The sequence below is a fragment of the Bidens hawaiensis genome, unplaced genomic scaffold (assembly GCF_021521415.1).
Source record: "Bidens hawaiensis isolate Kalapana, Puna unplaced genomic scaffold, B.hawaiensis_p1.1 tig00026825_1, whole genome shotgun sequence".
In the NCBI taxonomy this organism is placed as follows: Eukaryota; Viridiplantae; Streptophyta; class Magnoliopsida; order Asterales; family Asteraceae; genus Bidens; species Bidens hawaiensis.
Genome location: NW_027494314.1, coordinates 18537 through 84299, shown reverse-complemented (window position 1 = coordinate 84299; position 65763 = coordinate 18537). Strand labels below are relative to the sequence as shown.

General features: G+C 37.7%; 2 protein-coding genes and 2 pseudogenes across 2 annotated transcripts; 1 reads left to right on the top strand and 3 right to left on the bottom strand.

Annotated features, from left to right (window-relative positions):
• Positions 1 to 11496: 11496 nt before the first annotated feature.
• Positions 11497 to 13191, top strand: LOC143574048 (photosystem II reaction center PSB28 protein, chloroplastic-like). The gene is made up of 2 exons (XM_077058773.1): positions 11497 to 11569; positions 12716 to 13191. Exons 1-2 carry the CDS (start codon positions 11497 to 11499, stop codon positions 13189 to 13191), a joined length of 549 nt encoding a protein of 182 aa, XP_076914888.1.
• A 278-nt stretch (positions 13192 to 13469) lies between these two features.
• On the bottom strand, positions 13470 to 17394 carry LOC143574044 (subtilisin-like protease SBT1.2 pseudogene; annotated as a pseudogene).
• Positions 17395 to 21896: 4502 nt separating this feature from the next.
• Positions 21897 to 24147, bottom strand: LOC143574038 (xyloglucan galactosyltransferase MUR3 pseudogene; annotated as a pseudogene).
• Positions 24148 to 40833: 16686 nt separating this feature from the next.
• LOC143574037 (ABC transporter C family member 5-like) lies at positions 40834 to 49497 on the bottom strand. The gene is made up of 11 exons (XM_077058765.1): positions 47479 to 49497; positions 47060 to 47380; positions 46887 to 46973; positions 45181 to 45861; positions 44911 to 45075; positions 44079 to 44373; positions 43771 to 43985; positions 43316 to 43621; positions 42881 to 42944; positions 42056 to 42295; positions 40834 to 41266 (listed from the first exon to the last, which is right to left on the bottom strand). The coding sequence occupies exons 1-11, from the start codon at positions 49483 to 49485 to the stop codon at positions 41154 to 41156; spliced, it is 4494 nt and encodes a 1497-aa protein (XP_076914880.1). The 5' UTR covers positions 49486 to 49497; the 3' UTR covers positions 40834 to 41153.
• Positions 49498 to 65763: the final 16266 nt, after the last annotated feature.

Genomic DNA, 65763 nt, shown 5'->3' with positions numbered 1-65763 from the left:
CTGCGGGTGCTAGGTATGTGAAGGGTTTTGCCTTTACACTGTACCCGCATCCGTCTTACGGTTATTTGTTTGCCAAGGGGTAAGGGGTATTTTCCCGCTTACTTTTTAATATTTTCAAATTTTTTGAATTTTGAAATTCGAAGAGTTGGTGAAAAGATAAGAACAGTCCAAACCTCTGAAACGTCGTGCGACGGTTTCTTCTGACTGTGTCAGGACGTGCAGGAAGTTATGGTGACGTGATAGAACATGGTCATTCCAGACGCTTTTCCTGGCGCGTGGGCACGATTTTTCGGGCGCGTGGCCGCGAAATTACTGGCACACGTCCTGTCAACAGCTGTTGCCAGCCTGCTTTTTGCCACGTGTCATAGTTTCATTGCACCTTCGATTTCTCTCTCCTCCGCATTAAATTCACCGCATTAATTGCGATTAGTATATAAAGGGGGAGAGGCCTCTTTGTAATCCACACTTTCACCTCTCTTCTTCTTCTTCTTAGTGATTTCCGGCAAATACTCCCCTTTTTCAGGCAAGCATTTTCCCGAAATCACTCTTCTTTCTGCAAAAATGTCTTCTCATGATGCTGAAGCTGTAGCCGACGATAGGAGTACTGCTGGCGAGTGCCAGTGTGCTCTACCTGTCGATCAGTACCAGTACATCGTCAGGAAGTTCATGCTCGAGTCTCTCGAGCCTGAGTTTCCTGAATCCCACCAGACTGTGTACGATGCCCCCAGTGGCAAGATCGGGGTATATGCTGCATTCTTTGTTTATGGGAACCTTAGGTTCCCATTGACAAAGTTTGTGTACCGTGTCCTGGAGAGGCACGGGGTGCACCTGACCGAGGTGCATCCGATGGCGATTGCCAAGGTCCGGCACTTCGAGTGGGTGTGTCGGATTCTGGGTATTGAGCCCTACGTGGACCGCCTGATGACCTTTTATACTTGGAGGTGCGTCCAGGGGTGGTACACCCTGACAACCCGTATTAAGGGTTTGAAGATCTGCGTGACCGAGCGCAGTCTCCGATCGTGGAAGCGGGAGTTCTTCTACATCTCTGCCCGCGCCATCCCCATTGCTATGAAGTTCAAGAAGGGTCAAGCGCTTCCGAGCCTTCACGCTTCCAGCTACCAGGAGGCGGAATGGTTCGCGAAGATATCCCGGGTCCAATCTCCGGTTTACCGGTTTGCGGAGTCCGGGATGGTGCTGCTGGGGATGAGCCGGGTATGGAAGGATGCGTCCCGGTTTCCCATCCTTCTTGAATACGGTTTGAACTCTATTCCTTATGGTATGTCTTGTCTTTCTTGCTGATATTAGTTAATTTTCTAACTGTTTCTTTTTCTTTCAGAGGGGAATAATTTGGAGTCGCTCCTGTTCCCGCGGGAAGCTGACAGTCCCGTGCGGGTGGGCACTCGTGCTCTGGACGACAATGAGTTGCCCATCCTGGAGCAAACGGCGGATAGGTTTGTGGAGGTCTATCCGCCGGGCCAAGAGATCCTGAGCCACCGGCGGCCAGGTAAGGAGATATTCTATCCTGAACCCCTCAATGCTGTACCCGTTGCTGGAAATCCTTACATCCTGTCTTCTGAGGAATCCGCAGATGGTCCTCCCCTTGTGCGGAAGAAGAAGGCTGCTGCCGGCGTGAAGGGGAAGGAGAAGGCCTCCACAGCTGATCCAGTGGTTCTATCTGACTCGGAGTCAGATAGTGAAGAGGTGGCGGGGAAGCCCGGTGGTGAGAAGACCACTGCTCCGGAGGCTATGACCGTTACCTCCGGAGAACCAACGAAGACGACGGTGACCGGTACCAAGAGGCCGGCTCCATCGGGTTCCTCCCCGCCCGTCCGTACGTTCAGGGTCAAGAAAACCCGTAAGTACAATCATAGTTTGTCTTTGCAGACTTATCACTATAAATTTATCTAACACTTTCTTCTTTGTGCAGGCGTGGGTGTTGACGCATTCCGGGGTGAAGCGCAGGGGAGTATCTCCCCGCCAATGACGGTAGGCTCGGTCAGCCTTCCTGAGGCGTCTGCATCCGCTGGTCCAGTTGCTCATTCCTTTGAGCCAACTGTTCCGGCAGAGGTGACGTCACCGCCGGCTGTGAGTGCGATTTTTACAGCATCCTTCACAGAGCCGGCGGTTACTGCTGCTGCTTACACGGCGGCGACCACAACGGCGACCACGGCGGCTGCCACCATGCCCGCGCCACCGGCACCGATGGCCGGACCATCAGGTACGCGCAGGGCTTCCCGCCGATCTTTGCCACCTTCCCGTCTGCCTGACCTGTTGGATGGATTTCCTTTAGGTTCAGGTGATGGGTTTGGCGGCTATCGGCCTGTCATTGACCCTACAGGTGCGTAGGGTTTCCTTCTTTTTCCCTTATGTTTTTTATCATCTTTTCCTTACTGCTTTTGTTTCTTTTGCAGTGTCGGATTCCAATGAAGTGTATGTTCCGCGATGGAACATACGCCGAGGAACAACCCTTCGCACACCTGTGGAGTGCGTGGACTGGGCTCGCCACGCTGCTCCTCCGGGTGCGTTGGGGGAAGCCATGGTTAGCTACCAGGAGGGTAGGCTAACTAATGAGCTTCGGGTTCTCCAGGCCCGGATGCAGCCGCGCGTCGAGCTGCTTTGTCGTGAAAACGACAAGTTGAAAGCAGCTCGCGCCAAGGACATATCTGAGGCGCGTGCTCTTCGGGAGGAGAACCAACAGCTGGCGGCAGCTGCCGCCGACAAGGAGAAGGCCTTCAAGGCCCTCGAGGTTGAAGTTCAGGCGCGTCTCGAGGCCCGCTCTAAGGCTGCCCAAGCTGTGAATGAACAGCTTCGGCTGGCCAGGGAGACTGCGCGAAACGCAACCGAGAGGGCTGCCAAGGCTGAAGCCGTTGCTGAGCCTTTGCGTGTGGAGAATGAGGAGCTCAAGGCCAAACTAGAGGCTCTCCAACGCGCTCATGATGCCTTGGCAATGGAAGATGCCAAGAAACTCCAGGAAATCCTGAACCAGAGGGGGGTGCTTGACCACACCGAGCGGAAACTTAAGGGCGTCGAAGAGGCTGCCGCAAAGGAAGTTTTACTTGCCAACCTTAACAAGAGCGAAGCCGAACGCGCCCATAACGAAGCTCAAGCTGCCCTCCAATGGCTTCTTCGAGAAGCGTTGCCTCAGGTATGTTTAGTTTTATCTTCACGCTTTTCTTTTGTAAGAAAAGGTTCTAATACTTGTGTTTTCTTTGTAGGTTGTGCGTCGGGTCTTTTCAGAGACCTCTTACGATGATGCTATGACCGCAGCCCTCAACGCTTCTCATGAGGATGGGGAAAAGGCCGGCTTCCTGCTTGGTCTAGGGTTTGTTGAGGAAGGCGTCCCGCCTTCCAACTTCCCTTTGTTCGATGCGGATACCGAAGCCATTTATGACCAAGCATTGAACCAATACGCCGCCTTCCCGCATCCGGTAGTGGAAAAGGTGGACGAAGTAGCTGCGGCTGATGATGGGTTAGCTGTCCTCAAAGCGTTCCTCGAACCACCCCGTTCTTCTGACGGAGCGGGTCCAAGTGGAAGCGGCCCTGAAGCTTGATCCTGAAGATCCCTTCCCATTGCTAAGATAGACTTGTATAGTTTTTTTTTTTTTTTTTTTTTTTTTTAGGCGGGTAGTTACCCGGCCATTCTTGTAATATATTCTTGAAATATTAATCTTTTTGCGTATAAGATTGTTATTTCCTTCTTTGGGTTCCTTGCTTTATAAACTTATGACTTGCATAGTTAGTTTAAATTAGCAATTTTCCAAGTGTTTAGAATAAGAACCTTTGAACGTGGTTGATAATGGGTTAAAGTTTCGCTTCCTCCTTCGTGATTGTGCGGGTAGAACCGTCACTTGCACTTGGTAGGATGGCTAAACTTTAACCTTCATCTGACCTGCGTGTAGGTTTTTCTCATCTTTTGAGGATAAGTGAACCTTTGAACGTGGTTGATAGTAGGTGTGAAGTTTTGCTTCCTCTTTCGTGATTGTGCGGGTAGAACCGTCACTTGCACTTAGTAGGATGGCAAAACTTTACCCATATCTGACCTGCGTGTAGGTTTTTCTCATCTTTTGAGGATAAGTGAACTTTTGAACGTGGTTGATAATAGGTGTGAAGTTTTTGCTTCCTCTTTCGTGATTGTGCGGGTAGAACCGTCACTTGCACTTAGTAGGATGGCAAAACTTTACCCTTATCTGACCTGCGTGTAGGTTTTCCTTATCCTTTTTAAGAATTTTGTTTTGAACCGTTCGACGCGCGGTTGTCGATAGGTTATTATTCAGTTTCCTTAATGATTCATGCGGATAGACCGGCACTTTCATTTTTGGGTGCTGAACTTTTTCCCCTTCAACTGACCTGCGTGAAGGTTTGTCACGTTGCTGGGTTCGTGCGGGTAGGACCGCCTTCCCATGCAATGACGACGTAATTATGCGGTGAAAACCGGCATATTAGTTCAGAAAAGTATAAATGTAAAATCATCAGCTTCGGTGTTCTTAAAGAGAATCATTTCCATTAGAAGTGGCTCTTGGCCTTTTCTTTACAAATTGGAATTGATTTACATGCAGACTGTGTAAATGAGCTCCCTTCCATGTTGGGATGGGAGTGCCATCGAGCCGATACGCACCTGGTTCGGGATCTCGTTCTTTACGCAGCATGTAGTCTCGATTTTGAAGCTGGAATTGATTCGTGTTCTCCCCAGCTGGGGTTCTATACGCACTCGCCTGCTCAGCCTTTATTACGCCACGAGGTGCGCGAGCGTCCCATCTCTGACAAATGCTTCGACCATATCTTTTACATCTATGCATTCTTCAGTGTTGTGGCCCTTTGTCTTGTGAAAGTCACAGTATTTGCTCCGATCAGCATCGTGACGATGTCGGATTATTGGAGGCTTTGGCCATGGGAGCTCTTCAGTGGCGAATATCTCAGTGACGCTTTTGGTGAGTGGCGTCCATCTGGAGTTCCGGTGCGACTGTACATTATCCCTTCCGCCCAACCGATGTTGCAAGCCGGATGAGGTGTCAAAGTTTACCCTTGACTGCCAAATGCCTAGCTTTCGTTTTTTATTTAGTCGGGCGGTGAGGACGTTGTCTTCTCTCGTCCTTTGGGTGTAGAGGTTTGTGCTCTGTGGGAGATCTCTACCCAGTTGCTTCTCTGTTTCCGCATAGCGTTTTGCTGCTGTCATGATGCCATCCCATGTGGATGGCATGCCATCTTTACCCGTTAGGGTGCGGATGAGCTCTGGGTCATGTGCGCCCTGGATGAAGGCAGCGCGAACAAGATCTTCGCTGATATTGCCCAAACTTAGCTTCTTTGAGTTGAAGCGAGTGATGAAGTTTGGCAGAGATTCGTCTTCCTCTCGTATGCATTTGAGGATTGTCCATTGCTCCTCGGTATACTTTCGTTGCTGGCTGAAGTGTTGGCTAAACTTCTGTTGGAAGTCTGCCCAGTCGTAGATGTGGTTGACCGGTAGACGATCGAACCATGCTCTAGCAGCCCCCACCAGCGTCATTTGGAACATGTAACACCACGTGGGTTCCGTCCAATTACTGACGGTTGCCCCCGCTATGAACCTGTTCAAATGATCGTCTGGATCAGATATACCGTCATATGTGCCTATGTTAGGCATTTGTTTGGCACTCTTTGGGGCGATTGCTTCCGCAATGTCCCTTGCAAACTTGGACGTTCCTGCATTTGCAACGTTTGGTCTAAACGTTTTGGAGAAGTCTCGTGGACTTCCACCTGTGCTTTTTGGTTTGAAGGCTTGTCCAAAATGCCTTTTCGGTTGGGATTCCGTTTCCTTACGCTTCCCTTTTGCCCTATGGCGAGGGTTCGCGTCGGAGTCGGATTCCTCCGAGTCATCCTCCCAGTACTCGAATTCGTCGGCCTGTTGCACGGAACGCAAGCGTTCGTCCAACTCAGCCTGGAATTCCTTTTGTCGTGCCTCCGCCCATGCCTTAACTTCATCGAGAGTCTGGCGGGGGAGTCTTCGTTTCTCAAACTGGATATCGGTGGATCCCAGTAGGTGATCATTTACTGCACTTGCCCCAGCTTTGGTAAGTGGGGTAGTGTTCGTAAAATTTACTTCACTTGCCCCGGCTCCGGTAGCCGGGGTAGTGTTCGTAAAAGCTGTGTTGCCGGTGTTCATCCCAGTAGCTGGGGTTGTGGTTACCGGAATTTCTCTAACCATCTTTGTAGAAGTTTGAAAAAACTGGAGAAAAATAAAGTTCTAGCTTTATGCACGGATGGCGCCAATGAAGAAACACTAACCGGACCCCGGGCAGATTACTGGTAACCTGGGGGTTGGATAGCTGTTTCCCACGAGGGGTTAGACCCTTAGAAGATGGTTCTTCTGATAACCTGCAAAACAGACACCGTGAGCTCGTCACTGAGAAGGGGGGGTTCCTCCTTGTGACCACCCTCCGGCGTGAGAATCAGACTAGATTGCTCTTTAAATATAAAAGTATATTAAGAGATTGCTAGAGCAGATATCAGGTATATTATGATGATAATATGTGTTTGAGATGATCATACCATTTGGGGTATTTATAGCCGAAGGTAGGTTTCCAAGGAGGTATGGCCGGCTGCAACAGTGTTCCTGTTCATCAACAGTAGCCTACGCACGTGCCCTGCTGGTAGTTGGTGGGTAGGCAGCGACTGATAGTGACCAGGCCTGCTGTATACTATTCCCTTTCCACCAACTGCCGGCTACGCACGTGGTATGACAGTAGTTGGTGAGTAGGCAGCGGCTAATAGTGATACAGTACAGGAGCATGCTGCTCGCCATACTGTATCAGTGAGCTGTCGTATCCCTGATCAGATCTTTCGCCCATACCTCGTCAGGTACAGTAAAAGGTCCTTCAGTATACAGACTGGCTTATTTGGGCGGGAGTATTCCCCCTCCCGCCTCTGTGCGGGATTGCTCCCGGCTTGGCTCATTCCTTCAGGTGACACTGAATGATCGAGAGCTAAGTGCCTTGTGCGTGTAGCCATGCTGCGCGGGTGGCCTTCCCTAATGGCTTGTATCCGAGGCTGCGGGGACAGGCGGAGTCCTTCACCATTGGGAGGCATTTCCTGCGGGACCAGCTTGCGTACTGCGCGTAAGGACGTCACGTCTCTGAGCATGGTTGGTCCTGCGGATCCAGTTGGTCTCTGCGCAGACGTCCCTGTTTAAGGTGAGTCTTGCGGGACCAAATGGGCTCTGCTGGGACCTACCTCTTCAGGTACGAATAATATAGATAATACAAGACACAGAGAGTCTTGCATCATATCCAAGCTCGGTGTGTTTATTAACGGTATTTGGGGATTGTTTAAGAGAAGAAGATGCGGTCACATGGGTATCACAAGACGAACAATTTATTTCATATCCATTGTCAAGATTTGTATAATTGTAGAGAGAGAGAGAGGGGGATCATATATATATATATGCATGTAATTGTGTATCTATATGGAGAGAGAGAGAGAGAGAGAGAGAGAGAGAGAGAGAGAGAGAGAGACTAGCACATGCTTGCATTTCGAGGGAGTACAAAATATTTTATTAACATTCTTGTTCTTTAATCTTAATATTGTTTGTAAGATATTTGTTTGTACTTGTTTGATCAAAATCTCGGCTTCGGTATTAGATCTTTTCTTCTCACGGCTTCAATCATGTCATTTTCAACTTTTTCGTCATTTCAGTGGATAATGGAAAATGTGTTTCCGGGCTCACATATCTAAATTTCAGCATGATAGGGTGCGGATAAGTGGAGTTTCCATTCCACTCCAATCCCTTTAATGGATCCTCGAAGGAGACGTGTGCAAATGGAATTTAAATCAAAGGTGCTATGCCCACTGAGCATGCCAACAAGGCAAACTTAGAAAATTGTCTCCTGTCCCAGTCACTGAAAGGAGATACTCGTAGCCGAGCTCTCGTCCCACTCCCGTTGCCTCGTGATAGAACGACCATGCGAAGGGATACGGTGCTATACGTTTTTCCTGTAAATTTTTGTTCAAATGATCAAAATGCACATGCTATAAAAATAAATAAATATAAATAAAAAAAGGTATAAGATAACAAAATAGGAAGAAAAACAATAAACTTCAAAAGATCTCTCGCACCCGTCGTTCATGAAGGTTTGAGTCTAAGAGGATGGCTTAGGATCAGCCGTCGTTCATGAAGGTTTGAGTCTAAGAGGATGGCTTAGGATGTGGAGTGTCACATCGCTTGTCCTAAAGATAGCGTCGTCCAACCCAGGGCCGACCCTTGGGGGTGGCAGGGTGGTCGACGGCCACACGCCCGACACCCTGCTAGGCCCGATTTTTTTTTAATTGTAAGTAGTTTTTTATTAAAAACAATATATATATTTAATGTTTAAAACACGATTTATTAACCACTAGCTTGGTCTAGTGGCAAATGGGTATTACTCACAACCAAAAGGTTGTGGGTTTTAGCTTCACTTGAGACATGTTTAGTTTTTTTTTTATATAAATTTTTTTTACACAACCCAAATTATAACCAAGTAAAGCCTATATAAAAATTAAACTGTTTAAACCCAACAAAATACTCCTTTTACTTAAGGCCCAAAAAGTTTTCGTCTTCGGCCCAAAAGTTTTTTTGCTTTCTTGGAGTCGACCTTGGTCCATCCCGCTGCAAGATTTTCTTCTTTGTTGCAGCCTCAAAACGGGATAGCTTGATCGGCGTACTCTTAGCTAGATTAATATAGTTTAAATATTGGGATTTTTACATATATCCCCTTCCTAACTTTCATTATTACATATATCCACAAAGCTAAACATTTATTTACATATTTCCCCTTTTTATATGCAATTACCCTTTTACCCTTTTCAATTCACAATACCCTAATGAAAAACCCAAACATCTGACAGAAACAACAGTATCAACTTTCATTCATCCGGCGTTCCATCGCTCAGTAACTTACAAACATCAACGGCTTCCATTCTTCTGGTGTTGGGTCGCAATAACGTCCAAACGTCGGATTTCTTTTTCTGTCAATTTTTTTGTCTAATATATCTACTTTTCCTGACGATTATTTATGGAAACTACAAGCCCTATTGATCTTGTTATGATCTGCATATGTTCGTCTTACAACCGACTCGGTTTGGGTTTAAATTTAGGATATATGTAATTGTTACTATTAAAAAGGGGATATATGTAATTAATTCATTAAAGGTAAAATGGTCATTTAGTAAGCTAATTTTAATGAAATGGGGTAGATATGTAATATATATGGTTTATGAAGGGGAAATATGTAATTAAAGATTTAGCATTAGGAAAATATGTAATAAGGAAAATAATGGATGAGATATATGTAAATGCCCCTTAAATATTTAATTATGCCTTCTTCTTCCATGTGTGTGTGTGTATTGAGGAGGGTTATAGTAAAAAGAAGTAATTTCCTAGGGAGACTAAGAATAAATCGTAGCCATTGGATCATGTTAATCAATGGTTAAGATTTAAAATTACCAAAAACCGACATAGTTTCCTAGAATTCTTCTTTTACCATAGGTTTAATGCCAAATGTCAAAAATCTATTGGTTCTTACCATTCCTATGAAACTCTTTATTCTTATTTGAACCCTTATATATATATATATATATATTAGTTAAATTGGATGCTTTTGATTATTTGAATAGACTTTGATCATCCTTATTCCCATTAGAATTTCCAACTCCATAAATAAAAAATTACTTTTTTTTAAATTTAGTTATTCTTTCACGTCTCATTTTTCATCTTCATCTTTATACACTTTTTTTATTATTATTATTTTATTTTTCTTCCCCTTTTTAAGTACAAATCAAAATCAAAATGTTTGACGTACAAACAAAAATGCTTGAGATAAGGTCTTTAAATTTTGAAGATTTGAATAGTGAACCTCCACTTTAGCGATTCACTAAGGAAAATCTTTATATTTTAGGAAAGGAAATTCAGAAGAAAGAGAAAAATATGAGAAAACTAGAGAATGATATGAAAACTTCAATGCGAGTCGACGAGTCGTATTACAGAATGGAGCTAACAATGATACAAAGGGGTCTTTATTTAAAGTGAATTGGGAATTTATATAATTATTATATTGAACTTAATATCAAACTTAGTAACTTAATGTGTCATTAATTTAATTATGACATCAATTACTTTTGCAATGAATCTAAGCCCACTAGGAAAAGAGTATAGGAGACCGCTAAGCCCATGAGCACAACATGTGTGGGCTATAGCACATTAGCACGTAAGGAAAACCCAAGAAAAAGCCCATGAATGGTGATCAGCTGGACCAAGTCTTCATATTTCATTCACATGTTTGGCATTGGCATCTCTACATCGGTAAATGTTGAGTACACCAATATGGTGGTGGGTGGATCGAGGAGGTGGTCTGTGGTGGTGGATCGAGGAGGTGGTCTGTGAGTGATTAAGACTAAGATTTATGAATACATGTAAGGGACAAAGGAGTAAATTTTCATTCAACATTATTTTGAAAGTTAATGACCAAGATCAAGGTTTGCTTTATGATATAGATGTGACATTTTGGTGAACCAAACACACTTAATGATGACTGCTATATGAAATTGTTTAGAGGCTATCAAACAACTTCAAATCTTAGTAGTTGGCTAGCTCACTTTTCCCACATTCACATCATCACATGATGATAAGATCATGCCTTGGTTTCTATTTTGTGTTGTTTCTTTAGGTGAATCAAAAAAATGGAATGTAGATTTCCCCATATTGATTCTATCTTCCTCATTGTTTTCTTGACTTGACCGTCTCGAATAGGTCGTTTCATAAAGCAAGTCGGTACCTTACCTGTTCTACACGTTGAACATAGATTAAAAGTAAATTGGCTTCTATGTGTTTTACATGGTGAAGAAATGTAACTGAAAATGAAATTTGCTTACTCAGTTGTAAGCTTGGGATTTTTATAACACGTATGGATCTTCTATGCTTATGATTCGTTCGTTAATTTTTATGATCTTAATCTGGTGTTCAGGTTTGAGTTTCCTTATTTATTCATTTTAATTTGAAACCTTTGCTAGACATGAACGTGTTATTGGTAATTTTACTGGTAAATGGCTTGGCCTGTAATATTTTGATTGGGTTAGTTAAGTATATTTATAATCATCTCAATAGTATTTACTAAATTTTTAGTATATTTATGACACAAACTTACATAACAATTTAAAAAATCTCGTATTAAAAAATCATCACGTCTAGACACTGATTACTCAACAGTTATCATTGACTACTCACCCCGAAGGTCAGGTATTCGGTGAGTCAGCCTCGAGTACACTTCAATTAAGGCCGAGTGGACAGTGTCAAGCAACTTAAAAAAAAAAACTATTTTTGAATGCATTATGTACACATGAGAAAGCACACTCATTCTGCACTCAATAATATCTGTCGTGGAAAGAGTAATTCCCTTATCTCCTCCTCCTCCAACTGAATATTTGCACACACACTCAATTGCAGTAGACACCATAAGTGACTTTCACCAGTATCTGTCTGTCTGTAACATAACAATGGCGACTCTGCAAACCATGGCCTTCTCTCCACCACTCTCTCATCATTCTTCTCAAATACCTCTCCTCCTCCTCGTCTTCTTCTTCTTCCAGGTATAATATCTTCAATCATAATGTTTCGATTTTCTACTCAATTAGGTTAACGTGAGTATGTGAATTTCAAATCGCCAGAGCTTGAAGGTGTTGTAGGTTTTGTTATGCTTAGTGTTATACTAGATTAAGTACAGAGTTCACGACGATGAGAATACGCCAATACGGGACTAATATGCTAGCTTCTGATAGTGTGTTTCTGCTTCGTTTTTACGACAACAGTTATTAGAAATTACTATCGATAATCGATTACTGGTGCACTGGTGTTCATCTAGATCTGAACTGTGTCACTTGCATTTTAGGGATTTCTAGATCTAAATGTGATACTGGACTGTAAATGAACTTAACTGTGGGCCAACTCTTTGTGAACGGACAAGGAAGTTCGTATAATAAATGAATGAGCATGAACACAAACAGAGGTTCAATTGTGTTCCTGAGCATTCGATAATGTGCCTGTTTACGTTCGTTTAATGTCTGTTTGCTTGTGTTTGTTCATTAAAGGTTTTTTATACTTTTTAATTATTAACTATGTATATGAGTATTATGCGATCAATTTATATGTAAAATTAACATATGATTATGAATGTTAAAAAAAAACAACACAAACTTGGTAGCTTGACCGAATTTTGTCACTGACCATTCTCGGTTAGCCAAATTCAATAAAACGTTGTGTTCATTTGTGTTCGTGAACCGTTCAGTTCATTTCCTTAATGAATGAACACGAACAAGAAGTTTAATTCAGTTAGCTGTTCGTGAACCATTCGCGTGTCCGATCAATGCTTAACAAACAAACTTGAACAAGGCCTTGTTCGGTTTGATTCAGCTCGTTTACAGCCCTACTGCACGGTGGTAGCTAATGAAAAGTATTGGTAGGATGCATTTTTTCTTTTAGTATGATAATGGCTTGAAGAATTTGTGTTTAATTGCATGTGTTGGCAAGTTCATTTTCTATAGTCATTTAAGTTTTTATGATTATCATTAGTTGTGATTAGCTTTGTCATTATTATTTTCATGTAATCTCTGTGTGTGAAGTGATTTGGTTTTCAGTTATTCAATAGACAGAAAATATTATTCAAACAATGCAGTTTTTCAGTTCTTTTGAATGCTTTCAACATCTTTGATTGTTTCTGAACAGGGATGACATCAGGAACCGTTTGGCACAGTTCACGTTCTTCATTCAGTGGACAGGCATTAACCACAACAATTTCTAGGCAGAATCTGAGAATTAAAACCTCTCGCACATTTACACTTACTATACAAATGGTCAAACCATCAATTCAGTTCATACCTGGCAAAGATGAACAGACAATACTAGATCTGAAGCTGACAAAATCAAGAGATGGGACTAATGGTATGGCCATTTTCAAGTTTGACCAACCGTCTGTGTTTGACTCATCTGGTGAAGTTGGAGACATTACTGGATTTTACATGATTGATGATGAAGGCACACTGCAATCAGTTGATGTTAGTGCCAAATTTGTGAACGGTAAACCTGCGGGGATTGAAGCAAAGTATGTGATGCGGACCCCACGTGACTGGGACCGGTTCATGCGGTTCATGGAGCGTTATGCTAATGTCAACGGCCTGCAATTTGTCAAAAGCTAAAAGGCAGTGTATATACTCTCTCCCTTTACACAATCTTTCTGCCATTTGTGTTTTTCTTTAATGTAATTAGGTCAATGAAATTTGACATATTTGAGAGATCATTTAGTGGCATAGATTTACCTAATGTGAGTACTATCTATTGACCATTCACTCTCCCATTCATAAAGTTTCAATTTTGTTATATAAATTTAAGGAACCACTTGATATGAAATAATACATTCTTTGTAAGTCTTTATCAAATGATAAAGAATCCAATACTTTAAAACTTAAAAAAAAATGCAAATAGACTTAACCTTAAACTCCTACTGATGAATCTTGCTAGTTGATTTTGTGACTAGAATAGGACTTTGAATCTTGATTTTGTTATCCTTTAAGTTAATCCATGTCAATTTCCCTTCACTAAACCTCCCTCTTTTAGACCATGTTGACCTTTTCAAGATAAACCAAACCCGGTAGGACAAACTCTGATTTGATCGTGAAAACGACAGCCTTCTTGGTTTGACCCGCACTTTGACTCCTTCAGGTGCAACCACTTTAACCGTGTAAGTAGACTTAGATTCTCCCACATTCGTCGCGCGCCTCTTGACCATCTTACTAGTCATCCCGGATTTGAAAATCACAGAAATTGAAGGGTAGTTTAGACTAAAACCTTTGTTCTTTTTCATAATATCTTGACAACTCACATTCCTGTGAGTGATAGTGAAAATCTCTGATTTTGTATATCGAATGCTGCATAAATGCATGATATATTCATTTGCAGTAATATCATATATCAATCCTGGTTCTATAGCTCTTTCTGGATTCACATGTCCCGCTCCCATAGCAAGAATCCCAGCCGGTTTATTCCCGTCCATGATAGGGTTCCCATAATGATCCGCCACATCAGCAGTGGTCATCAGGGCGGACTTGATGGCAGCAGGGCTCCATTTTGGATGTGCTGCCTGTATTAAAGCCGCAAGCCCGCCAGCATGAGGGCATGACATAGACGACCCCGACATAATCGTGAAGTTGGCTCTTCTAGAATCTTCTCGAAGGCCTGAGGGACCCAAGTTTTGTGGCCAAGCTGCTATGATATTAACACCTGGAGCAATGACATCCGGTTTAGGTATCACTGGGTCCATGAAACTCGGTCCCCGTGATGAAAACTGAGCCACTGATGGTGCTCTAGCTCTCCCGATCACGGTCCCACCGAATATGATTCGGCCCGTTGGTCGTCTCGTTGAGTTGAGATAGCTCTTTAACTGAACCGATTCTGAAAACCCGATCAATGTGGCTGGTAAAACATGTGCATCGATTGAGTCTTCTTCCAAGTTTATTTCTGTGTTTGCTAGAATCATTGCGGCACCGCCAGCTTCTTTGACTACTTGACCTTTCTCAGCCCTCCCGTTAACACCCCGATCACAAACCACCATTTTTCCTTCTACCTTCTTTCTCAGGAGAGAACCCTTAAAGCAGTAATTACTCCCTCGGTCTCCACTTGCTAAGTAAACAATTTCTAACTGTTTTTCATGTGAGGTCCCAGGGTACACGGATTCTCCGTATAGAATCTTTCCATTCCCGATACGAACCACAGCTGGGAACCGCCGGTCAAGTGTGCTAGCACCAATAGTTGCAACCCATGGAGCCACATTGGCAACCGAGTTAGCTATCGGCCCGTTATTACCCGCTGCACATATAACCGATATCTTATGCTCCGTGGCCCGAAAGCTACCAATCGCAATGCTATCATCATAAAGCGGGATCGGAAACCCGCCAAGCGATAACGAAAGAACATCAACCCCGTCTCTAATCGCCTCATCCATTCCCGCCAAAATATCCGAGCTATAACATCCACTAAACCAACAGACTTTATATATAGCAATATGTGCTCCTGGTGCCATACCTCTCGCGGTTCCGGCTCCATTCCCGAGCACACTCGCCATTGGGACTGCGGTCCCCGCTGCGGTTGATGCAGTATGGGTCCCGTGCCCGTGTGAATCCCGAGGCGACAAATACTCCGCCACGTCATCTTCAGATGGTGTCGATGAGGCGACACTATGTCCCTTACTAAAATATCGTGCACCGATGAGCTTTCGGTTACAGTTATTATCATTAAAGTTTTCCCCATGCTGGCAAACCCCTCTCCATTTTCTGGGAACTGGTGGCATACCACGGTCATCAAAGCTCGGGCTCTCGGGCCACACACCCGTGTCAAGCACTCCAATGATGGACCCTCGGCCGAACCCCGACTTGACCCACGCACCACTTTCATCAACCGGGCTTAACCCCAAGAACTTGTAAGAGTAAGTGGTGTGGAGTTTGTGGACACGGTCCGGTCTTATGGCTATAACATGTTGTAGCTTATGCATCGATTCAAGCTCGGACTCAGTGAGCCGAGCCGCAAAGCCTTCCATGGCCGAGTGGTAAGAATACAAAAGACGTGAAGACGGGTCCTCATCGGTTACGGTCTTTTCAAGAACCGAAAGATGCCAATGAAGTTTAGAGGCGAAAACCGAGGCATGCATTGCATCGGGGTGGAGTTGGACAATGTAGGTATTAAGCGGGTGCCGATTAGCATAGGCTAGTGTCGAAAACGAGTATAGTAAAATAGTGTAAAATATGAGTGTGGCTTTGAGTAGTGTACCACTAGTGTTGGTTTAGTGATGAAGAAAATGATGCATTTGGGGGGTATTTATGTGCATGGTTTTGAAAGCGAAAGAGAGTTGAAATGACTGAAATCCTCTGAGTGAAAGAATGATAAAACTCGTGAATAATAAGAGCTCTTCATCACGAGGATCTTTTGGTGAACACAGAGAGGAAGATATGATTTTGTGGGGGCTCTTGTCTTCAGGGAGCTTGGCTTTCACGGGATGTTTTTTGTGGGTGGGTGTTTATTATTTACTCCATGCCAAAATTCTGAGGTTATTTTGGTCATTTGGTGTTGTTTTTTACATTTATTGTACCATGTATCACACGACTACATTTAATTCTTAACAGGCTCCAAAAACGGAAACCTTTTTTTTGTCCACAATAAATGAATGATTCATTTGAAAACTTGAAATCAGTCAATGGCTTTCGGTTTATAGTTTGATGAACTTGAATACGACTCATATATTATTCGTGTTAAAGACGTGTTATCCTTAACCTAAAAACACTTAAAATCATGTAACTCTAACATGACCGGTATCCTAGTTATCCGTTTATCTAAATGGGATGACAAGTCAAAACTAGTTGGCAGGTTAAAAGATATTTGTTTTATATGTTTACAATTATTTTCTTTTAATTTTAAATAGGTTGATGAGTTGACATGTTTAGTTTTAACTCCATGCGTGTAAAGGCATCTCAACGGCTATAATGCCATTTTTAAACAACTAATTTAATAAATAACAATATTTTTTATACATATAATTCTTTTTTGCCAATTCTTTCGCACACTTTCAAGATCTCATATCATTTCAATCATTTTTACCCTTAAATATCTTATTGTTATATTTTCCTCTTGATAATCGGATATTGAAACAGCGGTTACTTTCGAAATATTTGGTATCGTTTTTGTGGACATTTCAAAATATGACTTGACAATTTCCACTCATGTGGAAAGTGTAACCCCCCCCCTCTTCCTCCTTTATATGTAGTTATGCCGGGGAAACTTATGTGACGTTTATACGACACTTTTCATGTGTGTAAGGAGTGAAACCACACCCATGATCCTATAGTTTAGGCTAACAACCCATAAGTTTAAGTTTTTTTTTTCTTTTGTCAATTTTGTATTATGTTAAGAGTCGCCACTTAATTAGGTGAATTTATGCAATAAAGTTTAAAACAAGTTATAAATGGGTTTCCGGATTGAACTAAGAACTTACATATAGTTTTATTCTATTTTTAAACGTGGTTAGTTTAGGTACAATCCTAATTCCTAACATGACTCTTTAGTTAAATTAGTTTGACATTTAAACGGTCAACCAAACACAAGATGTTTATTAAACAAGTTAGACTAAACAACCCAAATTAAGCTTGTTCATTGGATACTTGGATCCTTTAGGCATGCCCTACAATATTTGGACACTCCCGCCGACAAACAAAAATATTATATCATGATAACATGCATTCTATACATCGTTTGGACACACTACTAAATACATTGAGGTCATGTGTCACGGTATCTCCCACATACATTCGGCTACGTATGTGTTACAAATACCATGCAGCTACAAGCAATGACATTAGGGTACCCTACAATAATCTAGATAAGCTTAGAGGTGTACAAAAAAACCGATTTGTGACCGGTTTTAGGTAAACCGAACCGAACCGGTTTGGGTTTAAAACAGGTTTCACCCAAACCGGTTCCCAAACCGACCCAAACTTGCCAGTTTCAGGACTGGTTCCCCTTAAGATCTACCAAACCGGTTTTAAAACCGAACTGGTTTGAGAAAACCCGGTTTATAACCGAACCAACGTGACCAGGCCGGCCTATCTTGTGTCTAAACCGGTTTATAAACCGAACCGGTTTGAGTCAAACCGATTTTGACCAACCGTTGACCAAACCGGTTCGGTTTGGGTTTAAAACCGGTTTTGTACACCTCTAGATAAGCCGTTATGTTTTATCCAAATTTAAAGAGAGGACATCATATTCTATTTCTAAAGAGAGATCGCTTTAGAGAAGTACACCCAAATCGTTATTACAGATATAACTTTTATATGAAAAGAATACTGTACGTTGCTTACTTCACCTATGACATATATATATATTGTACTAGAGCAAGAAAATTTTAACTACGCCACCAACTCAACAAGTGACAAACTAACTAAATGGAAAAACCTTGATTTCAAAAATGCATATGACGGACGAAGCCTGAAGGTCATTCAGATCAAGTATTTTCCAAACCAACCAAGGAACTTTCATTAGGTAGCGTTTGGTATGCAGGAATAACAGTAGGAATGGAATGATTCATTATGTGGGAATGAAAAATGTGGTGTTTGGTTGCTCAATGGAATGGAATCATTCATTACACATGGAATCTCATTCCATTAAAACCATTTCTTCCAACCCTCTTCTTTTTTTTTCATTCAATTTCTCCTTCACTCTACTTTCTCAACACCACCACCACCTAACAACCACCACCACCACTACCATCGACACCACCACCAACTCCGTCGACACCACCACCACCGCCGCCACCATTTTCGTCACCGGAGTTACCACCGTCGCCATTGTAAGTTTTTTTTTGGGGGGGGGGGGGGAGGGGTTAAAAAGTATTTTGAGATATAAGTGCTTTTATTGTTTCTATTTCATTTCTACAAATTTTTTTGGATACCAAACAATAAAAATGAATAATTGATTTCATTCCCATAGGTTAACCAAACAAAGAAATGAAATGGTAATGATCCATTTCATTCCCTTGTCCATTCCATTCCTTCTCCCATTTCATTCCTCCCTCATTCCATTACCTCCAACCAAACATACCCTTAGTGTTGCTCACACACCATTGAAACTGATCAAACCGAAGCAAGCCGACCAGGTTAAGACCTATACCGTTTGGTTTACGGTTGGATATTTAACGATTCGGTGGATTTAAGTGTTTGGTTAAGCTTGGAACATCAAAATTGGAATTAATTACATATTTTTCCATTTTCAAAACACATAGGTACGTAATTATGTATATGTGTTATAATCATTTATCATTTTAAATACAAACTAATGATTAAAAGAACAAATATAAAAAGCTTGTTCAACACATGAAACCTATAAAACCAGCCGGTCCGGCCTACCCATTAGAGATGAGCGAAAATTGGGTCAATCCGAAAAAAACCGACACCCGAACTTAATATTTATTGAAACACTGAACCGATGCCATGTAAATAGGTTCGTCTTTGGTCCTATATTCTCCTAAGTTCGGGTTTAGGTCGGTCACCGGTCTGGACTGAGAGTAACCAAATTCTCCAAGATTGGACCGAATGTGATTGATCCACCAGGCCCAATCAATGACCATATAAATTAAACAAAGGCCCACTAATTTTCACCTTCATAACAACTTCAATAATAACCGTTTATAAATATAGATGAATTCAACTTCATATTAAATTGTGTTTTTTTTTTTCTTTTATTAATTAAATATAGATGTATTCGTTAAGAAGCATGATGATGTTGGGTGTGAGATTTACGAAATTAAAACCCGGAAATTATGTACGCAAAAAAGGTAGAAAGGTAGTAAGTGGGATGAAAAATACTATGAGAATCGTTTGCATCTGTAGAGCAAGAGGGTTTTAGAAGGTTTATAACCGTTTGTCCGAATTCTAAGATACGAGATAGGTTTTTGGTTTCGAGGGACTATAAACGAGGTGAGATTTTGTCTTAACACCGACACATGGACATCAATTATCAATTCATTTTATCGATGAAAACTAGATCTTACACATTGATTTTAAGTCCATCTATGGCCATAAAAGAGGTGAGATTGGCAGGGCCCTGCTTCTATGTTTAAATGGCAACATGCTATAACTATTATTGCACATTTGTAATACATGCAGTTGAGCTAAGCCATATTACTTAATTTTGTATTTCATAACTAGGTTTGTAATGCGGACCACATAACGGATATTTAAATATCTCCGGTCATACATGAGGTTGTCTAACCTAACTTTTAGAAAGGATATAACAGCATCATTACACGAAGCGTATTCAGTTAGCACATGCTCAATATCTCATTCTCTTAAACAATGAGTAGGGTCCTACCGATCTAATCACCCTTATGGGTATAGATTGAGTTATTACACACATGTAGTTTATCAGTTGAATTGATGTCCCCGTGTCAGTGGTTAGACACACTCTAAAAAAAGAAAGGGGAAAAGAAACTATAGCATCTGCTTTTCCTTTAAAAAATTTCCTACAATCCCTTGAAACCATAAACCTACATGATATCTTAAAATTCAGACAAGCAGTTTCTATAAGCCTTCTAAAACCCTCGTGCTCAACTAAAGCAAACGGGAGGTCATATAGTATTGTCATGCAGTTTATCTATTTTTTTTGCGCACAACTTTTCCGAGTTTTATTTTCACCACTCGCACCCCTAACATTATCACACTTCTTAACAAATAGGTTGCTTTGATCTTATAACTGATTAGGGTGTTTTCCACATTTATTGTATGTCAACCAAACAATGATGTGCGTTTTATAATCGGGTCTGCAACCAACTTTTCGAGCAGCATTTGCATCTTGTCCTTTTCTTCCCGTCTGCGCCTTTAAGCTTATCAAAATCATTCCAAACATCGCATCCTCTTTAGCCATTTCAGATCATTCCAAACATCTGGATATCTTGTAATAACCTTAGGATGGCACATTGGTAAGCGCAATCTTGACATAGTTTTGTTATATGTTTTCGTCCCCCATCCAACTTATCAAAATCATTTCAAACATTAGAACATCTTGTTTTGGTCATGTTAGAACTTGTCATTTATTTATTTCCCCACGTCATTCAAAGTCATTCCAAACATCATACATCATGTTCTTAGGGGTGACGCATTGATGAGCGAGCGAGCGCTAACAAGGTTTTGAAATATAACTTGTGAATTGGTTTGAAATAAAGTAGCCTGTTCGACGTAAACTTTTTGAAAGAATTCAAATATGTGAAAAGAACTTGAATTCTAATTAATAAAATTTGGGACTAGCATAGTAGCATGTATATAGATTTAAAAAAATAGCTTTTGCATCCATCTTAAACAAGTGCTAGACACGTTTACAGCCTGGAAATGATTAAAAAAAAACCCTCAGATCTCCAAAAACCAGCAAATTTAACTTCTGTGGACTTACGAACTTAGAAAAAAAAACACATAACTAAAAGCTACCGGGGGATCAAACTCATGGGCGCTTGGGATTGCTTATTAAAGCTGTTTATATGCGTACTGCTTTTCAGCATACGCAATTCCAAGTAAACAACTTCAAATTGTGTATTCGAAACAACTTATTTCATTCACAAATAATCAGATAGGCTTTGGATAACTGATTCCAAACACACTCAAAACAATTTATTGATGTATCGATACAACGCACAAATAGGCATAACCATGGGCATTCTTGCTTAAGTTATTTGAATTCGTGTTTGCAACTCTGGTTGTTAGATATGTATATATATTTAAATTAGGTTTTTTATTATATAAACTTTACTCGTTAACAAGTAAAGTTTATATAATAAAATCTCCAATAGCCAAGTGTCATAAGTCATTGTTTTCTATTCAAATTAGGTTTTTTAATCTAACAAAAAGTAGTGCTGAACACGTTTACAGCCTGGAAATGATTAAAAAAACAACCTCAAAATTCCCTACTGGCAACACAACATAGTCAAAAACCTCAATCTCCACAAACTGGCAAATCTAAACTGTGTACATTTGCAATCTTTGAAAATCAAAAAGGTTACCACAAATATTTTCTTATTTTATTTAAAAGAAAAAAAAATTATGCGCATGGAAGCATAATTTGACGGGCCAAATGTTTGAATACAACTACTCAGAAGCGTGCTTAACTTGGATTTTTGGTCTTTTTGTATATGTTTCATGTGTCCACTTCCTACGATTAAAGGTTGGTAACAAACGTGTCAGGAATCAGAGCAGTACAAAGCAGGCTGAAACCAGTAACTCATGATCATAAGCAGGACGGAATGGATATATAAATATCACCACAACAATTAAGTTAAGCTGATAGAACTCAAAAGAGAAGTAAAAATGTAAAACTTTTTCATTTGGGCATATTTGTTTTATGTGCTATAAAAAGATAAACAGAAAGTTCATGTAAAAGCATGTAACTGTATAAATATCATTACAAAGAATCAACAATCTGACAAAGCAAAGAAAAACTATATATTAGTGGAAAATTTATGATTTCTCTGTTTCCTGCTTGATAACAGAATACGCAGGCCACAAGTAAACCTCTAATATGAAGTATCAACTGACATTTAATTTAAGCAAACATAACTAACCTTCATTACATCTTCAACCTGCTGAATGAATCAATTCATGACTCATGAATGATCCCTTTGCTCGTTTTTCCAAGAATTCTTTGCTGCTTCTGCAGAAGACCCGTCTGACTCGCTGTTTCCATCATTCGGTTTTGGTTTTGAGAAAAACGGGTCCCACTCATGTACACCAACATATTCACCTTCATCCAATAAAGCATACTTCCAACTTAATTCCTCAATAAAATCATCATTAGTACGGCCTTCAATCATATCTTTTCTCAATCTTGTCACTTTGTCGATAATCGCTTGAACAGATACATCAAAAGCATCTTTATGAGAATCTAACTTTGACCGCGGATCTGCATATATTAACCTCGGAATCAGATTTATGACTTCTTCCCTCATTTGTTTGACCTGATCTGGTGGGATTTGGCTTAACCTTTCTTCTATACTAATATTTCTCTTGCGAAGATCATCTTCAGGGATGAAAACCGAATACTTGGTGTAGTTTTTAGGAAGATGCCAGGTGTACTGTGTGTATGCAGAACCGGGATGAAAGAAAACCGGGATACAACCGGCTAGCATCGAGTCAAAAGCCGATCTTCTTGTGTAAGAATCACCTTGTGGTTGTAAACAAAAAACCGAGCTTTGAAACATTTGCATAATACTACTAGGAGAATGACACTTGCTTTCACCAAGATCACATTCTAGAAGCTTTCCCACATTTGAATTCTTGCATTGATCAATAATCTGACCCCTAATCGATTTGGGATTATCGGGACGAGGGGCACCAGCAAAACAAAACAGCCACTTTCTTTCTAAGCCCATCATCCGATCTTGCCAAGCAAACACTTCAGAATCTTTTGCCGGATGAAAATAAGTTGGATACGGAATTGCAAAATCATTTGCATTCCACGGACTCGATTCCACAACAAGCATCGACATGTTTTTAGCAGCTGGTAAAAACAAAAGCTTGTTTCCCCAATCCGTCTCTTCTTCACTTAACCTCCGGAAATCCCACGTGATCCGACCCGCAACAAGAAAATAATCTTTACCCCCCATTATCCCCCACTCGGGCCTCTTTTGCAACCAATCAACAAGATCAAGCGACGCAGCATCTCTCATCGAAATATTATACCCCCAAAGATACCTCGAAATATCAAAACCAGCATAAAAAGGCACAAATATAGCCGCCGCAAGCGACGAATCCTTAGTCAAACACTCATACTGCTTCATCCGATTACTAAATATAACATCCACCGCAAACTGATTCGTCGCGTACCACCCATTATCTGAAAACACACCTTCGGTATTCTCCAACGGAGGCCCAAGCCCAGCATTCGTAGTGAACTTACACATGTTCGTCCACTTGCTTAAACTCCTACACTGCTTAAGCATATCCTCATTAAACCTCGAAGGAAGATCATGCACATACACATATCTCCCACCACACGGATCACTCTTATTCTCCACCGTCCTCAACGCCTTCATAAATCCAAACTCTTTCTGTTCTTTTCGATCATCATCAGATTTCTGTTCACTTACAGATTCCGGTTGCGGATCCGTAACCAAACTATCAGACGTCTGTTCCGTTACAGATTCCGATTTTGGATCCGTAACAGGCTCAGGTTGGGGATTTCTAGGTTGAGTTACATCCAAATCCCTAACTTCAGGTTTAATATCATTCGGTATTCGATCGATTTCAAGTACGGGATCCGGAACATGAATTCTAGGATCAGATGAGATTGAAGTGGCTTGAAGGGTTCTACCACCGATAATAACAAAGTGAAAGTACAATAATACCCCCCAAAAGAATGCACAGAGTAACCCTAGCACACAGATTCTAGAATGCTGTGACTTGTTAACCATTTTTTCCATGTGATCGGATGATGGAGTCACCGGTGAACGGCGTCTCATCAGATCAACAGATCACAAGCATGACGTGATGATAACAGTTAACGAATTAACGGAATTGAATCTGTGTGAAGCTAATTAAGCTTGGATTGAGTGAATTGGTGAAACTAGGGCACGGAATGCAGGTGGATCTAACAAGTCAAAGATCGAGTCAACGAGAGATTATGAGATGATGATGATGATACTTACAGGAGGATTTGGATTGGATTGATTGATGAGGTGGAGGCGATGAAAGTGATGATTGATTGATGAAGAAGAAGAAGAAGAAGAAGAATTGGGGTTTTAATATATATATATATATATATGAGTTAATAGCCATTTTCGTCCATGTGGTTTGCTACTTTCGCCACTCCAGTCCAAAATTTGTATTTTTGTCAATTTAGTCCTCATAGTTTTAAATATTAGCCAATTACGTCCTATCCGTCTAACGGCATCCAGCTATGCCGTTAGTTCAAGGGTATTTTTGTCTTTCTCCTTTTTATTTTGAGTTATTGGTCATTTTCGTCCATGTGGTTTGATACTTTTGCCAATTCAGTCCAAAGTTTGAAATTTTGTCAATTTAAGTCAGTTTTTTTTCTATAACCCTAGAGAGCATTATCCAAGCCCAAAACAAGTCTGCATTTACTCTGTCGACAACAGTAATCATACCCCCTCCTCTCGTATTTAGTTTCTAGACGGTTCCTAAACTCTCCCCCATGGTGGAATTCAATGGTAAAGTGGTCAAAACAATTCTGTGAAACCGAATTGTACGGAAAAAACTAAAAATCGTTTCTTTGATGAATGCATAATATTTAGGGTTTAGAGATTAACTATCATAACGAAAATCTGGGTCGTAATCAACTATTATACATTAATCAACAAAACAATTTTTAGTTTTTTCTGTATAATTCGGTTTCAGAGAATTACCTTGACCACTTTACCATTGAATTCCACCATGGAGAAGATTTTAGGAAATGTCTAGAAACTAAATATAAGGGGGGGTATGATTACTGTTGTCATTAGAGTAAATGCATACCATTATTTGAGGGTTGCTCGATGGTTTTGGGCTTGAATTATGCTCTTCAGGGTTATAAACAAAAAACATAAAAAATAAAAAAAACTGAATTAAACTGAACATTAAATTGACAAATTTTTAAACTTTGAACTGAATTGGCAAAGATATCAAACCACAGGGACTAAAATGACCATTAACTCAAAATTAAAAGGAGAAAGACAAAAATACCCTTAAACTAACGGCATAGCTGGATGCCGTTAGACGGATGGGACTTAATTGGCTAATATTTAAAACTATGAGGACTAAATTGACAAAATTAAAAATTTTGGACTGAAGTGGCGAAAGTAGTAAACCACAGGGACGAAAATGGCCATTAACTCTATATATATATATACATATGTAATTTGTTGGTGTCCGTAACAGTGTAGGTTAGCGTGAGGAAACTGGGGCGTAGGTTAGTGTGTATAAGATAGCGAGATGCATCGTGTAGGGGTGTTAGATTCGATGTCGGTTTACCGAGGAGAGTGTCGGTGACCATTTACATGTGGAGGTATGATGACATCACAACAAACAAATATAAATTATCAAATCAAAAACATCACTAAATTAACATGTTGTTACGAGCCGTGACCGCTCGTCTAATGACTTCATATACGAGATGGCTTGGTTGACTCTTTGACGCTACATCAAACATCGAGAATTCGAGAGGATAATACTTCATAACAGTAATCTTACTAATGAAAGATAGCGTTTCTAACACGTATTTTAAATAAGTTATAGCATAAAGTGGTAAAAGTATTCCAACATATTTAGACGAAAGGTAAAAATATAAGGCATCCCTATTTATGATAATGTAGGGTTGTATGTATGACTGGTTTGAAAAATGAGCTAGAGCATTCTTATCCGATTCTCTGTCTCAATCTTTATACTCAACTTAAAAGATATGCATTTTTCTTTAAATTGTGTTTAGTTTTTAAAAACTATCACATCTGATTATGTATCTCTATCTCTATCTTACTCGCATGCAATTATCTTATTGTTTTGTCTCGTTTTTATACACTCGTAATATTGTATAGACTGATGAATAATAACCACACACACACACACACATATATAGGCAAAGTATAGAATGAAAACCCACTTGAGTTGTAAAAACCCGTGAAAAGCCTATGTAACATCATTTTTTTTTGTTACATGTAATATATGTTGTTACATTTAATACAAAACATCGAAACATAAAAAAAATGTTTTGCTATTTTTTTGTATATTTTTTTACTAATTTTTAAATATGTTTTCAGGAGAGAGAAAATGTAAATTAACTTTTACATTTTTTTATTAACTTTAATTGTGGACCACAAGATTTAATCTTTAATTAAAAACATGTGGTTGAGAATGGGTTTCTATAGTTTTCACAACTCAAGTGGGTTTTTATTCTAACCTAACCTATATATATATATAGGGTGGAGTTATAATAAGAAGTGGAGTGTGTCTAAAAAGTGTAAGAAGTAATCTGGTGCGTTAGATTTGATGATCTAGAAGAAAAGTGTGTTTTTTAGGCGGTGTGTTTTTTTTTAATTCTTGTTTTATAACACTCTGAGGGCATATTCGTCCAGTGTGTTATATTATATATGGAAACAAAATTAAATTACAACACCAAAAACACATAATAATCTAAATTACAGTGTGTTTTAAAACACAACACCAAATATCAATCCATATTTAGAATACAACATTAAGAACACGAAGAACACTAAGAACACCAAGAACAAAAACACACCAATAATTAAAAAATAATTAATATTAACTCTAACTACAAAAAATATATACTAAAGCATATTAAGCCGGCGGCGTTTCATTCACCTCCGCCGTCACCACCACCCCCACCGCTGCCGTACACACCCCACTCCACCGTCTTTTAAGAGGTAGTCGGCACTTTACACTGTCGAGTTGGACAGTGTCAAGACGGTATCTCGATTGACGCCATACGGATGTGCTGATTACAGTCTGTCGACTTCTCATTCCGGTGAGCTAATCGTCATCGCATCGTATAGCGATCGATCTTGGATCAGTGTGTTTCACGATCTAGAAACGGATATTGTTGTTATACTACGATCTGATATTGGGCTGTGTATTTATATTGTTTTGAAGAACATAAAATCAATGGAAATTTGAAGAATGCTTATAAGAATCTCAAGAAAATTCTATCCCGTGAGGTATATTGTTTTAATGGAAATTTCAAAAAAATCAATGGAAATAATTGCCTAAATATAAGAATCTCCATTAATAAAGATCTTATTCCCAAATTAAAAAAATTTCAAGTATAACCATCTTACCCCTTTGTGTTTTATTTGATCCAATGTTCTTAATCACTTCCTACACTTCTTAGGAAATGTTAACTTCTTATTATAACCTTGCTCTCTCTCTCTCTCTCTCTCTTTATATATATATATATATATATATATATATATGGGAGGGATTTTTTGAGAACTATGGTGACTTTTAAGAACTTAAGAACTCCATTCTAGGCCACACATTTAATTAAATGGATTGGAATATATGGTTGAGATTAAATTTGGCAAAAAAGTCAAAGTAAGAGAGAGAATAAAGATGTAACTGATTACACAAACTTTTACGTCCGTTACACATGTGTAAAAAGTCGACTTGGTGCGTAAAAAATTCTGTAATTTTTTTACGTCTATGTAACCTACATATATTACGCATGTGTAAAAAAATTCGGAAAAAAAAATAGTTACACTGAGTTCTTTCGAGTTCTTAAAACTCAAAGGGGTTCTCATTTGAAATCTCCCCTATATATATATATATATAATACTCATCTTTAAAGAGAAACCTAAAAACTTCTAAAGAATTATTTTTAATTAAAAATAAAAAAATATTTTCAAAATTCTGTTTTTGCCATTATTCTTATAATTTCTTACCATTCACTTGAAAAAAATAAAAAAAAAATTAAAAAAAAAACCTGTTGTAATGCACATACGTATTACAATGCGATACCGTTGTATTACATACGTGTATTACTATGTATTTTTAAGTTCATAGTGTTTAATTGCATATATTCAATATTTGTGTATCGTATATATGTAGTAGTGTTGTATTATATGTAAAATAATAATAATAAAATAAAATTCGATGTAGTGCGCATGTGCGTTAATGTTGTATTACACATACGTACTAATGCGTATTCGATGTGCGTATTAGTCTTATATTGCATATATACAAAAATGTGTATCAAATATGTGCAATAGTGTTGTATTTGATATAATGCTAAATATATATAAATCCCTTGTATATTTAATATAATATTTTATTAGTTTCCGTTTGGTTTTTATTAGAATTTGTATATTAGTAGTATATTTGAATAATGTAAGTTTCAAGACTTGTTCATGGTTAAAAAGGGTGAAAAAAGAGCTAAAACAAGCCAAACCGGTGAACCGGAGCATCAGAATTGAACCGGACCGGATCAGAAAACAAACCGGACCTGTCAGCCCCCCCCCATCCGGAGCGCCGCGCGACCGGGAGACCAAATCCCGCCACGCGGCGCGCCGGGCATCCCGTTTCACGTATTTTCTTCGGTTTTTATCAGTTTTGGGCCCAAGAAACCTATTTAAACACCCCTAAACTTAATCCTGAGCATACCCTGCGAACCAGAGCCGAATTTGGAGTTTCCTGGAGCTTAGGATTGCAATATTTGGTGGGTTTAAAGGCTAGGAATCAGCCGGCGAAGTGCTTATCATCCAAGAACGAAGACTCCGGGTTTTATCGCCTTTAATCTTCCGTTCTTATTTATTTTCGCTATGATTTCCTTTATTATCGTTTTGTTTGCTTTTATGATGTTAGGCTAAACTTTATAGACTGCCTAGGCTTATGATGAACCTTTGTTGATGTTTGATTTTGACTTGGGATTTATTTATCGTTATGGTTTTTATGAACTAGTTAAAAGGTTTAATTATATTAAATTGATGCATATGTGTGCTTAGGGTTGTTTAATTAAGTTTTATCATTCCATAGTTGCCTTGATTATTGTTTGTCATTATGATAGGTTTCTATTAGGCCATCTACTTTGTGTTTTTGACTATTTTATGATTGATTTCGCGATAAGATCATAGGAATAATATTAGTTAATCAAATAAATCTAAGTGTGTTGCTAACCTAAATAGTTGTAAGGTGCTAGGTTATTGATAGGTTTATATAGGTCTAAATATATATAAATCCCTTGTATATTTAATATAATATTTTATTAGTTTTCGTTCGGTTTTTATTAGAATTTGTATATTACTAATTTATTTGAATATTTTAGGTTATGGGTTTCAATAATGTCAAAAAGAGGGCGAAAACAAGCAAAATGGAAGAAGGCCCGTCGCGCGGCACTTTGGGCTCAATTTTCTAGAATCTTCTACAAATATTAAGACTTTGGGCTCAGTTTTCTAAAATATTCTACAAATATTAAGTTTATGGGCTTAGATTTACAGAATCTTCTACTAATTTTAAGTTTATGGGCCTTAAAAGTCTATATAAACACCCATAAACTTAACCCTAAGAATAACCTGAAAGCCATAAACAAAATTTGGAGCTCAAGAGGTGATCTTTTGGAGGTTTTGAAGGCTTGGAATCATACGGTGGCGTGCTTATCATCCAAGAACGAAGACCACGGGTTTTATCGCCTTTAATCTTTCGTTTCTTTTGTTTTCCACCATGAATTCCTTTATTATTGTTTTGTTTTATTTTATGATGTTAGGCTAAAAATTATAGACTGCTTAGGCTTATGATGAACCTATTTTGACGTTGTGTTTTGATTTGGGATTTATTTATCGTTATGATTTTTATGATTTAGTAAAAGGTTTAATCATATTAAATTGATGCATATGGATATTTAGGATTGTTTGATTAATTGTTATTATTCCATAGTTGCCTAGATTATTGTTTGTCATTATGATAGGTTGCTATTAGGTCATCTACTTTGTGTTTTTGACTATTTTATGATTGATATGCATTAAGATCATAGGAATAATAATTATTAATTAATTAAACCTAAGTGTGCTGCTAACCTAAATCTGTAAGGTGCTAGGTTATTGATAGATCTTTATTATTTGATCTTGCTAGATTTAGTTCTTCGTAAGGAGTCCGTCTAGGTTTGATTATTTAATTATTGTCTATTGAATCAATTCGATATATTAAACTGTTTTTGTTTTCCGCGCTGTAAGGTAGGATTTCGTATAAAGGAACTAAATTGTAAACAATTGGGTGACCGTAAGCGAACTTGATTTTTAATACTGGTGTGCGTTAAAACTTGTTAGAAATCCATAGGCTTTCTCATGAGAAGGGTCAGGGGTCCTATTTGGTTTTTCTTTTAAGTGTCTATTTTACGATCCCAGTCCATAACTAAATATTTTCCCGAGTCAATTCATTACCAAAATTTAGGGGAGTCTAGCCTAGGTAGTTTTCTCATCATCAACTTATTTTCATAACAAACTTTGTTTTCGTTTAATTTATTTGTTTTCTTAATTAGTTTTAATTATAGTATTAATTTAGTATTTTAAATAAAAACCCCCTTAAACAAATATAAATAATAAGTCGTGTTTTGTAGTCGAGTCTAATTAGCTAGTAAACGTAATTTAAAGAGTCTCGTGGGTTCGATATCCGGACTTACTTAGTTGTACTAGAGTCGACCGGTTCACTTGCCGGTTAGTAGTTTAGTTAAGTTTAAGAGTCTAGAATTTATTACTTAGTGTCTAGATTAGCGTGTTTTTATATAACTACTTTTAGCACATCATAGGTCTTTGTTGATCAGGATTGCTAGATTTAGTTCTTCGTAAGAAGTCCGTCTAGGTTTGATCGGTTAACTTTGTCTATCGAGTCAATTGAATATATTAGACTGCCTTTGATTTCCGCGCTGTAAGGTAGGATTTCGTATAAAGGAACTAGTTTGTAATCAATTAGGTGACCGTAAGGAAACTTGATTTTTAATACTGGTGTGCGTTAAAACTTATTAGAAATCCATATGTGTCTCTTGAGAAGAGTCAAGGGTCTTGTTCAGGTTTTCTCTTAAGCGTCTATTTTACGATCCCAGTTTCATTACTAAGTATGATCCCGGGTTAATTCATAACTGAAATTTAGGGGATTCTAGCCTAGGAAACTATCTTGTCATCATTTGAATTAAGTACAGGGTTAAGTCGTTTTTTAAGTCTTTAGTTTTATTAATTAGTTTAATTTTAGTTTTTAAGTAAAACCCTCTAATAATAATAGATAAATAGTCGTGTCTGTAGTTAAGTCTAAATTTAGCTAGTTAACGTAATTTAAAGAGTCTTGTGGGTTCGATATCCAGACTTACTTAGTTGTACTAGAGTCGACCGGTTCACTTGTCGGTTAGTAGTTTTAGTTAAGTTAAGAGTCTAGAATTATTACTTAGTGTCTAGATTAGCGTTTATTTAGTTAGTAAATTAATAACTACTTTTAGCACATCAGTATTCTATGCAATACAACACTTTTGTATATATGCAATGCACTCTATTACACATGTGCACTTCATCAACGAGGTTTCAGACAAGGTTTTTTTTTTAAACCAATAACAACATATAAGAATAATGGGAAAAAAAAAAGAAACTTCAAAAAAAAATATTAAAAATAGTTTTTTAGGAGTTTTTAAGTTTTCTCTTTAAGATGAGTTTTCACTTGATCTCACCCCTATATATATATACTAGATTTTATCCTCCGTATTACGGGGGTTGTTTTACATTTTCGTTTTCAATATTTATATATGTCTATTTGGATTTTAATTTTATTTATTTTAAGAAAGTTAATAATTAATATACTTGAGGTTTGATAATAAAATGGGTTCACAAATAGATGATAAGTTATAATCCGGTTTAAAAGCTATCTGGGTTTGGTGATACTCATTACCCGTTTATTTTCTTTATTATAAAATTATTTCTTAATTATAAATAATATCTTTTTTTAAATAAAATAGGATATTAATTTTTAGTATATCTCTATTTATAGGATTTTCATATCAAATATTTTATGAGATTAATTTTTAATATAATGAGATGTTATAACCCGTTTAAGAGCTATCTGGGTTTGGTGAGACCTTTACCCGTGAATTCGGGTCAAATGCGTGAGAAGCCTTCATTTACAAATAAAGCAATCTGATGTCTTGAGAGAATGGTTGTTTTACATTTTTTATTTTTTAATATTTATTTTTGGGATTTTAATTTTTTTTATTGTAAGAAAGTTAATAATATACTTAGGGTTTGATGATGAAAGAGTTTCATAAATAAATGATATGTTATAATCCGTTTAAAAGCTATCTGGATTTGGTGACCCATGACCCACTTATGTTTTTTACTATAAAATCGTTTATTAATTATAAATAATATCTTTTTCTTTTTAAATTGGATATTAAATTTTAGTATATCCCTATTTTATAGGATTTTCACATCAAATAATTGGTAAGATTAATTTTTAATTTAATGAGATGTTATAACTCGTTTAAGGCTATCTGGTTTTGGTAAGACTCATACCCATGAATTTGGGTTAAATCAATGAGAGGCCTCCATTTAAAAATTAAGCAATCTGGTGGCTTCCATAAAAGGAGGGAGCAACCACATCGTAACACATAGGATTTTGGTTTTTATATATATATATATACTAGTAGGTGTGCCCGCGCGTTGCAGCGTTGACGGGGATGCAATCGGTATGAGTTAACTTTGTGCAATGGTTAATGATATTGTTTGTCATTTGTTTATCAAAAGCTAATACCTTTTCTTCACCCAAGTTTCTCTCGCCAAGGTCCACAAATACTGTCTTAAATTTATAAAATCTAAGAGTAAATAAGTAGGATAAAAAACATCCTTACTCAGGTATACTATTCTTGCAGTCAGCTGTCAGGAGAAGAACTTTCTGGTATATCTTTGTTTTGTGAAGATACCTGCAAGACATCTACGGTATAGGAAGGCTGATCAAATTCTTCTGCTAAGTTAATTACTTAGCTAAAATTACAAATTTACAAACACTACAACCCTAAGATTAAAAAAACTTTATGTAGCCATACAACATACAATGCCTACCAATTAAGATAAAAATAATAATAATTAAGTCCAAATAAACCGTAGGTTGTCCTTATAACTAAATAACACACCCACACACACTGCCTACCACTCACATGATCCGCAGGCCCAATTACCTCATTGCTTGGTTGCTTCCTGCACCTGTTCATTGGGTTAGAAAAAGGTGTGGGTCCCATCATGGGCCTCGAAAGTGGTGGTCTTTGAGGGGTCATGGTCATTGGATTCGGATTCAGATTCGGATTTGGAGTTGCATTTGGATTTGGAAGTCTTTGGAATGGATGTCCCGCCATGGGCCTAGAACCAGCAGCACCCGACATCCGAAACGGGTTGAGATTATCTGGGCCCATTCATGGTAAAGTCTCTGTTTTGACCTTTCTAATTGTTCTCGGGCCCGTGATACTACACCATCCATCTCGGTAAAAAAAGCCAGCTTTGTCTCCAACTTGTGCAACTGTAGTATAAATTTATTATTACATAATCTATATGATGTGGCAAATTTAGCCAATAGTTTATTGACACCTCCTCTGTTTTTTCTACCAATGATGTTGCCAGCTGGCGAATATGGTCTTCTTCCTGATCCGCTAAAAACTTGGCGTTAACTGCAGCAGCTGAGATGGCGGTAGCAGCTGCACGTGTCAGTTTAACCATAACCGGATCATCTTCATTGTCCGAAGTTTTTTTGTCCTTGATTTAGAGTTTTTCGGTTCTGTGAACACTATATCAATAAACATAAACCAACAAATTAAATTAAATTAAATACAATAAGATTTTATTTGTAAGTTGTAAACTTAACAACTAACCTGAATTGGTGTGTTTTCAGCCAGTGTAGATGAGGGCAATTCCGTCTTTTCTGCCATCTCCTCGTATTTTGGAGCTTCGGTTGACTCAGAGACGTTGCGTCCCTGCCGCAACGCGCGGGCTTCAAATGACGGTATTGACCTAAACTATAGGCATCCATTTAGTCATATTTAAACACCTTAAAGTGGATGAAAGTGTTGTTGACTTAATTTTCGACCTGACCGGGTCAATTTGGTTTAAGATTAAAAACATATATATGGGGCATATATTTAACTTAACTAAACATAGTAATCAAAGGGCTTTTGGCCTAACGATATCCACGTGCGCAAAATGGTGCCCCTGCCCAAGATCGAGATTCGAGTCCGTAACAGGCAATGGTGTAACATTAGAAGTAGATTAGACAGTGGTTAAAAAATACTAAAAATAGTAGACATGGTTTAGTTAACACCATCTCAAAATTCGAAGAAGAGGAAGAGGAAGAGGAAGAGGAAGAAGAAGTTGGTCGCCATTATGGTGTTTCTTTACTTTTTGGAGTCATTTTGTTGGAGTTTCACCCTCTGATAGACATTTGACATGGGGTTTCAGTAATTGATTTTGCTGAGAATAGAGATGCGTATGAGTTAAACATACAGGTATGTTTATACAAATAGCATGACAGGTATGACTGTGCGGGGAATGCAACTGGAATGACAATCAAAACTTTACAGAAATTTATTATATTACAACATTGCCTTAAGCATTGGGATACCAACAGCATAGCCTCTTGATGCAGATCCTGTTAATGCAGGTTATGCCTTTTCTATCATCAATATTTTCAGCAAATAAAGTGTAACTTAAAGCATATTTGCAACTGCGTATATGTAAGTATCTACATAATAATGAATTCCTTGAAGAACCCGAGACAAACAAAAGAACTTTTATAAGTATGCAAATATTCAACTGTAAAAGATAAAAGGTGAAACGCTTTCTAATGTTTGTATGCTATTCATGTGATTATACCAAATGGACTCTTGAAACTGAATACTCTGCTGATGGTGGGCCAGACTATTGTGATAAACTTACAACTACTTTGAAGCCCGCGTGTTGCAGCGGGGAAGGACAGGATTTCGGTGGTAGAGTTTCGGTTCGGTACCATTAACGTAACTAATTAGTTGTTTTAGTAACATGACCTAAGTGTATCTTCACTTACATAATTGAAACTAATATGAACTCATGTTGTATTATAAGAATGGCGTTTTAGGTGTCCCATATTCAACATCATACAATGTTCAGTAAAGAGAAACTAACCATTTACAAGAAAAGAAACTAAAATTTTACATTAAACCCGACTTTAAATATGCATAAAAGTGAATACATACATAATACATTCATCAAAATGAACTTAAACATAATGTACAACTATTTTTGCATGAAATGTCTTTCAAATCTTATCATAAACCGGGCAACCCAAGTCGTAATTCGGTGGGTTTGGGGTTAAGAGCATTCTTGTTAACGGGACCAAATACCAAAACCTTACCAAACCAAAACAAATCTAAACAACCGAATAAACCAGAATGAACTGATATTAGTCTTAAAAAATGAAAATTGAACCGAAACCAATGCAAAGCTAGCCCATATAACTGAAAATAAACAACTTATGTTAAAATTATGAAAATGGTATTTTCTATCTATTAGATATACAAGTATGTAAAAGTTTGTAACAATAAATAAACTGTTATACAATACATTGTATATAATAGTAGATTTATTAATTTATAAATAAAGATAAAGAAAATGAATGTGTTGAAGGAGCAAACAGGTGTGCAGTTTCAGTGACCGAAATGAACCCAAAAACAAAAAGAAAAAGGAAAAAAAAAACTAAAACCAAACCGAAACTAGAAACTGATAAAACTAAACCAAACTAATGCAAAACCAAGCCGAAATTAAAATGGAAAAATTATGAACAAATAACCCAAAAAAAGCTCCAAAACAAATCTAAACAACCGAATAAACCGGAACGAACTGAAATGAGACTTTAAAAATGAAAAATGAACCGAAACCAAAAGCTAATAAATTAAAACCAAACTAAAATGAAACTAAAAAAACACAAACCAAAAAAACTGATGCAAAAACCAACAACTAAAAAAATGTTACGGAAACGAACCAATAACAAAAATAAAAAGAAATGTTAAATCGAAACAAAACAAAAACCGGGAAAAATCAAAACCAAAATGATGCTAAACACCAAAATAAAGAAAATAAAAAAAAATCTAAAACCCAACCGAACCGAAAACTGATAAAAGTATACCAAACCGATACAAAACCGAGCCGAAATTAAAATGGAAAAATTATGAACAAATAACCCAAAAAAAGCTCATAATTCTTTATATGAACAAATAAACAAGCATATTATAATGCAATTCAAAAAACTCAAATTAGTTGTAAATTCTAGGACTTTGATGAAAACTTACTTGGTATTCGAAAACACTCTTTTAGCTCCTACAACGTTGTTCTTTGTAGGACTGTTTTGCATGAAATGTCTTTCAAATCTTGACATAAACCAGACAACCCAAGTCGTAAGTCAGTGGGTTTGAGGTTAAGAACATTCTTGTTAACAGAACCAAATACCAAACCCTTACCAAACCAAAACAAATCTAAACAACCGAATAAAACGGAACGAACTGAAATGAGAATTAAAAAATTAAAACTGAACCGAAACCAATGCATAGCATAGCCCATATAACTGAAAATAAACAACTTATGTTAAAATTATGAAAATGGTATTTTCTATCTATTTAATATACAAGTATGTAAAAGTTTATGACAATAAATAAACTGTTATACAATACATTGCATATAAATAGTAGATTTATTCATTTATAAATAAAAATAAAGAATTGCATATAAATAGTAGATTTATTCATTTATAAATAAAAATAAAGAAAATGTATGTGTTGCAGGAACAAACAGGTGTGCAGCTCAGTGATCGAAGCGAACCCAAAAACAAAAAGAAAAGGAAATGTTAAATCGAAACAAAAAAAAAAGCAGGAAAAATCAAAACCAAAATAATGCTAAACACCAAAATTATTAAAAAAAAAAAAGCTAAAACCAAACCGAAACCAAAAACTGATAAAACTAAACCAAACTTACATGATCAAATAATTCAATTTGTTGCACAACTTCATTCGTAACATGTTAAGTACCTCCACTTGTCTTGATTGGTCTTCATTGTAACAAAAACGAACTTTTATTAGAATTCCAAAATAATCATAGAATGTTATATATTTATATTCAATATTCAAATGAATAAACAAACACCTTGTTAAGTTCATCTTGTTGGATAAGGGGCAACCAAGTTAGTTTGAATTACTCAACAAAGTCCTGGATAGTAACAAAGATCACATCAAGAAAATGTTGTTTATATTGTTTATAACTATATCTATATTTTTAAATTAATTGAAATCAGTGTCTACAAAAAGATAATAAAGGAAACCAAAGTGTATACCTTTGCATCGGACAATTAAGTTTAGTCAGAAGAGCAAGGGAAGGAATTGATCTGCCGCTAGAGCCACTTCTAGATTAATCCGATTCGTTGCGGAGACAATTATTGAACCTATTTCTTCTGATTCCTGTACTAAAAATGCGTAATTTTTAATCAAACAAAACAAACTTGAAAACACAAAAGAACTGGAAATTGTTTAACAGCGGAGATGAAGGCAACCATATTTAAACAACAACTCGAACACAAACAACAAACAGATTCATAATTATTTTGGTTAATCTAATCCATTAAAAACATAAATTTTAGTTGATTCCGGTCCAAATAACATAGTTAAGACTCAAATTGCCTTGATTCAATTTATAAAAGTAGGTTGTACAAGTTGCATGTGAAAATTCGATTCAAAACCTAAATGAAAACTTATCATGATATTCAGGTAACTTCTTTTCCAGTTTAGGAGACTGAAACTTGAATATTAATATTAGTCTTAAGTGTCTAATTTGCTTCATTCTTAATCATGGTTAAATTAACTGATGCTCTTTACTGACATTTTATTAGCTTTCTCAAATTTTCAGGATTATTTATGGACTACGATGAGAACACTATCTTTTTTGATATACAAGGTGGAGAAAGTGATGGCCAGTTCGTTCACGACATAGAATGGGGTTCACAAGGCATTGAGTATATGACTTCTTTGCGTGACGAGATAGCTACTCAACTAGTTTCAAATTAATAAAATTAATTTTGTATGTGAAGTATTAACTTCTATTTAGATTTTCTTGGATTTTGAAGTAATAATGTGTAATTTGGATTTTCTATTATGTTTTGTATTTTCTTTTTATACTCTATTTATCGTTCAGGGTTCTAAACAAATAGATACATTTCATTCAGCATAAATTAGTTCAGATGGTAAGATAGTCATTTTGTACAGCTATATATTTCGTTACTCGTTAAGACTATGGGTCTTTTTATTTCAGCTCGGCCGAGATATTTAAATCCTCGGAGACAGCCCTGGTGTAGTAACTTTTCTTCCTACGATTAAATTTATCCTCGTGTACCTCTTTGTCATATTCAACGTTGTATCAACTTATCGAGGTTGATACGCATGTGGACTCCATTCGTGTTACTTATTAATGCTCGTGAAACATGTTATTCTTTCATTTTATAAGTATTCATATTCAATAACTTGGTGAATGATACAAAATAGAGTCTTGCTTGGAGGGCTGTGGTAACAAAACAGTCTGAACAAGTCTATAAAACATTAAACACTCTAATAAAGTTTGGGCATATTATCGTCGATCTTTTGAGATTTTTTTTTAATACAAGGGCCATTTTTTAGTACTTGTATCTAGCACTGGAAATCTCAAAGACGGCGACGTGTAATAGATTTTGGCTTAGGTCTAATCCAATATCAATATCATATCCAGATACCTCAATCTCAAAACCTAAACATTAGCATATTATATACATGTGAGCATTCTAAGGACAAGGTTGAGTTACATGTGGAGTTATGGATGAAATGTTTGAGGAGTGTTTTGAATCAAAAGTACATAGATAATCAAAGACCTGCTACTAAGCCTTCGAGGTGAGATGCGTATGTAAAGATCGTGAATGACATATGAAAAACACTAGGATGGATGTGCCAAGTTGGAACTTTCAAAGATAACCACAAATGCTCAACATTACAAAAATATCCAAATTTCTTCAACGCAACAAACAAGTTTACTTACAAATCAGCAGAAAGACAGTTGTCGAATATATCATAATAAAGAAATAAACAATGATCTTGATGCAAGTTTTAAAGTTCTTGTGTCCTACTAAGCATGTTATAGTGTAAAAATGTTGAGGTTTGTAATTGTAAGGCGTGATTGCGTGACCAATCAAATTTTACCTATTGCGTATTATTACTATATAACGAATTAAAAGTCTGGTGCCGCTTGACTTTCTATTGGACCAAATGGCAGAACATCATTGGACAAAACCAACTTTTATGTTTTTTATTTTAGTTTTAATTTGGGTTTTGTAACGAACATAACCAAATTGATTGAATTCGTGTCGACTCACCGTCGAAATGCTCGGGACCGCTAACGCTTGGGTTTTACCACCGCTAATGCAGGGACCGATAACGCTCTTGTTTTTGCCAATGCCCGAGTTTTACCGACCATTTTATTTTAGTTTCGGTACCGTAACAAATTCTACTGACTCACCGAGGACCGTAAAACTCGGGTTTTACCAGCGTTTGAATTTTACCGACTGAACAAACATCGTTTAAATTTTTTTTAATCATTTATACATTAATTTGATGAATTTGATTTTTTGGGTTTTAACGACTGGGTTTTACCAACATTGTTTATATCGTAACGAACAAGGCTATCCAAATTCGCCTCTACTCGCTATTCTAACGCTCGGGTTTTCCGACGCCCAGTTTCAATGTTCGGGTTTTACTTGCCAAATAAACTTCATTTTAACTATTTTAAGTTTTTTATATGTTAATTTGACGAATTTATTTTTTGGGTTTAATTCTGCTACCGTTACGAACTTTAAGTATTTTAATTTTAGCTATACAAGCATTGTTACTGTTTCATGTGTTAATGTAGAAATTAGTTTTCTTTAAATTTAGTGTTGGGTGTCTTAACAAACTTAACCCATAACAAGCGAATCCACATCAGTGCACCACCGCAACAAGACAGGTACAAAAATAGATCCCAATCGCCTGGCGCAATGTGCCGCGTAAAACACTAGTTGAGAGAACAAATAGACAGTGATGCGTCTTTGATTTGGGTTTTAAGCAAATGGATCAGTGTAATTTCAATTTAGCATGTACATCACATATTTGTCAATGACTCTATAAAGTGGATAATTTAATATTTTATTTATATAAGAATCAAATATGTTCTTGATAACTTTAGAGACTTGATTACAGTTTAAATTTACTAAATCTCACATATTTAAGACATTGTGCATCCCACATAAAACAAATTAAGTACTATCATAATTTACCTCTAGAACCAAACTACAAAATTATTAATATATGAAGTGGATATAGCCCAGAACAAATCATGCATGCCATCAATCCTACCCTTTGACTATTTTAAGTCAACTAAAGCCAGCATAACATAAAAGTATAAAACCTAAAACCATATAAAACTGCATCTCCCTCTAATATAGCATTAAAAAAATCAAATGTTAGTAACAAAACCTGCTCATTGTATTTACATACAAACAACACGAAACAACCCAAAAATTGAGTACCGTTATCGCTTCAATCAAATTCCGGGCTGAAGAAAACCTCTTAAAAGTCAAGTCAACAAAACCATTAGAAAATTGTTAGATAATCACTGCAAAAGCTATTCAAACTAAGTCTAATATCTCCTCATGAAGGACCATTTTGAAGAATTATGACTAAAATCATCTTTAAAAACATAACTTAATGCACTTGATAGAAAAAAGATTGTTTCCCATTGCTCCTTTTCACTAATAATTACCAAAAAATAACACTATCTTTCTGGTTTCATAACCAGATTATTTATGTTACAAAGTATGTCAACATTTAACAACATGTGAATCTCACAATTCATAACGGTTTTTGTTCGCTAGCATGTACCTTTTTGGCACGTTACGTGTTACAAACCTCTCTGGCACCGGTTTTGACTTTGGTCAACATGAAGCTCGGGAAACAGAAGCAGGGTTGAGTTTGATTTGATTCATGCAGTAGGGTCCCACTTCCTTGGTTCTTGGTTAAAAGGTAGTATCCGGGCCCATCATTTGTATCAAAAATCCGGGATGCCACTTGATCTAGACGAGTATTCCATTACTAATTTATAAAACATTGATGTCCTGTCTTCTAACAGTCGAGTTGGAGAATCAAATTCTGCAACTTGCCCTGTAAAACACGCGTAAAGCATTGTTCTTATAAATACGATAAAAGTTTTCTTAATCAACAAGCAACCTAATGCAGAATCTTCTAGATAGGAAGAGTTAAATTTATGAAACAGTTAATTGGTAAAACGGTTAACAGTCAATAAAGTCAAAAGTGTTTACATATCCTAAATTGTTCCTTAAAAAAGTTAAATTAATTTTTAAAAATAGTTTCATTATTATAGTCAATGTATTGATTAGTTTTAAAAATAGAAAATAGGAAAAGAGAACTTTGGTTGGTTGAACTTGGTTAAACTAGTTACTATAGGTGGTTATTCGACCCATTTACCTGTGAATTGGCCCGCTTCGGTCTTTTAACCTATCTTAATTCTCAAAACAGTAAATATAAAAATTGGTTTAAAAATAAAACCTGAGTCATTTTATTCAAATATTAGGCTGCTTTCAGTAATTTGTGTAATAAAATTTCACAGGGTAGTTTACTTATAAAACAAATTGAATATATTGGACAAAAAAATGCCAAGCCAACCCAGTATGACCCAGCCTGTTTGCGTCTTTTTTTCTCAATTGTCAAAATGGTAAATTTTTAAATAATATTTGACAGCCTAGTTTCTTAATTCTTATAGGACTGAAAGTGCTAAGTCAAGCCAGCCCGACCTGTTTCAACCTAAGGAAAACTTGTTTTGGCTCAAACCATCTCTAGTTCAACCTGACCGTTTCAAAAGCTTTGAAAATTATGTGTCCTTTTTATGGGGGGGCGTATAATTTTGGTTGACCAAAAGAAGTCAATGCGTACCATCACTAAGAACAAGAACAAGATCACTATCAATGACAGTAGGGATACGGTGAGCAATGGTACAAACAGTACAATCCTTAAATTCTTGACGAATAATCTTTTGGATTAAATTATCAGTGGCTGAGTCAACTGAAGCGGTAGCTTCATCAAGCACCAAGATTCGGGCCTGTTTCAGTAAAGCCCTGCCAAGTGAAACAAGCTGCCGTTGGCCCACACTCCAATTGTCGCCGTTTTCTAAAACTGCAAGAATCGCATAACAAAAATAAATTCAAAAAGATTATCTTTTTATTTTGTTTTGCTAAAAATGATATTAACAAAGTGGCAATTTTGACCCATTTATAAACAGGTCGATTCAGCTTACGTTTTATTTCTAACCGGTCAACTAGGGTATGATAGAGAATTAGCTTAAAAGAAAACGTGTCAAATGGGTCCAGACAAATAAGTCAAACCAAGAAAAAGTCAAAAGTGCTTTTAATGCATAAAACTTCTTAAATTACTTTACTAGAATAAACTTGACCACTATTGAAATAATATATTTTTGTAATCATATTTTATACACCAACCCTGCCCGAACCATAAATTGTCACCTAAAAGACATCAGCTTAAATGTACTTTTAGTGTATTAATATATAAAACCTCCTAAATTATTTTTACAAAAACTGAAACTTATTAAAAAAAAATGTTTCGGGTCAACACAATTTGACCCATTCAGCAAAAAAGGTGCATTGTGACCCGTTACCCAACCCACCAGGCCTGTAAACTTTGCTACCCTACATTAATTATTTACAGCTTTCAGATTATAATTCAATTACATGTAAAAAATACCTGGTGCATCAAGCCTTTGCTCCTTCTCACGAACCGTATCTCCAAGTTGAGATTTATCAAGTGCCTATTCATAAAAAAAATGTGTTTATTTTCATCGATTTGAATTTAGATACTTCAACACTTTCACAGTTTGTATTTGTTATTGTGTTCAAAATATGTGGCTAGAAGTACTAAGTTTCTATTTCATAAGCTCGTTTATAAAACACATTAAATTTCAAACTTTATTTTCAAGTTTGCAACTTAAATTACTTATTTGTCCATTATAGTCATCATTACATACAGATTGATGGCGTTGATCTAATTTAATAAAACTCTTTATTTTTTATGAAACTATTGCATTTTTATTTTGCAAATAATCAATCTTGTATAACAGATTTTAAGAATGTTTAACATTGATATTTTAAGAATCCAAGAATTTGAAATTAAATATCTAACCTCCCAAATTTCTTGATCTGTATGCTCTTCAAGGGGATCAAGGTTGCCCCGAATGGTCCCTTCAAATAAAGTAGGATCTTGTGGTATAATGCTGAGTCGAGAACGTAAATCATGTAGCCCAATTGTTGAAATATCAATATTATCTATAACAATTCTACCACTTTCAGGTTCGATGAGTCGAAACAATGCTTGAATTAACGTTGATTTACCACTTCCCGTACGTCCAACAATCCCTATTTTCTTCCCTCCTGGGAATTCACATGTCACACCACGAAGCACCACAGGCAAATTTTCCTTATAACGAACCTATTAAATATATAAAAAAATCAATCTTATAAGCATATAAATCTCAATAAATATTATCTAAGGACTAATTATAAAAGTTGGCGTGCAATAACAAGATGTTATGCATGTCAACAAATTCATGACTTATCCAGAGATTATATTAAAAATACCTTCAAATCTATAATTTCAATTTTCCCTTCCTCGGGCCACGAGGGTGGGGGGCGGTTATCTTCAATGATGGGTGGAGCTTCACTCGGGATATGGCAATATTGATGAATCCTCTCTATAGAAATAATCTTGTTTTCAAGCTTGCAAAAGCTAAGTATCCACCGTGATAAACGAGCATTTAACTGCAAGCCATACGTTACCGCTAGTCCCGCCATACCTATAATAAATAAGTCAAATTGGTTAATCTTTATGTTCATATCAATTAACAAGGACCCATAATAACATAAATGAAAATAGAGAAAATACTTACTAGGATCTATAGCTTTACGCGGGAAACTCACTAATAAAACGAGACAAAAAGCAAATACAAAAGTTGATAATAACTCCATGCGTAAACAGAGCCATTCGATAGCTGCGATGCTGCAGAAAAACGGGCGGGCAAAACAATCAAGAAGATAAAGATTCCGCTTCATAAACCTTTTTTCCTGCCCGAAGCCTCGGATGGTGGCTGCCCCGGCAATCGATTCCCCAAAAAGATTAATAATTGGAGATTTTTGGATGCTAACAATACGCACTAATTCCCTTGATGAAGCCATGTAGTATTTCTGATAAAGAAAGCGTAATTTAAATGTTATTAGTTCATTACTTTACGCAAATGTAAGCTGACCCGATAACCTCCTAATCAACTTTAAACAAGATCAGAAGTTATTAAATACCCATAACCAAGAGCATACGGGTCAAACGGGCCTGATCTGGTTTACTCAATTTCTATTGTAGTATAGGTGGAAATCATGACCCATTCTTGAAAGAATGGGTTGATTTGGGTAAAAACAAATTGTATATGGGTTCATTTGGGTCATCAAAATAACCCAAACAAATTGTATATGGGTTCATTTGGGTCATCACAAATTGTACAAGCTTCTTTATAACGGCCCATTTTGACCCGAACTTGTTTTGCTAAGAACCCATATTGACCGACCATGTTTTGACTCAAACCCACCGACCCGCCCATTTTGACCATGTTCTCTATGCTCAGTTTAAAATGTTAAAAGATAAAAATATAGCCTAAATCAACCTATTGACGAACAAACGGGTCGAAATTACACTTCTACACAAAATTATTTAAAGATGAAAATATTCACCTGCATCCACAAGCACGTGATCGCCATCGGGACAATAAGAAGCAAGATTTCCCACGTCACCTGAGTCATCACCCCAACTATACCAAGAAGTTGGATTGTTGTTGCAGCAAATCCACCAAGTCTAAAAGGAATATCAAGATCAACAACACTTTGATCAACCGACACCTGCAAACCCATAAAATCCCATAAAGATCAACAAAATGAAAAAGAAAATAACCCTTTTAAAAATAAGAACCTAAACTATAAAAAAGTTTCAAACTTTAAACACACCCGATTCAGTATTCGTCCTGCTGGAGTAGAATCAAAGAACGACATTGGTGCCCTAAAAACATTATGAAGCATTTTGACAAACAGTTTCTGTGCAGCTGCTAAACCAAATGTAGCCACTAAAACCGCCCTAACGAATATAAACCACGAGCTCCCAAACGCAAGTGCCATATAAACCGCAATCAGCACCAAATTACTAACCCGAGCCGTATCCCCTTCGGTTTGCGGGTTGGCCCACGCCATCCACCAATTACTAGCAATTTGAAGAACTTGAAATAATGTTTGTGCAACAATAATAAGAGGTACTAATAACCCCTTATATGCTGCACCCATATAAGATAAGTAAATCTTCATGCTAATTTTACCGCGCTCTCGTTCTTCTTCTTGAACAAGTTGTTTTTTTCGTGAGCGTTTTGATTTCTTTTTTTCTTTTATTAGGGCTTTTTGGCCTGAGATCGATTCTTTTTCATTTGGAGATTGTGTGGTTGTGTTCATACTGGTTCCGGTTGTCTCACAGTTTTTTATCAAGTCTTGGTCATTATCAGTCTCATCATCTGAGTGGTTATATATATCCATTGCTTCGATTGCTTCGTGGTGAGCTGAAACTAATGTGTTGAAATCGGTTCCTGCTTGCATAAGTTCGTCATATTTACCAGCTTGAATGACTTGACCTTCTTTAAGAACCTAATATAAAAAAATGACAATGATAAAAACAGAGAATGTAAAAGATATACTAATAAAATTTAAAAAAAAATGGTCTAATTTAATGATGCCTAACTTAGCCCTAGATTAATAATAAATCAAGATTGCCAAACCATATCTCATTATCCCCTATTTACTGAGGTACCTAACTCAGGATATGATATAGTATTATAGTTATTGTATTATCATAATAGTATTGCTCCAATGTCTTGTTAGTTGTCTTTACATGATTTTGTTACCATGTATTCAGGCCTATTTCATTAGGTTTTCTAACATATGTTAAGTAGCATTTAATGCATATTATAAATCTCCTAATTTGTTATTATACCAAATTTGTCATTGTTAGGATAAGACAAGAAAATGCCCCTTAATAACAAGAAAATGATAATAGAAATTTAGCCTCATTAAATGCCCCTTAATATAGGGCACAAGCTAGAATACCTAACTTAATCATGTTATTGTTGTTAACATAATTGTTCCTAACCATATGTAAGGAATTATGCTAATATTTTGCAACAACTAAATAGACTAATCATTTTCACATTTTATGTTAAAAAGACTGTGAAACATGCCACATTGGGTTGACCCGAAACACCTTTTCTCCAAAGAAATTATTTTTTCATAAATAATCAGCATGTCAAATATGATTACAGATTTACAGATACTATATTATCTCAATAGTTTTAAACCTTAGTTTTAATAAATCGATTTAAGAGGCTTTATATTGTAAAAAGAACACTTTGGGCGACTTTAACTCATCCCCTGTTTTTTTATTGTACTAATTTGACCCATTAGAGGTTAAATATAATCCAAATTGGCCTGGTCATAAGCAAAAACTTTCTGTATATTAGCCTTTGTGTTTAAATACTATTATTATTATTATTCCTTAATTATGCATCAAATAATTACTTTCCTTATTTTCCACACTTCTTAACTTGCAAGATCCACATTCATCTTTACCAAATGTATTTAAAAAACAAACGAATAAGGAACTGTTTTTTTTTTACCAGAATCAAGTCAGCAGCTGGCAGAAATTCGATCTGGTGAGTTACAAAAACCACTGTTTTAGTCGCTAATGCTGTCAATATGTACTCCTGAAAGAAAAAACAACCATATTTCATCTTAAACAAATCTTTAAAAAACAAAACTTTCAATAAACCACAAACACTTAAACCCGAACCTTAAAGAGTTCTGATCCGGTGTGCGCATCGACAGCACTAAATGGATCATCAAGCAGATAAATATCAGCATCTTGATAAAGAGCCCGTGCTAACTGCACCCTTTGTTTTTGGCCACCGCTCAAGTTTATACCTCGATCACCGATAATCGTTTGATCTCCATGTGAAAAAAGCTCTAAATCTTTTTTTAACGAACACGCGTGAAGTGTTCTTTTGTATTTAGCCTTATCCATTGGATTACCAAATAATATATTTTCTTCAATATTTCCTGATTGTATCCATGCTGACTGAGATACATAAGCTGCAGAACCACAAATCCGAACCTGAACCGCAATTACAACATAAACAAAAAATTAACTTTTTAAGAAATTAATAAATTAAATGACCAAAAGGGCATTACAAATATTAAGTTAGAGCTTACTTCACCGGATATTTTGGGGATTTCACCCAGAATACACGAAAGAAAGCTTGATTTCCCAGACCCCACGCTACCACAAACCGCCACACGCATCCCTCTCTCAACTTTCAACTGAATATTAGACAATGTCGACCTCGGAGCACACGGGTCCCACTGAAATTCACCATCTTTAAGCTCAATCGCCACGTCAGACATCCCACGTGGCAACAAAATCGTGGCATCTTCTTGCAACTCTTCCTCTTGTAAAAAACTCGTGATTCTATCAAGAGAAACTTTTGTTTGAGCCATCATCGAGACCAAATCAGGAAAGTTCCTTAAGGGCTCTTGAAGAATCCTGAAAGTGGCTAACGCCGAAAGTACCCCTCCCGCTGTCAGCTGACCGCCAATCAAGATTGAGGTCCCAAAAGTAACCGCTGCCACGAAGATAGGTGAGCTCCAAAAAAAGAAAGTAATAAATGCTTGTGAATATAACGCTTTTTTGAGCCATTTAAACTCAACACCTCTCATTTCTTCCAACCTTACTTTATACCTATCTTCCCATGCTTGTGATTTCAAGATCCTCATATTTCTTAAACACTCAGAAGTCTTTCTCATTCTATCATCTTTAGCAGCCATTAACCTATCTTGATATTCTTCTTGAACTCTTGCTAACGGGATCGTTATCACTATCGATAAAATAGTGGCGAATAACGTTGCAATACACGCAAGGCCGACACTTTTGTAAAGAATGGCTAAAGCAAGAATGATTTGCATTGGTAGCATCCATATGTCATGGAGATACCACGCGTAATCACCTACCCTTTGCACATCAACCGCCATGTAATTTACAATTTCGCCACTCGTGTGGCTTTGCCTCGCGGAGCTCGAGAGTCTTAAACCTTTTCGGTACACCATAGCGGTAAGAGCCGATCTCACGTGCATTCCCAATATGTCAACCCCTAAATACCATTGTCGGGTCGTTAAAGTTTCTATCAATTTTGCTACAAAAAACACGCCTGCAAGAATGTAGCCTTCGTGAGGGTAATGCTCAATACCGCCCAAATAATCAACAAAGTCGGTGATCATATACGGGCCGACATACGACACGAGCGTGTATGATCCTGCAAAAATCGCGTTTTTTGCAGCTTCTTTCCAAAACGATCTAGCAAGAGCCCAACCTAACGAGGGTTGATTTTCAGCTTTCAACCGTTCCCAATTTGAATTCAAGATTTTGTAATTAAACTTGGAACGGTCTTCGGGTGCAAGAAGCGGGATATCTCGAAGCTCAAGCGGTCTTTTCGCGCCGGTTGAAAGAATCGAGTTTAGCCACGATAATGTTGCTAAACTAAACAAACCCGCATCACTATACGGTGTTACTTTCAAACACCCTGCATCATCTTCTTCAACCAACAACGGTTCTTGAAGATCCGACCCCCTAATCACATAAATCCCAGTCACACCCTTCAACCCAAGAAAACCAAGAAAAGCTAAAGCAGGTGTTGCTGCAAGATCAACTAGAAAGCTTGAAACTTTCAACAATCTAAACCCTTCAACCGCAAATTCCTTCCCATTAACATAAAGAGTACACAAATTGATCAAAAAAGATGCAACCCACCATACCCTTATCAACAATGGAAACCTTTCAAGGGTTTTAGCCTTACAATCAAGAACCGAAAAACTCAACACAAACCATGCAATAAACTGTGACACAGGCAACAACAAAGGCTCTAAACTTACCCCTTGTTGAGACTTTCTAATCAAAGACACACCATTGTAGCATAAAACCACAGTTTGTAACAAAAGAACATAAAAACAACAAAAGACTGCTGCGTTATACACTTTACCAATCTCAATATTCAAAAACTCATATCCTACAGAAACCCTAGTCCCAGTTTCCTCAGCATCCTCTTTTCGAACCCGGGTTCGGTTCACATACAGAACAATCTTGTTCCATAACACAATCAAGATCAGTAAAACCACACAAAAGAAATTAAACCCAGTTGCAGTAAGCTCCAAAACCCGAGTTTCCATCGAAATATGCAACAGTAGAACTGAAGAAATAGAAGACGAAAGTGGGATTGGAATCAAGAAGATGAAAGTTGTTTAATAGTAGGATGAATCTGTCTAGTGGCAAGAGCATTTCACCATGTGTCAATGGGTATTACAGATGTGGGAAATTTGAAAGAAAAAGATGAAATTGAACAGAGCAGAGCAAATGAAGACAAACAACACCTTCAATCTTCAAATACAACACGGATGAGTACAGGATGTAAAAAAAGATTAAAAAAATGGAATCTTGATCAAGACCCACTTCACAAGAAGCCAAAATACCGACTTTAGTTACGTTTTCGCTAGTGGGAAGCACCTCACCCTTTACTCTCCGTTCGCCGGCGCTGGAATAATAATAATAATAATAATAATAATAATAATAATAATAATAAGCTCACCGGAATTCAATCACGACGGCGGCGGTGTCAGGAATTAATTTAATTAAATTAAATTTGAGGATATTATTTGCAGGGTGGGTATTAAATGGAATTGAATTAAATTTACTGCTAGTGCGTGCTGCTACAAGTAGTCAGTCCAATGGGAGCGGGTGGGTTGGTTATATATATAATGATAATGATAATGAGAATCGAAGCGAATCATGATCGGCCAAAAATCAGGGTGAGAGTATGAGAGTGTCGTTATCAATTGGACGGTGTTAATGATGGGTGGGTAGTCTAGCTGTATCTCCACTAACCTGGGCCTCACTCACTACGTTAGTCAGTTAGTACTACCATCTTTGCTTGCATCACATGTCAAATATCAAAAAGAAACAAGTTTTACGAACCAAAGAAAAAATGGGCGTCATGGCATTTTCGTAATTACTCTAAATAAGGTAACCATGCTGTAACAAAAATACAAGTAGAGAAAACTAATTATTACTCTACTTGTATTTTGCACAAGCGTGGTTACCCTATTCAGAGTAATTATGAAAATGCCATCGCGTCTGTTTTTTCTTCGGTTTGTATTGTTTGTGCGATAAAACTCGTTTGAATTTGATTCAGCCGGTTATATCCTGGCTTAACATGAAAAATGATACATTTAGTAAAAATAATATGTAAGAAATGTGTAGAATTGGATTGGTAAATCTATGGTTTAGGTTGTCGTGCGTCTCTTTGCTGGTTTGGTCTTTTTAAAAATGGATTAACAATATATGAGTATGGGGTTGTAAATAGATAGATTAATGGGATTACGGAAGGAAAAAAGTGTAGAAAATATTATTATGTATTTATTTAGATGGCTAAAGTAAACATAATATGATTTTTATCACTACATTATAGAATTTCTTTTATTATTTGTGTAAATTTAGATATCTTGAGTTTTATTATTATATTATATTATATTATACTATAGTATAGTTAAAAATCAAAAGGTCGGTGCCACAATAGTTTTCATAATATTTTATTTGAATTATTCTTGTTTAAAATGTGCTTTTTTAGATATGTTTATTTCACGGATTTATTATTTTGGTTTGGTTCTGGTATCACGAATCTAACTAATACCAACCGAATTCGTTTCGACTAGCCGTAACAAAGCCTTGGTCTTATCGGCTTTTATGGTTTTTTTTTTTTGACATATGTTCATTTTTCGAATTTTTGGGTTTAGTTTGGTATCATAACGAATCTAACCGATGCCGACCAAACTTACGCCGACTAACCGCCATAACGCCCGAGTTTTATGAATTTTGTTTTAAATACATGCATTTTTAATTTATTTTTTGGATTTCGCTCTGGTACCGAAATAAATGTAATCGGTCCCGGCCAAATTCGTGTCATCGTAACGCAGTGGGTTTTACCTAGATAATAATTAATAATGGGTTAAATTTATAAGATCCCAATATGTTGGATGTAAAACATAAACATGCTAACTGGGTGGAGCTCTATGAACGAGGAGAAAATAAGTTGAAGGGAATCCGGAAAAACGAGCACACAAACTTTTTAGTTGTTTTTATCAACCTTTTTAAAGTATGTGATTGAGGTGGAGGGTAAAATGGTCAAAATCTAAAGCAAAAAAGCACACATCTAAAACTCACATGGCAATGGTTAAACAAGTTTACGGAAATGTTAAAAAGTCTTCACTTTTTTTAAGTCCAACAAAATATATGATTGTCACCTAAAATAACGTTAAATTAAAACCGGCGGGTTGCAGCGTCTTAAGAACTGAAAAAAGTTAAGGACATTCATGTCGAAACGTTGATAAATACAAGGATGCCGTAACATCAAATCCGGATTTTATAGAAGCATTATTTTTAAAAGATGTAAGAGAAAATAAAAAGAAACTATAAAAAATATGAAACCTTAAAGCAACTTTGACATATCGTATGTTTGTGTTTCGATGGCTTAAAGATTATGACGCATAACTCCATTTTAAATGAATTTTACACCTAAACGTGGATGTAAATAAGTTCGTCGCAAATGTATAATTGAAATCTTATAAAACATCCGATTTATAATGTTATAAGAAAGAGAAACAAAGTAAAGAATTGCGAGTGTGCTAGGCGTAACTGGCAACACCTTCAACAACTAATTAATTTAATCACTTTTAAACCATTCGTAGTGGATGGAACCCCTATGACCATAGAGGCTTTATGGTTAAAATAGGTGTAGTTGATGGAACTCTTCAAATTATTACCTCAATAATATTTTATTATTAGTTATCAAATAACAAATAACCAAGCCATCAATCACCTTCCACTCCCCCCAGCACCCCATGAGCGGTGTTCCCAACGCTATGGGGGCTCCATGGGGTGGGATAGCCTCCACTACGCATGGTCTTATAGGCACAAACCTAGCGCAACGTACAAATTATACAAACTTCTTGTAAACAAGTTCAAAACTAATAAAAGAAAGAAAGCGGTTTTTTATTATAGATAAATTTGAGGAGGTAAGTTTTCGGTGGGGAGGGGGGGGGGGTGTAAAATTATTAAAGATTTGATTTCACTGGTAACAAATACCAAACCCAAGTGTGAACAAAAAGACAAAGCATCTTTAATGATACCTACATGACCCCGTCTAAAATGGAGACTTTATAAATGAGGCGAAGTTAACTTATAAAAGGAAGTCCTCAAAAGTCAAAACTATCAATCAATAACCATGCATTATATTTACATAAACAATCGTTTTCATCTAACTTATTAGAAAAAAAACATGATTGAGATCAAGTGTTAAATAGTCACATCTAAAACACATATGTAGAATTTGCAAGTAAATATTTTAATATTAGTTAAACAAGATAATCACGTCATTTTCATTTTAGTATTGACGCGTCATCTGATTGGTTGTTTGGTCACGTAACTATATTTGTTTATAAAAACCTAAAACCACGGTTTTTTCCTACACATAACATGCTTGATATATATATTCTATACTATCAAAGGTAAAATATATTTTGTTTTTAAAAGAGTTAATTAATTGAGTAGTCAAATAAAGAAAAATGGTGAAAAGCTAAACACCTATTTTCAAGATTGTCCATCACGCAATACGTGTACTAACAGTCGGCAACGGCTTTTGGTCGGTAGGCGTTGAGGAATTTAATGCAGGTCAAACAAACACATGTACAATTGTACATATATACTTGTGTACGGTAGTTACTTTTAAAAGACTATTTTCAAGTGGACCGGACACAAGACGACCGAGTGTAGTTCGTTTAATCGACATGCTCTTACTCCCACTTTTATACAACCAAAGCATCTCGATTAATCGAACATTTGGTAACACGTTGAACATACTTTCTACAAGTTGCTCATATCTTCATAATATTTTACACACAATACGTGTACAAACTTTTTTTCCAAGCCGATGTCTCAAATGAGACTAAAACCCACAGCTATTTGGTTAAAGGTCATACACTTTTGCCACTAGATGATACGGAACCGGATGACCGTCAAGACCGTGACAAACTGGGTTCAATGCAAAGTGGCTAACGGGAGCGTTCGAGTTCGTTTTAACTTCCAGCCGAGTTCTAGTAATTTTTTTATTTATTTTATCTATTTGTTGGTTTGTTTAAACATTTGAATTTCTTAGGTGGATAAGTTTTATCCATTAGTTTGTTATCTTTCTTTTATTTATATTGTAATTGTGGCCGGAAGGGATTATTGAGTTATTTGGAAAATTTATCTTCTCTACAACAAGGTTCTTTTGTTGTTTTTGTGAATTTCGGTCGGCCGGATCACGACCATCGTTGCTATCTTGGTTGGCCAAGGGTAACGCCGCTAGGGTACGCCTAGGTTATCTACTTACGTTTGTATCAAGTGGTATCACGAGACCAGGAGACTCTCAGCATGGCGGCAGAAGGAAATCACCGTCCACGTAGGGCTGTTCGTGATGATCGCGACCCTCGTGATGCTGAGATCGAGCAACTTTAGCGCCGTGTTCGTGAGTTGGAGCTTCGTTCTTTCGAAAGGTTGGGTTCTAATGTTTCTGATGATACATACACCAATCCATCACAATCGAAGTTTTATATAATTTACTATAAAACGATTACAATAAAGTGGCAGGCAAACGGGCAACAAGCTGCGCCGCAACCCCCTTTTGAACACCAATTATGATGAAGATTTTGATCATGTTTTTGCTAACCAACATGGTGATCACGGTGAACGTTCACCTCCACGACACAGACACCGTACCCCACCCCCTCCACCGGTAGACCCTTTACGCGCTTTAGGGTTTCGTCTTGAAATCCCAGAGTTCGAAGGTCGTCTTCAACCGGATGATTTTCTTGATTGGTTGCACACAATCGAGCGGGTTTTCGACATCCGCCACGTTCCTGATGATTTAAAAGTAAAGCTGGTTGTTTTGAAGTTTAATAAACACGCGTCTCTTTGGTGGGAACACGTTCAATCTTAACGGCGTCGGGAGGGTAAACGTCGGATCGCTACGTGGGACAAGTTAAAGCGATTGTTAAAGAAAAAGTTTTTACCCGCTACGCATAAACAGGATACGTATTTGGAATACCACAACTTAAAGCAACAATCACTGTCCATCGAGGAGTTTGTTTCGACATTTGAACTCATGCGTATGCGCTGTGGTATGGAGGAAGAAGAGGAACAGATTATAGCCAGGTTTTTGGGGTGTTTACGAACCGAGATAGCCGAGGTTATTTATCTCCAGCAGTACTATACGTTTGATGATGTTTGTCGGCTCGCGCTAAGGGTGGAAAAACAGCTCGCCTCTAGATACAAAACAACGACCCGTGCACCCCTACCTACTCGTTCCACACCGGCCGCTTCTTCGGCTACACGGGCCGGCCCAATCAAAGCCGACACACCGGGTCCTCAACCCACACCGGAAGCAGGTAGTAATCCGTCCCCTAATCTTCATTGTTTCAAATGTCAAGGTTTTGGCCACCTTAAACGGGATTGTCCGAATAAACAGTTACTCACTTTGGTGGATTCGGATTCCGGATCGGATGGTGATGACGACAATCCAGAACTTGTTTACCCGGATAAGGGCGAGCTTCTCGTTACTCGTCGCCTTCTTACTGCTTCGGTGCACCCTTCCACCGATGACACTTTGTGGTTACGTAACAATATTTTTAATACTCATTGCACGGCCAAAGGGAAAGTTTGCACAATTATCATTGATGGGGTAGTTGCGAGAATATGGTATCCACCACCATGGTCGAGAAGTTGGCATTGGACACCCAAGACCATCCCGAACCATACCAATTGTCGTGGTTACGTAAGGGAAATATTGTGCGGGTCACAAAAAAAATGTTTGGTGAATTTTTCTATCGGCTCAAAATATGCGGATGAGTTATGGTGCGAGGTTATCCCGATGGATGCATGTCATTTGCTTTTAGGGGTCCTTGGCTTTACGATAGACGTGTTAAACACGATGGCTTTCGCAATACTTATACTTTCAAAAAAGACGGCGTGCACATCACATTAGCTCCTTTGAACCCGATGGATGAACCGCCACCTTCACCGTTAGTGTCCAAGTCGGAATTGACCGGTCTCATTCGCATGCATCCAACCCCTCTGGTTTTTGGTTTATTTCTGGCCGAAGAGAATCCCCCGATTCACGACCCACCCGCAGACGTTGCGCCTCTTCTCCGTGAATTCAGTGATATTTTTCCCGAAGAAATCCCACCCAGTCTACCTATGTTGCGTGACATTCAACATTGTATCGATTTTTTTCCCGGTTCAACCATTCCAAACAAAGCCGCATACCGTATGAATCCGAAGGAGTTTGAAGAACTACAACGCCAAGTCGGGGATTTATTAAACAAAGGTCTCATACGCGAAAGCATGAGTCCTTGCGCTGTTCCCGCCTGTGACATCTGCCCGATCCGACCCGACCCAGGTACCCGTTTCCCTTATCCGATCTCTTTCTTTTATGATTTAATATTTATTTATACTTATATTTTACTTTTAATAATAATAATATATTTTCCTTCCCGCCTCTTTCTCTCTCTTTCTTTCCGCCGTCCCGTCCCTCTTCTTCTCTCTTTCCGCCTTCTTTTCCCTCTTGTCGCCGTCCCGCCCTTACGCCTTGTTTCCCTCTTTTTCTTCTAACTCTTTGCTTGTCCTTTGTTCCTTCCCGCCTAAGGTTGTCTGCGCAGCTCCACGCGCCAGACCCCTTGCAAGGAATCCTGCGTGAAGACCACCTGTTACAGCGATACGCGAGACGAACTCTTCTCGCAGCGCGCTAAGAATTGTAATTCTTCCCGCAGCGCGCTAAGAACGGTAGTTCTTCCCGCGACGCGCTAAGGATTTGTAGTTCTTCTCGCGGCGCGCTAAGAATCGTAGTTCATCCCTCGACGCGCGAAGAATTATAGTTCTTCCCGCGGCGCGCTAAGAAATGTGATTCTTCCCGCGGCGCGCTTAGAAATGTAGTTCTTTCCGCGACGCGTTAAGGTTGGTTCTGTCTGCCTTCACGCTCGCGCTCTCTTGACCTTCTGTGTCTGCCTTCGCGCTCGAGCCTTCTCGCGCTAAACCCTTTGAGTTTTCTTCTGTTTAATCTAGCCGTTTGCTTTTGTGTTGTCTTATCTTTTGTGCTGTTGACCTAATCTGCTTTATGTCTGAAAAGTTACTTTCGGCGCAGCATGCGCACCAACCCCATTGGTTGGCAGAAAAAGTGACTGACATTATCTTTGGAGATCTGCTTTTTCCATGCTTGACCTGTACCTTTATCTGAACCGCCCATGCCTTTTTACTGTTCCCTGTCAGCCTTTTTCTCTTTTTCCCTGCTGCCATATCTTTTGATATCTTTTACTTGCTTTTGGATATCTTTTGTTATCTTTTGTTTTGTCTTGTTCTGTTTGTCTTGGAATCTTTTCCCCTTTTTCTGGATTCATGTCTCCTAGGGTTTCCCTATAAATAATAATCTTATTTTTCTTAACACTACACACACAAACACTTAATTTAACCTCCTCCTTGCTCTCTCTGCCGCCTCCCTCTCTGCTTCCGTCTTCCTCCCTGTTCTGCCCTGCTTTTCCGGTAATATATATATTATATATAATAATTTACTTATTAATTATGCTAACTTGTAATCAAGACTTAAAACCAATCATTAAAACAATAATCTTATTTATAGGTTAACTTGTGCTTGTTTAAAGTTGGTTCTTGCTTTATCTTACACCGCATCGTTTATCAAGTGAGTAATCTCGTATCTAATCCCTTTTTGCTTTTAATGTTTTGGGATGTTCATGTGTTCATACAAACTTAGAGTCTTAAACTGTTTATGAACTTTAGTCGCGCAGTATCCCATGTGTTGAGGACGTAGACTTGGCTGTTTATTTGTATGTGTGGATCATTAACCGTCTTGTCGGTCTATTCCGCAGTTCTCATGGTACCATTAGATGAACACGGGAGAACTATCGTTTATGATTTTCTCTTTTGTTTGCACATGCACAGTTTGTCTTGTTTGTGAGCTCAATTGTGAGCACTGGCAGTCTATGAATCTTAGAGTTGGTCCCGATCAGATTACACCCTTGTTGAAAACCAGACATACACATGTTGCGCGCAGATTTATGGTTATCTATGTATTGTATTAAACTTGATTTCTCACCAACAAGCAAGTGTTTGACGTTTTATTTTAACACATGTTCAGGTTTGCAGTAGCTGTTTTGGAGCTTGTGGACACGTAGGAAGTTTTCTTTATTTTGGACCTAGATTAAAATGTATCAAGACAAGTTATTGTTGTTCGAATATTTTGCCTTATAATATATTGATTTATGTTGATTTATGTTATCTTATTTTTACTTTGCGCGTGCGCGAATGAATGTATTTATTAAATATTGACACCCAATAGTGTCACGAGTAATGAAACAATATGTGGCGCCCCGATGTATAATCCGCCTTTGGTCGGGGTGTTACACCGCCTTACTGGTTCCTAAACCGGGGGGCGCCTTTCGCATGTGCATTGACAGTCGGGCGGTAAATAAAATCACAATTAAATACATGTTCCCGATCCCACGTTTTGATGATTTATTGGATCATTTGGATGGTTCAACGGTTTTTTCTAAAATGGATTTGCGTAGTGGTTATCATCAAATTCGGATGCGTGAAGGTGATGAATGGAAAACCACTTTTAAGACTCGGGATGGCCTCTACGAATGGCTTGTTATGCCTTTCGGTTTGTCTAACGCTCCGAGTACTTTTATGCGTCTCATGAATCAGGTTTTCAAGTCTTTTATCGGCCGTTGTGTCGTCGTTTATTTCGACGATATTCTCGTTTTTAGCAAAACCCTTCAATTACATTTACAACAGTTGCGTGAAATTTTTCAAGTTCTCCGGGATCAAAAGCTATATGCTAATCCGAACAAGTGCCATTTCTTGACATCCGAGGTCTTGTTTTTGGGGTATTTAGTTTCCGAAAAGGGTATTCGCATGGACCCGTCAAAAACAGCCGCTATCACTTCTTGGCCGCCACCCTCTTCGTTACACAAGGTACGTAGCTTCCATGGTTTCGCTTCTTTTTATCGGCGGTTCATATGGGATTTTAGTTCCATTGTTGTACCATTACGGACTGTTTAAAGCAGTCCAAATTCGTTTGGACAAAAGCTGCACAACAAGCTTTTGACTAGTTGAAGGAGGCGGTCACAAAGGCTCCGGTTTTAGCTATGCCGTCTTTCGACAAAGATTTTACCGTTGAATGCGATGCTTCCGGCTTAGGCATCGGTGGGGTTTTGAGTCAAAATAATTGCCCTATTGCTTTTTTCAGTGAGAAGTTTAATGACACTTGGAGCGGTATAGTACATATGATAAGGAGTTTTACGCCATTATCCGAAGTCTCGAATATTGGCGCCACTACCTTCTTCCGAATGAGTTCATACTTTACTTTGATCATCACGCCCTTAGGTTTATTCACGGCCAAACACATTTGAACCCACGTCATACAAAGTGGGTTGAGCTACTACAAGATTTCAAGTTCGTAATTCATCATAAACCGGGTACCGCTAATCCCGTGGCCGACGCACTTAGCCGCCGTCCCATTTTATTCAATTCTTCGAGTTTTGAGGTAACCGGCGTGGCTTCTTTTTCATACCTCTATCGTGATGATCCAGATTTTCGTGATATTTGGTCGCAATGTGCTCTTGGCTCGTTTAAAGATTTTTATCGACAAGGCGAACTCCTTTATAAAGGGCGCCGATTGTGTATTCCGCTTTCGTCGTTTCGGGAGGCCCTTGTTCTCGAATGTCATGCAGGTGCTTTAGCAGGTCATTTTGGACGAGCAAAGACGGTGGCTTCAGTCACCGAGCGGTTTTATTGGCCGAGTATCACTAAGGATGTTATTAAAGTTCTGGCAAGGTGTCGTGTATGTCATGTGGCGAAAACACACAGTACTGATCAGGGGTTATACACACCGTTGCCTATACCGTCCGCCCCGTGGGAGGACGTTTCTTTGGATTTTGTTCTCGGCTTACCGGTCACCCAACGGAAGAAGGACTCCATTATGGTTGTAGTTGACAGATTTTCTAAAATGGCACATTTCCTTCCGTGTAATAAAACGTTTGATGCTTCCCAAGTCGCCCGCTTGTATTTCACCGAGATCGTACGTTTACATGGTATTCCAAAGACTATAACGTCGGATCGTGATGTTAAGTTTGTTAGTCATTTTTGGCGAACCCTTTGGAAGCGACTAGGTGCTAAACTGCAGTTTAGTTCGTCACACCATCCACAAACGGATGGTCAAACTGAGGTTACAAACCGAAGTCTTGGGAATTTACTTCGAAGTCTAGTGGGAGAGCATCCAAAACAGTGGGATTTAGTCCTTCCTCAAGTCGAATTTGCATATAATCGGTCCACTCATAGTGCCAAGGGCCGTAGCCCCTTTTTGGTTGCTTACGGCCGAAATCCTTTCACGCCTTTAGACTTGTCGCTAGTCGTGGATACCGAGCGATTGTCTACAGATGCCGAGGAACAGGTTTTGCAAATCAAGGAAATCCATGAACGTGTTAAGGAGCAAATCACGAAGCATAATCTGCAGTACCAAAACCGGGCTAATAAACATCGACGCCGTGTTGTTTTTGAGGTGGGTGACCTTGTGTGGGTGTATTTGACGAAAGAAAGATTCCCGCAGGGACGTTTCGGGAAACTCCAGCCGAGAGCCGATGCGCCTTTCCGTATTCTTCAGCGCATCAATGATAATGCTTACAAAGTCGAGTTACCGGGCCACTACAATGTTTCGGCTACGTTTAATGTTGCTGATCTTACCCCCTATACAGCTGATGATGATTTAGAGGATGACTCGGGGACGAGTCGTTTTTTAGGGGGGAGAATGATACGGAACCGGATGACCGTCAAGACCGTGACAAACTGGGTTCGATGCAAGTGGCTAACGGGCGTGTTCGAGTTCGTTTTAACTTCCAGCCGAGTTCTAGTATTTGTTTTATTTATTTTATCTATTTGTTGGTTTGTTTAAACATTTGAATTTCTTAGGTGGATAAGTTTTATCCATTAGTTTGTTATCTTTCTTTTATTTATATTGTAATTGTGGCTGTAAGGGATTATTGAGTTATTTGGAAAATTTATCTTCTCTACAACAAGGTTCTTTTGTTGTTTTTGTGAATTCCGATCGGCCGGATCACGACCGTCGTTGCTATCTTGGTTGGCCAAGGGTAACGCCGCTAGGGTACGCCTAGACCAAGCTAAATGTTTTAAATATATCTTTCTAACAACATGTAATATGAGGGAAAAAAAACCACACACGCCCACAAGAGCAATAAACACGACAAACTACATAATCCTAAAACAATCAAACAAACACCAGTTAGACCATTCTATAACTTGCATTTTTGCTCAATATTTGATCCACGTGAAGGTACTAACTTTAATGTATTCCAATATCTTATCCACATTGATCACGTCGCACTAAATATATTGGCGTTCCAAGCTTTCCAAATCCACCAACAAATGGATAAAATAACCATGTAGACCGTGTTCCTCAGGTTTCCAACTTTCCATGCATTGCACTAGCAAATGGGACTAGGAGCTGATGTTCGGTTTATTTGTACATATATTAACGTGTTAACATAGTCGTTTTAATTGTTTAGTTTAGGAACTTTGGTACTTCATACGTGTTTATTATGTTTCAAGTCACAGGTACTTAACGTGCTTAATGTGGACCAGTACGAGCATGGAATGAAGACCCGGGATGTCCAACACGCTTACCGAGGCAGTTATATGGACTTGCTGACTGAAGTGACCCATCGCGTAGCGCAATGGGTGTGGGAGGCAGGGCATCGCGCTACTTGATGCCCTATATTTTATCTGGCGTTGACTTTGGTCCATCGTGTAGCGCGATGGACCAGGACAGGAGACCATCGCGCTACGTGATGGTCCCCAGAATAGTGAAAGTTAGGGTTTGAGCTTATATTACGTTTTGACGATCCTAGACGCCATTATTCACCTTCCGGGCGATTTTCAAAGCAGCAAGGAGAGCCACCATCACTTCCAATCATCTCAAGGCATCATACATGTCCTATTACATCATAACCGAAACCCGAGAGATGCCGAGACGCGGCTAGTTCCTTCGAGTCATGCCCGGGATGTAGAGTATTGTATCTTTCAGTTTTTCTCATGTATTAAGAACGAATTATTTGTAACCATCTTTGATTAATCTATGAGTATTGATGTCTAGTATTATTGGGCACTCAGTCAGTTTAGGTTTATTTCGATCAGAACGATTATTGTGCCAGTTGCTATGATAATTGCTTATAGGATTGTTTTGACTAGTTGAATGTGATGAAGCATATGCTTTCCCTTAGTTGAGTCACACTGGCAGGGACCGTTTGATAACCAGTGCCGTGTGTTAGTGAGCGTGGATGCCTAAGGTTTAGCTAGTTAGTCAATCAATCTGTATTGATCATTGATCGTTAATCTGTTAAGTTGCATGAGATAGCTGTTTGTTTACTTGCTTGAATCCCTGGGTGTGACTTGTCTTTGTTAATTGCTTGAAAGTTGTTTACGTGTTTAATCAATATTAAAACTAAATTGTTTGCCAGTGTGATCAGCACTTTAATTGAATTACTTCATAATGTTAGGAATCGTTTACACTTCACACTGACCACATACTCTTCGTGGTTCGACACCCTACTTACCCTGACTAGTTTAAGGTGATTAGGACACTGATTTACTTGTTTTGACTAGATAGCGACAGTCTAGCAACAAAATGGCGCCGTTGCCGGGGAGTTAATGCGCGTAGTGTTTTTATGTTAATTGATTCCTTTGTTTAAATTAGTTTAGTTTAGTTGTTATTTTTACTTTTAGTTTAGTTTAGTTTATTATATTTTCCCATTTTACGCGGGGTGTGTTATTCATGCAAGTAACAGGTTTATGCACACCCGCCATTCAGGAAGTAGACATGGAAGGTCAGAACATGAACCAAAAATCGAACGCATAGCTCGGCAGAACCGAGCTCAGATCAGACAGCTAGACATGGAAGGTCAGAACATGAACCAAAATCAATACCAAAGCCCACCACCCGAAATTAACGTTTTCCTACCCGAACCTAACCCACCAAATAACTAGAATCCACCAAATTATGACCTACCACCACCAATAAACACCAATCAACAACACCAAAATTCAGCCCGACAATCCAAAAACCGAAACCATGACAGACCCGGACCATCAGCCCCGAACAATACCCCTCTTCACCGACAGCCGATTATCCAAGATTTTGACCCAGTCCTCGTCTGATCTCCCACGCTATTTATGGAAGGAATCGGGCAAGGTCACTCCCCTCCTAGACTCCAACATTAGGATTTTTTTCATAACCGCACACCAAACAATGAGAAAAGTTATTTAAAAGGTTTCAACAAAAGGAAAAAAAAACAATAGTCTAACCATAACCATGTCACCGGTATACGATCATTCGATTCTCAAATATTGTTTTAACTCGTGGTTATCTTTTTAATTGTGGTCACCTATACATAACCCCCAAGTGCGTGATACGTGTTGTTTATTGAGTGGAAATGAATGAGACATGCATAAAGATGATAGGCATAGAATTATATTTATGCTTAGATGTGAACACTTACGAGAAGATGCATGGTATATTTAAAAACCCAAAGCAAAGAGATGAATATGCTATTTTTATTCATTTCAATTTGTAAGACGTAAGTAAGTATATCAAGGGTAAAACAAATATCATATCATCACGTAAATATATATAGCACTTCTTGTGGATGCTAACTAATCACGTTACTTTTTTTATTCCTTGATTCTTTAGTTAGAACTTCTCTTTAGTGCATAATCTTTAAATTAATAAAGATCACCAACTGACCGCAAACTCATTGTGATAAAACCCGGTTGAGATCGGATTCAAACTTGAGACTCGTAAACTTTAAAACGTGTCTATAATAAATAATTATTTATTCCAAATTTAAGTAGTCGTCCAAAAGGAATTTTCAACGACGGTCACTATTTCTCCATTACTCTTTTCCTGATATTCTATGCTCTCTTTTCTAACTTATAAACTTTTCTTTATACATTTTCTATTCATATAAGTGAAATACACTAAAAGTTACTTAATAAAGCAGTAGTGTATATTTAGATTTGCACGTTTAAGTTTTAGTAACGCTTAAGGAACATATTCTGGATTACTAAGGCCGTACGTTTTGTCTTGTAACATCGTAGTGACCAAACCAAAGTGGACCACCTAGTTTTTATATTGTTACTAAAAAGCGGACCACCTAGTTGATTCATATTCTTTAAAGTGGCTGAGTATCAACCTTTTGTGTTCTCTTAGGCTATCCGCTATGGTGGAGGGCATCGAAGCCCCTCCGCCGTGTCACGTCAACGCCATGTCATCGCCTCATAGAAAACGGGGCATCGAAGCCCGCCTCGCTATGGTTAATGCCTCTTGGGTATATATATATATATATATGTGTGTGTGTGTGTGAGAGAGAGAGAGAGAGAGAGAGAGAAAGAAGAGAGAGAGCCCACCGCACCCATCGTCCCCTCCACCGCTCCCCCCTCTGCGCCCCGCCTAACGGCGCCCCCCGGCGGTGTTTGAAGCCCACCGCGCCCCTTTTCCCCCCTTCCGCGCCCCATAGCGTTTAGTCTTATTGACCTGTATGACACCATATATCTATTTTTCCTAGCTATTCTATTATTAACATTTGGGGGTAAATCACCATGGTCAGTCATGTTTTCTTACCAGAGTATTCACGTTCCACATTCTGCTATGTTCATTGTTTAGAGTGATTCTTGAAAATAGTTAAAAAATTTTGGGTAAAAGACTGGAAAAAAAATTGGGCCTTTAGTAAAAAGAAATATTATTGAGCTTAAGCATTTATATGTTTAAATGGGCTTATTTGTTATGATTTGGATTGTGCGAACAACTTTTTTTATAGAACTAGGCTTAAATAAGTTGAGTAATTGAATTTAAATATTAAGAATAAATATTACACACACACAAACTAAAAAAATTCGGGCCTACGGGGATGCGTCGACCACCCAACCCTCCTTCAAAGCTGGCCTCGTATCTAAAGACTCTAAAATTACGTGAGTGTTAGAAAAGTAAACACTAAAATACGTGAGTATTCACATGCACGTCATACATACACATGTGCATACAGTTTCTTTTGTAGATTTTGTTTATTATTCCATTCACTCGCATTTCATGGGCGCTTCCTTATTAGACCTAACTCCTTTTTAATTAATTTATTATGCTTCTACCCTAGAATTTTAATAGAGTTATCGTGCTTATAATAATTCTTTTGCATTAATCAGTTTACATTTCTACCTCCTTTTTTATTTAACTAATTTACGCTTTTTACTTATGAGCTTTAATAGAATCGTCATTCGGCATCTGAAATTTAATATGTTTTTCTTTAAGTGATTTGCGTTTCTACCTTTAAACTTCAATAGAGTTGTCAGCTTAGTAAACTTTTTATTCTATTTTAACAAAGATTTTTCTTTTATTTATTATATACGTGTAATTCTTTTTTTATTTAACTTATTGTAATTGAAGCGAGTGTTTAACTCTATACATGTTCTGTTATCCGTGTGAGTATATGACTTGTTTATTTTATCGTCATTTAAGTGAAAGCCTATATGATCTATATTAATTCATCAATAAACAAGATAACAAATACGTCATCCTGGCACCCTCCTACAACCGTGCAACAAAACACGGGCTTCAATACTAATTTATGTATATACAAACACAATATAATGATTCTGCATTTAAGATTTAGTAAAGAATAATATAACATGTGACCAAATAATGTTCCATGTGAGGTTTCTTCTTGGCCAAACACATTGATTAAATCACCAAATCTCTAAATAATTTTATAATTTTTTTTCTATACACAATTATTGTTTGGGATTAAGGTTTGATTGTCGTTTTCACTTTTGATGTTGGCACTTGCATCATGTATGTTTAGACGCTCCATGCAAAACCGTGGAATCAATGGGATAACCAATTTCACCCAAATTTGTTGGATTTTTGTTTATAAAATTCTATTAAAAAAAAGCGCTAAACTTTTTTTATGTCGAAAACACTAGCAAAACTCCTGGAAAACTTAGGGATGTTTGATGTTGTGAGACCTAATCTATCTAGTGATGCTTCACACGGGCTTAAATCCGGATATATGGCACATGGGCGGGGTTCGAATCCACAACATAAAACAGAATAACCTCCTCAGTGAACTTAAGGTAAAACTCCTGGCTACCGCATTAAAGTGGTGATGGCCTCCGCTGAACTTCTTTCTTGTAGACTTATAGTTGATATATAAGAAAATTTTTGACGGCCTTTCCCTAAAAAGTTTTGATTTTGTCACCTGTATAGTTGTATCCACGTTCTTTTATTA

What these genes read in the sequence shown, in the direction of transcription:
- LOC143574037 (XM_077058765.1), bottom strand. Translation starts at nt 49,485, where the DNA reads ATGGAAACTCGGGTTTTGGAGCTTACTGCAACTGGGTTTAATTTCTTT. An exon ending in TCCCCAAAATATCCGGTGAA is followed by an intron (nt 47,381 to 47,478) that starts GTAAGCTCTAAC and finishes ATTGCGGTTCAG; the next exon opens with GTTCGGATTTGTGGTTCTGC. An exon ending in TCACGTGCTTGTGGATGCAG is followed by an intron (nt 44,374 to 44,910) that starts GTGAATATTTTC and finishes TTTCTTTATCAG; the next exon opens with AAATACTACATGGCTTCATC.
- LOC143574048 (XM_077058773.1), top strand. Translation starts at nt 11,497, where the DNA reads ATGGCGACTCTGCAAACCATGGCCTTCTCTCCACCACTCTCTCATCAT. An exon ending in TCAAATACCTCTCCTCCTCC is followed by an intron (nt 11,570 to 12,715) that starts TCGTCTTCTTCT and finishes TTGATTGTTTCT; the next exon opens with GAACAGGGATGACATCAGGA.